The sequence below is a fragment of the Panicum virgatum genome, chromosome 4K, assembly GCF_016808335.1.
Source record: "Panicum virgatum strain AP13 chromosome 4K, P.virgatum_v5, whole genome shotgun sequence".
Classification (NCBI taxonomy): Eukaryota; Viridiplantae; Streptophyta; class Magnoliopsida; order Poales; family Poaceae; genus Panicum; species Panicum virgatum.
In genome coordinates, this window is record NC_053139.1 from 24,136,785 (window position 1) to 24,206,879 (window position 70,095).

Here is a 70,095-nt window from a genome sequence, read left to right on the forward strand (position 1 = left end):
GTAAGGACTTGATTGGAAGCTCTTCTGGATATGGAGTAAACCATACAGCTGGAGCATGCCAGGTCTCTTATATGAAGTCCCATGAAAATGGGCCATCAGGTTCTGTTCTTCGAGCAGCCAGCTTTTCAAGTGTGGTAGAAGCTGAAGCTGGGTCATTGGAGGATGTTATTTCTTCACAAGATTCTGCCGTTTCTTCCCAAAATTCCCCAGATTACCTCTTTCACAGAACTGACCCAATAGGTTCTAGTTCATTGCAAAATTTCGCAGAAGAGGACTATATCATGAGAAATATGTCCAATGGGATTGGCAGCTCAACTGAGTATACAACGCTTCCGCCAATGCAAGAGCCAAAAGGCATGCCCGGATCATCAGAGTATGATGGACTTAATCTCCCTCCAGTCTCAGGTGTGAACAAGGGTGTGTTCCTTGATCTAAACAGATCATATCAGCCATTTCATACTTCTATGTCCTTTGTTCAGAATGGTGAGTCTGATTTCACAGGTGTGTCATGCTTCAGCCATATAGATAAATCATTCTGCGCAGGCCCTGATAGAGTGAACTCCAGTGTGACACAATCTGAGGCTAGCCATTATCATCTTCCACCTGCTTCTGCCATGGGAAACAATAATAAAACCAAAGTAATTGATTCCTCAAACCATTCTTTGTACAGTGCAAATGCACCACTTAGTCAAGAGAGGAGAACTTGCCCTTCTGACCCTTCACAACAAGACAAATCATCACCAATAATTAAACAAAATTTCCAACCATTACATAGCTCAGAGAAAGTGCCATTTCCCAAGGAGCACTCTTCCTGTGGAAACGATTCTGTGAGGAACAAAACTGAAGCTCCTTTCATGGAATCGCATGTTTATACAAACCTTCAAGAGGTGTACACTACCACAACACAGCAAGTTCAATCAGGATGCAGCCAACATGATAATGGTGTTAGAGTTCAGGCAACAGCATATGAGAATCATCAGTCTTCAATCTTGCATGAAACCCAGAACTCTCATTCAGAGGTCTTGCAAGGAGTTGCTTCAGACTCGACACAGAAGTTCAGTGATACTCAAAAGGGGCCATCAGAAATTTCTCAAGATGGATCAAAGGCCAAGAAGGTACGGGGCCGACCTAAAAAGAAAACCTATGACTGGGACAGTTTGCGAAAAGAAGTGCTTTCCAATGGTGGGAATAAACAACGAAGTCACAATGCAAGGGATGCTGTTGATTGGGAGGCCGTTAGACAAGCAGAAGTGCGAGAAATATCTGAAACTATCAGAGAAAGAGGAATGAATAACAAGCTTGCAGAACGGATAAAGGTGAGTCTGATAGAAGGAAGCTCTCCAAAAACTTCTAGTCATTCAAGCATACCCATATTTTAATTTGTCCTTGAACCATTTTATGTTTTGACTATCTTCTGTGCAGGAATTCCTTGACCGATTGGTGACAGATCATGGAAGCATTGATCTTGAATGGCTAAGAGACGTTCAACCGGACAAAGCAAAGTAAGTCTAGTGGAACACGCTGAGAAGATTATAAGAATTACTGAGTTTCTAATCTTATAACGAACCTTGTATGCATATAGTTTAGTGATACTAATGCATTTTTCACTTTGAACAAACCTGAAGAGTTTAAGTGTCTAACAAGTTTTCTGAATAAAGAGTTTGGAATCATAAAAAAAGAATTTATTCAGTAAGCTTCCCAAAATTTGTTGTCAATGCAATCTTTTTTGCGGTCATGTCCCAATATGAACAATAAAATGGAGAGTGAAAAACTGAAAAGTTCATGCACATCATATTTTTAATAATCACAGTAAGGCCAGTCTCAGTGGGGGTTTCATGGATACAGATACAAAGACTGGGAACTAGGTAACCGTGCTAGATGAGTTTCATGGTGATGAAACTCTCCTCATATCCCATGAAACTCCATCCTTCTCTCTCCTTGCCATGTCAGCAAAATTGATGATGTTTAATGTGATGAAACCCTTCATGAAACCCCCACTGAGACTGGCCTATTAAATATTTCATTTGAACAAGGTGTTACTGCCTTTTTTAGTCTGTCATACACATTTCTTTTAATTCTTCCAGGGACTACCTTCTAAGCATTAGAGGGCTTGGACTCAAAAGTGTTGAGTGCGTTCGTCTGCTGACTCTGCATCATATGGCTTTTCCAGTATGTTTTTTAGTCCCTCAACCTCCTAAAGTTTTTTCAAGTATATTCCTTATTCTGAAGCTCTGTATGCTGATTCAGGTGGACACAAATGTTGGTCGGATATGCGTGAGGCTTGGATGGGTTCCACTTCAACCCCTGCCAGAGTCTCTTCAGTTGCACCTATTGGAAATGTATGTATCTTCATTCTCTGTGGTTGATCTTTATCCATATATGATCAGCTATGACATATGAGTCCAATCTTCTATAATGAAGGTATCCCATGCTGGAGCACATACAGAAATACCTTTGGCCTCGACTATGCAAGCTAGATCAACGGACATTGTAAGATTAGTTCAATCAATACCTTTGATAATATATTCAGCTGGCCAGATTCATTAACGCCTTCCATTATGCAGGTATGAGCTTCACTACCAAATGATTACTTTTGGAAAGGTGATGAACATGAAACGACAAATCTAGTGATCCAACGTTGACTGTTTTACTGTGAACTGACTGACTTTTTCACTTTCCTCCATTTAGGTTTTCTGCACAAAAAGTAAGCCAAATTGCAATTCATGTCCAATGAGAGCTGAATGTAAGCATTTTGCTAGTGCATTTGCAAGGTAATTTCTGGAAATGTAAACTCCTTATTATTCAGCTAATGGACATGCCGAGTGATGTTATTTTTTATTCTACACTCACCTATTACTAGCAAAAATAATTGTCAAAATGCTGAACTAAATTTAGCAAGTTACTGAACAATATTCTGCTCAGTTTAGCTATTAGTGTAGAATAAACTGCTACACCTAAGGTGTAGAATAGCACGTGGGTAGTTCATTATTTATGGAAGTGAATTGATATGCATAGTTATCACATGATGAATCTCATGACAGAGTGTACATACCAAATAATCTTTTAGCTATCAAGAAAGTTATTATATTGTTGTAGATGACTCTCAATGCACTCTGATGTAACCTCTTATCAAACAGAGTGAACTTCCTTTTAGAGAAAAGTTATTTGCTCTATGTTTGCAGTGTACTATATTCATAACATATCTAGAATGTCCTGTAGCTAGATATCAGACTGTAATGTGACATTGCCATTGAGTCTTATTTTGCTCCAGTTTGAGCTCAACAAAAACTTCAGAGATATGTTTTCTTGTTACATTTTCTGTGCTTTGAAATGTCCATTTCCACTAATTGGAGCAGTCAAAACATTTTTTTGGTCTTGTGTCAGTTTTGTGATTTTGCATGCAATCTAATACTTTGTAGAGACAATTGAGAACACTCTGTATAAATATAGTGCTAGGCTTGCTCTTCCGGCACCTGAAGAAAAGCGTTTGGCTACATCTGAAGATCCAAGTGTTGTAGAGTTTTTGCACCAAGCGCACATAAACTCAAGGAATGTAGGCCAACTTGAGTGGAATGCAAATTATCCTAAGCATGCTGTTTCTGGTAACCATCAGCCGATCATTGAGGAACCACCAAGCCCAGAACCTGAACCTGAAAATGCAGAAACAAAGGAGTGCGTAATAGAGGATTTCTTTTGTGAAGATCCTGATGAAATTCCTACCATTAATCTTAATATTGAGGAGTTTACACAAAACTTGAAGAATTATATGCAAGCAAACAATATCGAGATTGAAGATGCTGACATGTCAAAGGCACTGGTTGCCATTACCCCTGAAGCTGCTTCCATTCCAACTCCAAAGCTCAAGAATATTAGTCGCTTGAGGACGGAACACCAAGTGTATGACATTGGCCTTGACAAAATTTAATGCCATTAAGAATTACTTAGTTCCTTCGATCATTTTACTATCTGTATCACTGATGAAATTCACACGTGTTTTTGACATGTTTACTTTCATCTGCTTGTAGTTATGAACTGCCGGATTCACATCCACTTCTGGAAGGAGTAAGATCTCAGCAGATATCAACTAAATACTGCTTCTGTATTGAATATTTATTGCGAATTTAGTTTTGTTTGTATCTTTGCAGTTCGAACAGAGGGAACCAGATGATCCCTGCCCATATCTTCTTTCTATATGGACCCCAGGTAAGACATTTTGCTTGAAACCTTAGTTCATCTACATTCTTCTAATGTTTAAACATTGAACAGGTGAAACAGCACAATCAACTGATGCTCCCAAGACATTCTGCAACTCTGGGGAGACTGGTAGATTATGTGGAAGTTCAGCATGCTTTAGTTGCAACAGTATACGAGAAATGCAGGCTCAGAAAGTCAGAGGAACGCTTCTGGCAAGTTTCCTTGAGTCCTATTTTTTGGGTGTTGGGTATTATTACATCGATAAAACCAAAAGTGTTCATTCTTTGATCAAATTTAAGCAGATACCATGCAGAACAGCAATGAGAGGAAGCTTCCCACTTAATGGGACATATTTTCAAGTTAATGAGGTGAATATTAGTTTCCACATGTAATAAATTTTTTCGTTATTGCAGTAGAAGAACTAACTCTTGGCCCATCAGATTTATCAGTGGTATGAATGTCATTATGCAGGTATTTGCTGATCATTACTCAAGTGAAAATCCAATTGATGTTCCACGAAGTTGGATATGGGACCTCCCAAGACGAACTGTTTACTTTGGAACCTCAGTTCCTACAATATTTAGAGGTGTTGCTCCTGATGATAACCAAGAGTTTGGATCTTACATAAACGTTTTATATTTTCTCCAAAGTTTATTCCTTACTACTGGTTATGGGATACAACATTGAACCATACAACTTAAAAATGGACAGCAGTAATCAAGTTTTGTGTTCGTGATTAAACCATCAGCAGACCACAATCTGACAGAATACAGCAATAAGCAAGAAAATATTTGCAGTTGGATGGGACTGTTTTGTGCTTTCTGCAGCGATCTTTGTTGGGAAAATTTTTGTTGTTTTGTGTTCACCAAGCACTAACTATATATTATCCTTTTGCCAATAGGTTTAACGACTGAAGAGATACAACAATGCTTTTGGAGAGGTGCCCACTTGATCTCCTTGCTTTGATTATGTGTGCACAGAATGATGAAATCTATTGTTGACTCCTATACATTAACGTGAAGTGTATGTGGTTGGGGGCTTCTTGGCTGTGTGCTACATTTGGTACCAGCATCATTTTCTAATGAACATGATAGTACTGTTGAATGATAGACAGCATAGTACCACTAAGGTCATTAAGTCAACTGATCAAGTCACCACTGGTCTTGGTAGATTAGTACGACTAGTCTCGACAAGTTGTTCTTAGGCAGGAGGCATATTAGTATGATGGATTTCATTGCGCATAAGATCACACTCTTGCATCCAGTTGACCACCCATGTGGCCCCAACTTTGAATAACAATCACCATTGCTTTTTCAGTGTATAGATAGAAACAGAAGCTGCTGCCAGCAGGCTCTCCTTGCCGCCCTTTCCCTCACCCTCTCCCTCTTCCTCTCCCCTTCCTTCCAAGTTCGCACATGTGTCTGTGCGTAAACTTAAGATATCACTAACGGAAGCTTTGATTGTTTCATTTTTTATTCATATTGTTTTCTTTAAGAGAGACCTTAAGGATTGGAATATCTCTGAAGAGGTAGCTTTGGTTAGGAGCGCTGCCTGAACCGTGACCTTTGTGTCTTTTGGGTTTCATCTCTAGCCTACCCCAACTCGCTTGGGACAAAAGGCTATGTTGTTGTTGTTGTTGTATTGTTTTCCTTAGTTTTTTTCAAGTATCAACCATGGCAATTATGACATCAATTGTGAACTATTTCCTCCTTGATGCATTTCTTGCTAACAATTGCTTTATTCTTGGCATGTATAAAGGTAGTTAGTTTCATAGTTGACTTAATAGATCATAATAGAAGATTTATCTTTTTTTCATTTGTAGACTCGTTTTTTTCCTTGATTTTATCAAGCACCAACCATGACACTTGTGACATCAATTGTGAACTTTATTTTCATATTTGACCTATGTACTTATTTTCTCAATACATTTTTTTGATTCGCTGCATAATTTTGGGAAAACTAAAAGGAGTTTGATCAAAAGAAATAATAATAATAATTCGCCAGAACAATCATCTCTTTGGCCTGTGCCCATTGCTGCCTTAGTTTCTCAGGACACATTGATGTCCACAAGTCACTCAAATTGTATGGCATCTCAGTAGCTAGCGGGAGAGATGAAAAGGGTCTTAAGAGAGGAGGGAATGGCTGACCGCTAAGTGAAAATATAGATTAGTTTAGCATCAGGAGGGCAGTAGGCTGGCAGCTGCTGCTGTGTGGTGGTGGGGGTCAACACTATTGTGCGTGCAACCCAAGCTCACATGTCATAGGAAAGGGTATATTTAGATAAGGTATGGGGGAGAGATTGCCCCATTGTTGCAACCAGCTCATGGCAAATGGAATTACGGATAAATAAGGACAAAGTTTTGTAAATGGTTTACACTATGGAAACGAGCATTATTGAATGGAAGACCAAGGTCTAGGCAACAATCGGCGGGATATGGGACACTTTCAAATTTGAAAACACAGGTGCCTTTATTTTTTTATTTTATTTTATGGCTCTCAAGGGAATAACTGAATCAATTAATGTTTAACTGATCAGCCAAACTCTTCTTCCCTCATAAAATATCAGTTTACATTGATTTTGGTCTACTCCCAAATAAATCTGGGACATATATTATTTTTTGTATTTTCTTAGTGCTGGTTTCTCTTTCTTGATTTAAAAGTACCAATATATAAGATGATAGAAATATGCGAAAATAATATAGTACTTTTTGGGTTCTTTTTACCCTGCTTAGTTTAAGGAATAATACATTTTTGTAAATTGCATTCATTATTCATGCATTATGTATATAGTGTATTCTTGCCATATCTTTTCTGCAAAACCAACAGGTCTTAAGGCAATTGAGCAAGGTTAATGTAGCAACTACAAACTTTGTTTTATCATCTAGAAATAGCTTATGCTTAGATGCCTTCTGCCTTAAATGTGTGCAGGATTTGTGTGTGTGAGGGGCTTTGACAGGACGGTGAGGGCACCAAGGCCGCTTTATGCAAGGTTGCATTTTCCTGCCAGCAAGGTTGTTAGAGGCAAAAAGCCCGGAGCGGCAAGAGAGGAAGAATAATAATACATTGAAGAAATAGAGGAGCTAACCAGAAAGATGGATAGCCCATATTAAGGTGCTGACCCAATAAGTCGCCAAATCATTTCTAACCGAATGTCTTGCATCTGTAATGAATGCCGGTACCCTGCGCTGTGATGCTGATGTTATGTGGTGACATGACCCGTTAAATTAGGTTCCATCTTTGGTAACAGCCTGGCTGTTCTTGTCAAGCCACATTCTTTACTCCCGAAATTCAATATAGCAAATGAAAAAAAACATAGTGCATAGCCATCCGTTCTAATTGTACCGGTGTATGTGGTATCAGTTGTTGTACAACAGGATTATGAACCTTGCAGTACAATTGTCATACATGTTCTTTGATCGTAGTATAAACAATGTAAGCTTCATCAGCGGTTATTTGATTGTTTCAAATCAAAGGAAAAGCCTTTTCAATTCATACTGTAAACAAACTTTCTTTTCACTCTTTTTCTTTTGCCTGGAAAACTATTATTTCAACCTTTGGTGAACTGACGGTGTGTAGGAGAGTAGAGAATGAGGAAACACCTCTGGTTGGGGTGATCATTTGTATATACAGCCAATGGGTTTGGGATAATTGATAGATTAGGGTGCCAAACATATGTACAAGATATATAGGCAAGGATATCCAAGGGTCATGGGTCAATCAATGGAGGTCCTTGCTTAATGTAGATACTTAACCTAGAAGCAATCAATGGACTGCATTTACTTGCTTCCACTCATCCCACCAGTGCCACAAAATTGCAGCAACCTTAGGTTTAGCTTTCCTTCCAGTTACAAAATACAGTGCATAACCTCAGTCTTCCTCTGGTTATGAACAAACCTGGCATCTGGATCATTGCCAAAAGCCAAAATCATCATCAACATCATATCCAAATAAAGAAAAAGAAAAGGAAGCATCATCAGTAAAACATCTACACTGGGGGCAGGTCCTCATATCCAGGTCCCCAAAACATTCTAAAAGTTCCTGACAACAAGCAAAACATCTAGCCACTCCATTCACACCAATGAGAATGTTCCGCAGTTCTGCACAAAGCCAATTGAATCCTGACACCAACCCAACTGAAGTAAAATGGCATACCTACATAAACTAAAAACTACGATAATCTGAGACTGCAAACAGAACTACAGGACCATGAACTTTTCTTAATTCTATTATGACCTGATATATACTACATCTTTCCAGCAAGCAAGGAAAATTCAGCTATCCAAAGTGAGAAACCATTTGCAAGCTATCACACAAACCCAAGGTGATAAACAATCTCGTATACCTGAAATAAGTCATTCGGATTTCTCCAGTGCTACCACCAAAAATACATCCATTTCTATTATTTGATATTCCTATAAGAAATATGTGATACCATAAAAAATACCCACCATAATGTAGGATGACAAGATAAATTTTGTACAACCTGTGAAAAAACAGAAGTTGGTATGAACAAAGGATTACAGAACTGCAAGACTGCAACCAGAACTACCATACTCAGCTATTCCTAATTCTAGTATGACCTTTAGTGGTCTGATGTACCACTACATATGTTAAGCAGGTATGACAAATTGAACTATACGAAGTGACAAACCATCTCATACACCGGCTGTTATGGGCCAGGCCCAACCGGCCCATGCGCCCGAGCCGGCGCAGCCGCCGCCGATGATCACGTATCAACGCCGCCGTCGCACTAGTGGCTAAGATCTGGTCCTTTAGATATTTTAATTGTTTCCATAAATTAGTTGGTTTGTAAAAGGATATAAGTATCCCTAAACAATAGAGAGAGAATCAAGCAAGAACAATCATATCGCTCGGTTTCCCTCAGGGAGCTGGGAGACCCCCCAAACCCAAGCCGCCATCTCGTGAACAGTACCCGTGGGTACTGTAGCACCACGGGTAATGTAGCGCGGCAACGGCCGTCACTTCTTCCTCCACAATCCTCTCAATCCCACCTGCCTCCTCCCCCTTGCGCGACCACGGCGCCCAGAAGCCGTCGGGCGCGCATCATCCTCCGTCCTCCTCCTTCCCACACCTACAACCTGCGCCCACGCCTTGGTAGGGATCCAATTCCTATCAATCTGGTATCAGATATGCCAGGCGACAACAAGTCTGAGCCACCACCGCCGCCGCCAACCATGGAGGATCTGGCCGCCCTGTTAACCAAGCTGCTGAGCAGCATGGGCGACATGGAGGCGCGCATGGAGGCCCGCCTGACCTTGTTGGAGTCAAGGTTCGCGGCCGCCTTCCCATCGTTCACCGCCCTAGCCCCGTGCCTCCACAGCACCACGGCGAGGGCATCTTCTACGGGAGCGTAGATGGCACCCAAGCAGCGGCGCCGCCGCTGCCGGTTGCAGCGCGCTGCTGGCATCCAGTCGTCCCTGTAGCAGTAGCCTTGCCACAGCTCGGGAAGAAGAAGGCGTTTGCGTGGGAGGATGCCTGCCATGTGTTTGCAGCGGTGCGGCTGCAGGCTGCAGCACGCGGCCTCCTAGCGCGGCGTCGGCTGCAGAAGATGCGCTTGGAGATGCAAGAGGCGGCTTTGACAGCGATCGACCTCGGCAATTGGGGGCGCGACCTCATCAAATGGGGGCGCGACCTTGTCCCGTCGAAAGGCCACCAGCGCTCGTGCCAACTCGCCGTTGTCTTCAAGCGCGCGCTAGGTAGTGAACTCCAATTCTACAGCAGCGATAAGGGAGGCGCTTTCCTCCTTGTTATCGGCGGAGGCACATCGCCTAGCGCCATCACGTTCCGTCACCGGCCGCCACGAGGACGTCTCCGCTGGTCACTATTGCGACTAATTTCCGGTGGCGATACCTGTCCTCCCCTCTCGTTCCGATGGTCTCCATGGGATCCAGGCGGCTACTTACGTGCAGGTCCAGCACAAGGAGGGTGTCCGCCGTATCTTCAAGAGTCAAAAATAAAGAATTTCAGTTTATTTAAAATAAGCCGAGATGTAAAAGGCTTGTTCTTAGGTTTTCGTTTTGCGTCTAGTGGAGTCATTGTTAGCGTCATCGTTAGGTTGCAGCTCGAGGACGAGCTGCATGTCCAGGTGAGGTGTAGTGTTAGAGGAGTCAAGGGGCTATTGGGCCTTAGCCCATTAGGGTTAATTAGTCGCTTGCTTAGGGGTGAAGTAAACCTCTCTATATAAGGAGAGGAGATGTATCAATCTAATCAAGCAAAATATTAGAAGGAAATCCCTTCTCTCTTGCCGGCCATGGGCGAAGCCCCGCAGCCGGCGTTCCCAGCGCCCCAACCCTAGCCGCCGCTCTCTCGGCCTCGCAGCCTCCTCCTGTGAACAGTTCCCGCGGTACTGTAGCATAAAACCCAAGGTGATAAACCATCTAGTATATAACCAAAATGAACTAATTAGCTTGTCCTAGATGTCATAGATTTAAAAACGGAGGGAGTAGCAAAATAAATATGATTTCTCCAGTGTTGCCAGTAAATACATCATTTTCCATTTTTAAGCAAGCATGACAAATTCAAGAATCCAAAGTCAAAGTGATAAACCACCTTGTGCACCTGCTGTCACATAAACCCGATACTTGGAACAGGTCATTTTGGTTTTTCCCAAGTTGCCACCAAAATACATCCAATGCTATTTTAGATACTTCTGTCATGAATTACAGCATAGGAAATATACCCAAGTTATTAGAGCAACAGAATGCACAATGCCAACATAGGAAATATACCCAAGTTATTAGAGCAACAAAATGCACAATGCCAACGTAAACCTGATACTAGACCGCCCGACCCGACAAACCCGACCCAACCAATGTATGGATTGGGCTCGGACCAAATTTTTTAACCCAAAACTCAGAAAAAATCCAACCCAACCCCCAAAATTATACATAATAAAAAAGGTTTTACCTGACCCAACCGTGTGCCGAGCCGGGCCGGGCTCACGCCAAAGAAAAAACCTGCAGGTTCCTTTTCATCTGACCCGAACCCGACCCGACATGACGGATGATCAAGTCTATGCCAACGTAAGTATTATTAAACCATTGAAAAAACACACGAACTTGGCATGCAAAGCCATGCTCATGGTGGTGATTTTGCAAGGCTGGCTCAGATATCAAGAGTAAATAAGCATCACTTCCATTCTTTCATTATACAATTTGCTACAATACAGGAAAGACCATGTATCCATTTTATAAAAGTCACAGGTCTACTAAAAATCACCAAGGAGGGGTGGAACCCTGCCTCGTTGACGGAGACCGGGATCCAAGGCCGGGATCTCTTGAAAACCTTGTCTTGGGAGTGCTTCCAGATGGGGTTGAACCTCTGTAGCTTGCACGGAGAGACTCATCAATGGTGTTTGAGGACTTTGCTGACTTTGAGATGGCATTCTGCACAAACTTCTGTGCTGCAGGTGAGAGGGTTCTGGGGCTTGCACTGCCTCCCCTCACAGGGGATGGTAATGGTGGCTTCTGGAAATTTTTAGAACGCTCCTTTATCTTCCTTGCTGCATCCCTCGAAAGCAGGTGTGCCTTCACATCGCGAGCAGGAGGCAGTGGGATCTTGAAATGTGCTGTCTCACTACCCCCAGAACCACCTGGTGTCTCATCAGGATCCAACCTTAGTGGTGTTCCATCAATTTCACCCCATGTCATGAATGGTGACTCATCCACACCAGGTGCAGGTGATGGTGTCCTCACAAAACTATACCCATTGTTGGCCTTTTTGTCTGACTCGAGGTAGAACGGGTTCGGCGTCTTCCTCAGATCCTCCAAATCATACTTCTTGGCCTTGTCAGGATCATGGTATGCCATCCCTCCTGGAGTGGAGCCTGCAACTGGTGCATACAATATGGCAGCCTCTTCCTCCTTGGGCCTTGCACCATCAGCCATGGATCTCCCATGTAACCTTGTATTTGATTTGTCAATCTCCTTGGTCATCCCCTTGATACGCTCTGCACGCTCCTCCTCTGTGAGAGGCGCCTCTCCACGGTCTGCCGGGTAGTACATGAGCAGGTTCTTCGCTGTGAACTTGGCGCCCTCCAGCGTGCTCGGTGGCTGCCCTGATGTGCCATACCCATCTGTTATCCTGTCGCGGTTGGCGTCCTCCAACAACGCGGTGTTCTTCGCCTCGGCAGGCTCCAGGAGGTGGGCGTAACGCTCGTGGCGGCGGTGGTTGACCTTCTCGAGGATGCGGGAGAAGGACTCGTTGTCCTCGCTGGTGAAGCGGCGGAAGAAACCGTCGAGGGAGAGCGCAGCCGCGATGTCCTCATCCTCCTCCTCGGGGGTGCCAGCGGCGCCGGCAACAGAGCCGGCTGGTGTGGTGAGGAAGGAGGGGGAGCGGAGCGCGGTGGAGGTGGCCGGCGTCGGGGTGGGGATGGGCCCCGTCCCCTGGCGCTGGAGGCGGCGGCGGCGGTCGAGGATCTTGAGCTGCGCGTCGCGGAGGATGAGCGGGTCGCGGGAACGCACCGCCTGGAGCCAGTCGAGGCGGTCCCGGAGGCGCGGGAGGTCCGGGAAGAAGTCCCGCTCGATGATGCGCTCGATTGCCGCGACGTAGGTGTCCTCGTCGAGCACCTCCGGGCGGCGGCGCTTCAATGAAGTGGTGGCGGCGGCGGCGGAGGCGGAGGAGGGTGTCAGGGAGGGAGGGCGCGGGGAGGAAGGCGCGGGGGAGGGTGACGGCGAAAGGTTGCGGGGCGAGTGGCCCGGCGAGCGGAGCATTGCGGCGGCGGTGGCGGCTGCTGCGGCGTGGGGGCTAGGGTTAGGGATTTGGGAGGTCAGGTAATTGGGGATCGGTGAGGGGGAAGGACGAAGGAGACGGGTTGTGTTTTCGGAAATTCGGTGAGCCGTGACAGTACGTCGACAGACACGGTTGCTCTGGGAATATTTGCTGCGCCAAACAGAGTATACCTTCTGAATAGGTTCTCTCTTCTTTTACTAGTATACTCGTATCTTTAAAAGGTGTTTATGTCTTGACTAATAGTATTTATGTTTGGATGAATTAGTGCTAAAATTTAGTATTTTTCAATATTAGCATTTTAGATTCAAACACCGTCTGAATAGGTTTCTTCGGCAGGTATGTAGTTAATGATTCCACTAAAAAATACAATAGTTGTGTTGCAATAGGAGAAAAGAAAATTTGGCAAGCATCAAAACTTAGTGAGCATCATAAATTGCACAAAAAAACCCAAAACTCAACTTAACTCGGTCCATTATACGACTTTCGAATCATTACTGTGCAGCTCAATTCCTTACTAAAAAATATTCATCTCTAGATGAACTTATTTGCGGTTTGTGCTGCTGTTTATGGGCTTGTGTGATTACGGGTGATGTGGGTGGATGCTATAGCTTGGCTTGGGTGTCGGCTGCTTGTTTGCTGCTTCTACTTGGAGGCATGCATCAATCCTCGCTGCTTCTTGTTGAGTACTCCCTTCATCTCAAAATAGGAGTTATTTTAGAAATCCTATGATAAATTAATAAGAATATGAAATGATCATATTTGTCCCTCTTAATTACTCATGGCACTAATTAATTTTTGCATGCACATGCACTTTCTAAATATGGTAAAATGACTTACTTTCTGGGACAAATTTTGAATTCTAGTTGTCTCGATCTTCTTCATCTAGCCACAAGACCCCATGTCATGTCTCATATGTAATGAATTCCTTCATCACATTATATGAGTATAGCATCAACGCTTAGTCATTTCTCCACAATAGCATGTTGCTCATATTACTGTCTTGTGGAGTAATTACTTGTGTATTTCAGTATAAATACTTATTATTCCACCTAAATTCTCACTCAATTATCAAAACTAAACGACGGCTTTTCAAAGGCAGCGGGAGATGGCCATGGAGGGGGACGGCGGCAAGAGAGGACGGCGGCAGATGGGATGGTGCAAACATAGGAGGTGGCGGGATGGTGCTGACAGAGGAGGGAGAAGGTGGGGAGGACACGGTGGTGCGAGAGGAGAAGAGGAAGAGCTCACGTGGGCCTGTAGCCCATCGTATTTACCTTTTCTTACATGGACCGTAGCTAGATCGGTTCACCAATCTCCAAACATGCCTTCTAACCATGTGAGGCAACGTCCGCCATTGTTATATTCGGCGCACGTGACATCGGGGCAACTTTGAATTACGCAGCAGCTGGCTCAGGCTTATCTCCAACAATGACACCCAAAATACAAGACTCATTCTATGTTTGCATAGCCCTACAGGCAAAGGGTTCAATACCCATTTTTGGCCTCCTTGAACAACAAGACCCAAAAGAGAACCCCAAAAGGGTCTTCAGGAGAGAGGATACTAAAATTTAGGTTGTGCCTCTCCTGGTACGCAAAACAGATCTCCCATATAAGTACTATGTTGGAAGCTAAAACAGTACCGTCGAAGATGCATTTTAGATTTAGGCTTCGTTTGTGTTTTCAAGTAGTGTTACATCGAATGTTCGGATGCAATTTGAATGTTTAGATGCCAACTTAATCTAAAACTAATTGTATAAGTTGCAATTAGGGTGCTAGACGAATCTATTAAGTATAATTAATATACAATTAGCAGATGATTACTGTAGCAAGTGATGATAAAATGATGGACTAATTAGACTTAATAGATTCGTCTCGCGATTAAGTCACGACTTATAAAATTAGTTTTGTAGTAAGTTTATATTTAATACTTCTAATCTATACTATAAAGATCGAAAATAATTGAAAACTTTTCTCATCTAAATTGGACCCACCGTACCCCTCATGCTGGAATCGTGTGTCAGGACTGACGGAGGTGGGAGGGGGTGGATACCTATACAAATAGCATGTTGAGGAGTGTTTCCGTCCAAAACCCAATCTTTTTGTCACCATCCCGTTTACCCGCCGGCGTACCCACCCGAATTGTCAACTGTACCATCGACAAGTTCCGGCCTCGCTGTTGTGAGCGCGTCCCACTAGGTGCTTGACCGCCTGGGCGCCTGCCCGACGACGCTGGGGCGCTCGGCCTTGCGGCTTGGGCAGGTGATGTGCACGAGGAAAACCGGCTAGCAATGGCCGGCGGCGTGCAGCAGCACCGTCCGGTGGCGAGGCCTGGAAACAAGCGTGGAAACCACACGAACGCGCAAGAACGGGTGGAGCATGAGCATCACTGAGTCGAGGGGAGTCGATTTTTATACCTAGATCGAATGGACAAGAGCCGGAGGTGGGAGTTCGACAGTGAGGGCGGAGTTACTGTTTATAGGGGGTTCTTATGGTCTGGAAGTTCGATCCCGGCCATGGAGGTCGCAGCTCAAGGGGGAAAGAGGAGGAAAGGGAGGTAGGAAGGTGATGGAGTTGCGGATGGCGGCGATTTGATTTTGGTGGTCGGAATTAGGCGAATTTGACCGGCGCGTTGCTTGTTGGAGCTCGGTTGCGCCTGACCAGAGGAAGAAGAAAGAGTAGGCAGCCAGAGAGAAGAAGAGAAAGGAAGGGCAAATGGATTGATGGGGGATTAAGGGCGTGTTTAGTTCCGAAAAAATTTCACTTCGAAATTTGTGACTTTCCCTTTGGACACTTGCATGGAGCACTAAATGTAATTAAATAACAAAACTAACTACATAGTTTGGATGTACACGACGAGACGAATCTTTTGAGCATAATTAGTGCATGATTAGCCATAAGTGCTATAGTAACCCCCATGTGCTAATGATGCGGTCAAAGGCCTCAAAAGATTCGTCTCGCGGTTTCCAAGTGAGTTCTGAAATTAATTTTTTAATTAGTGTCCGAAAAACCCTCCCGGCATCTGGTCAAACCATTGACGTGACACCCAAATTTTTTTGTTTGGGAACTAAACGGCCCCTAAGATAAGTAGATCGATACAATGAACGAGGATAACCAGAATGGAAGGATCTCTGCCTTGATTGCGTGACGCGCGGCAGTCGCCGTGACCGATGGCCGGTCGCGGGAAGCGAGGTTCGCCGGGCGGCGACGCGTGGTGGGGCGGGGTGGGCATGGGGAAGCTTCGCACGGCCGGAGTCGTGGCTGCGTGCGAGCAAAGCAAGCGGAGCCGAGCCGAGCAGAGGGTCTGAGCTAAGGCTAGCTCCAACGGTGCCCCCCCATCCGTCCCCCCACCCCATATCCGGGGAGCTATAGGGGGAAATCCGATCCAACGGTTCCCCCTATAGCTCCCCTATATACGGGGGGAGTTGAAACTCTCCCCATATATAGGGTGAGTTCCAACTCCCCCTATATCTCTAATCACATCGTTTCTTCACGATATTAATCCCGTTTGAGCCCCGTAACATGATGATAATGTGTATTATGACAATACAAATACTGTATGATTTTTTTTAAATTCAAAAACATTAAATAAATAGTTAGTTAATGAGTGATAGTATATAGGGGGAATAGATATGGGGGAATGGTTGGAGAGAAGGAGTTATAGGGGGAGGAATTTTTTGGAAGGAGGTAGTAAAATATAGTAAATAATACGTTTGGGGGAGTTAGATGGGGGGAATGGTTGGAGATAGCCTAAGGAAGCAGCAGAGCGAGCGGAGCGGAGCGAGCTGGAGGGAACGAACCGAGCCAAGCATGCCAAGGCGAGCCAAAAAGGAGAAGACCAAGTAGGAGTTCATCGTGCCGGATTTGAATCAGTTTCTATTTGAAAGCTTTACAAAGGATCATAGATAATAAAAATTTGGCAGAATTTTACTATTTTTCATATTTTGAAAATTTTAGTAAATTGCAAACACAACATGAACCCTTATTAAAAGTATTTTAAATAAAATTTATCAACACATGGATTAAAATGATAGAAAATTTTATTCAGTGGTTTTACGTATGCATATTTAATGCTAATAGATAATGATGATGCTAATTGTATGCTTAGCTCTAACACAAAGTGATTAACACCTGGGTGTCACAACAGGTGGACCCGGAAGAAGCGAAGTCTGAAACCATGTAGAATTGGTGCTCGATGACTAATGTTATATATCTATATCTATTACTAAAAAAATATATTCTATACTAAAGCGAGTAAACTTTTTACTTAAATTTTTGGTTTGGTCCATCTCGTATTATTGACAGATGGGCATTAGTCTATCCCGTATGCAAGTCGGACCAACCCCTCTGTCCATGGCTCAATCACGTAGATCTTTATAACTATACCTATTACTAAAGCGAGTAAAATGTTTACATCTAAATTTTTGATTTGGTCATTTGGTTTGGTCCGTCTCGTATTATTTACCGTAGAAGGAAACATGCTAAGTCAAAAGTCTATTGGTTTTAAAAAAAATATGTATAGTGTAATAAATAAAGTAGTACAATTTCCACCTAAATTTTTTGCGTTTGGTCCATTTATATTTTTGATTTGATTCACATTATGTCATTGACAGGTGAACTTTACTCTATCACGTATGTAAGTCGGACTATCCTTTCGTCCACAACTCGATCAAGTAGATCCCTTCAAATTAACGCACGAGTAATTATATCGGAATTCTAATTAGACCTGGACAAATCAATCGAAATCTACGACACTAATTTAATGGTTCATATATGTTCGCGCAGGCATTACTACGTGGTTTAAAGACTCGGATAAATAACATGACTACAAAAGAGACTGTTGCAGAGATTTGCAAATATAACTTATTATCTATAAAAGATCCAAACAAAGTATAATTAAAAATGATCAAAACACGTGCGTGCCGCACATGCACTTTACTAATTGATGATGTTTAAATATGACATTTGATGAAACTTATGACTTAAACTGAAAACCAAACCCGACGGCCTTAAACATGCAATTTGACGAGTCACCTGTTGAAGACAGTCTACAAGGCCCGAACTGGCTGGCAACTGGCACCCAGCACCAGCAGGCTGCAGGCATGCCGCGCCACGGACGTCTGATGTCAGTCAACAGTCAACATTTCGCCCAGCTTGTACAGAGAGAGAAAAAAACAGAACAGGTTGATCTACAGCCGTCCGTGCGACGATCCGACGGCCTAGCTGAGTCCAGCTGGAACCCAGCATTTACCTCGTCCGGCGACTCAGACAACCACCGCCGTCTTCCTTCGGGCACCCAGATGAGATCTCTTTCCCCTCCGTTCTAGACATCGCCGGATGGCGGATCGCCATCCCACCCACAATGCGATGAAGTGCCACTCGGTGGCCGCGCTCTGGTCGCCGTCGCCTCCGTCCCACCACGTCACCGCAGCCGTCGCCACCCCGGCCGCGCTCTTCACCGGCGCCGCCGACGGCACCGTCCTCCACTGGCCGCTCGCTACCGCCTCAGCTTCCGCGTCCCCGCGCCCGTCCTCCCTCCTCTGCGCCCACGCCGCGGCCATCGTCGCCCTCTGCCCGCTCCCGTCCCCGGCCTCCCTCCTCGCCGCCTGCGCCGCGGGCGTGCTCTCCCTCTTCTCCGCCTCTGCGCCCCTCCGCTGCCTCCGACGCCGCTCCCTCCCGCCCTGGGCCGGTTCGCCCTCCCTCGTCGCCCCGCTCGCGTCCACTTCCACCTCCTCCAGCCCCGGCGTCGCGATCCTCTGCCACGCCCCCGATGACGGCGGCCACCGCCACGTGTCGGCTGTCGTGGTCGTCGACGCGCGTACCCTCACCGTCCTCCACACCGCTTTCCATGGAACCCTCTCGGTCGCTACGCCGAGGGCGATCGCGGTCTGTGGCTGCGGCGATGAAGCAGTCAGCGTCGTGCTAGCTGATGTGGAGGGGCGGGCGCAGGTGGTGCCCGTGGCCAAGGGTGTGGCTGCCGAGGGTGACTCGCTAAGGCGGCTCAGCGTGAGCTCGATGTCCAGTGTCGCGTCTGCGGAGATGGCGGACGGGAGGGTGGAGGCTGTGGCGTTGTCTCATGATGGGAAGGTCGTGGCGTTGGTGCTGAAGACGAGATGCTTGTTTAAATGTGTGGCAGAAGGGGTTGTGCTGGGTGAGATGTCTCTGCTGGGTACTCCTCTTTGCAAGGATGATAAGGGAGAGGAGAACGGATGCTCTATTGGAGGTTTTTTCCTCCGTGGTGAGGAGTGGAATGCTTGTGCTCCAGAAAATGGCATTGTGGTCAGGAGCTTGGTGTTGTGGAGTAGCAGTGGCGCTGCTGCAGTGTACAGAGTTGTGGTTGGTACCTCATCCTTTGAGTCTGAGGCAGTGTGTGAAATTCCTGACATCTTGTCTATGCAAGGAGAGGGATTGGAAATTAAGTTTTGCCAGTTGAACCAGCATCTTGTTAGGGTGGAATCTTGCTCCTATAAGGTTGCTGGGTCATTGTTGTGGAAACCAAAAATCTCCTTATGGTCTCTAGATCAGTTAGAGCTAGGTATATCAGAAAATAAACTACCTTCAAGCAAATTGCTTCGAGAAGGTGGTGTTCAGGTAGAAGAATTTAGGCCGGAACCCTCTCATTCTCACTCTGATATTAACAGTGGAGTGGAAATGAACTCTCAGGTGTGCTCATCAGACAGCAATAATTTGGAAAGGTATGGAAGGACTGTGTCTTCGTCAATGGTACTTTCTGAGGATTCATATGCTCCATATGCTGTAGTTTATGGTTTCCACAATGGAGACATTGAAGTTATCCGATTTCTGAATGTATCACCTGCTACTGCAAAATTTGGTGGTGGAGGGATTTACCCACATATTTCTGAGAGGTTCTTTTTGGGTCACAAGGGAGCAATTCTGTGCTTAGCTGCACATTACATGCATGCCCGCACTGATTCTAGAAACTTTCACCGAGCACTCATTTCAGGGAGTTCAGATTGTACGATTCGTGTCTGGGATCTAGATGCTGGCACCCTTCTTTCTGTGATGCATCATCATGTTGCCTCAGTTAAGCAAATCATACTACCGCCGGCATGGGCTTACCACCCTTGGGATGACTGCTTCCTTTCTGTTGGAGAAGATGGCCTTGTGGCGCTTGTTTCACTTGAAACCATGCGTGTTGAGAGGATGTTTCCTGGTCATCCTGGTTACGCATCGATGTTAGCTTGGGAGGGAGTAAAAGGGTACATAGCTTGTTTATGCCGGAATCTCCACACTTGTAATGATGCAGGTAATGGATTATATATTTGGGATCTGAAATCTGGTGCTCGAGAGCGAATTATCAGTGGTACAGCCTCTCAGTCAGCGTTCGAACACTTCTGCAGGGGTATATCAAAAAATGCAGTTACTGGCAGCATTTTAGGTGGAACAACTTCAGCATCTTCTTTACTTGTTCCAATTTTTAAAGACACGAGCCACCTTTGGTCTCATGCTGGTAAAAAGGGTCATGATATTTCATCTGTGTCAACCAACCATAATAATGAAAGTACTGTTTCTGTGACTGTAAGTGGCCATACAACATATGATTTTAAGGGAAAGACACCAGCTCCAGATGAAGCTCGTGTATTCCATGGAGGCAATTCTGTATACAGTTCAGAAAAGGCTGTTTCTTCTCACAGCATCCACAAAAGGATAAAGTGCCCAATAAAGTGCTCTTGCCCCTATCCTGGCATTGCTAGTGTGAGATTTGACCTTACAGCAATAATGTCCACTCAAGGAATGACAAACAGCAATACTGATAAGCTGAGAGGTCATCTCCATGGTGAGAATGCTAAAGAAACTTTGCAGCCTGGAATGCTAGATGGGGTTCATGAAATGGATAGCCCCTCTAGAGAGTCACTGGAAGGGCGTTTACTTCGATTTAGCCTCTGTTTTCTGCATTTATGGGATGTTGACTGTGATCTAGACAAATTACTTGTGGATGAGATGCAAGTTTGCAAGCCAGAAGGCTGCCATATAGCAACAGGGGTGGTAGGGGATAGAGGCTCATTTACATTGATGTTCCCTGGCAAAGATGCCACTCTTGAGGTAATTTTTTGAGGACATAACCCATTTGCATGTCAAAGCATACCTGAAGTCTGATTGTGTTGTTTTTGCTTGTTTCAGCTTTGGAAGTCTTCAGCTGAATTTTGTGCCATGAGGTCACTGTCTATAGTTTCTCTTGCTCAACGCATGATTACATTATCTCGTTCTTGTACAAATGCTAGCAGGTATTGCTTCATTTGTCTCTTCTCCCCCATTGATCTTCATGTTTTCTCACAATTCTAGATTGCCATATTTGTTTGGTGTGCTGGAGCATTCAGAAAAAGCTTGACATAACAACCTCAAATGCTTTGGACACAGCTAAAATGTGCCATGTTTGGGTAAATCTTTCAGTAACCAGTGCTGCATTCTAGTTTAGATTCCTAAGATCTATCTGTTTACCTGACCTCATGAACAACCTGGGTCATCGAATAAGCCTAGACCTAGACCCCCCAAGACCTTTAGCACCAGCCAAGCCCCGGAGGTGAGCCTTATCTTTGAGATTTGGCTTGACCCTCTCGGATACAAAGCGAAGTGCCATCAAAGACATCTATTATGATGTCTCCAAAGGGTGTGGGCACCCAAAATGATGAGACTATTGATCCTCTTCGTGTGGGTTTTATTCACCATTTCTTTATTTATTGTGAAACCAACATCCAAATTCAGTAAAATTTATATTAAAAGAACTTAGATAAAGTCTTCTTCCCAAGCATACTTCCTTTTACCAACAACATGTTAGTTTCATTACTTGAAGGGCATAAGATATCTGGTATTGAAGTTGGAGGTTGAAAATCTGACTTCAACAACAGATTAGGAGTGTAATATTGACTTTGCCGCAATGTCTAAATTCATTTATAAGGGCAGTCAAGTTGTTGCAAAAGTTTCATGTTTATCTATTTAAGTTGCATTGTGTGTCAAGAGTTAAGCCAAAGGGTGCTTAGCCTAGCGGTTAAGACACTCGAGCGGCACTCCACAGGTTCTGAGTTCGAATCCCCGTGGGAGCGAATTTCAGGCTGTAGTTAAAAAAAATCCTCTCGCTGGTCCTGTGTGCCAAAGCACTGGTTTAGAGCCGGCCCAGGTTGGCCTGAGGACCATGTATGGCCCAGGCAATTCCCAGGGGTTACGATTCCCAGTGTCAGGGCGGGGTTAGGGTTCGGAGATTTTCTCAGTCGGGGAATCCGAGGCTTCTTCTTAGCTTAATACCGGTGGGGCGGTCTTTCCCCACCCGGCCGAGTTTTTTTTTTTTGTGTGTGTGCCAAGAGTTAACTTTCCATGGAAATTCTATTGACGTCATCACCAGATTGTTCTCCTTTAGGTAACTTTGAGTAAACGAGGCGACGGGTGGAACTATGGTGTCTTACTATGCATATAATAGTGAACTGGTTGTGTTGCATCATATTTTGAGTTTCTTTAACATAACATCTTTTTATGGTTGGGAACCAGGGTTATAGTTAGACTCAAAATGACCCTGGTGCACACGCATTTGTATATAAGGGAACGCATACAAGTTTAAAAGTATTTTTGGTGAAAATAGATCGAGTACATGGAAACTTTTGCTTCATCCTTGTGCCTGTGCACCTGGGTAGGCCAATGTAGCTTCACCCCTGAGGGAACTACATTATAGTTCAGCTGATAGATTACTCTGATGGATGGATATAATCCTTCGAATATGCCAAACCCCTGCTTTTGTTTATAGTATAAATGAACAAAGACACTTCCTATAGTCTATAGTAGAAGGTAGCCAGTATCATTTTAAGGTTAGATATGCTTTTTTGTACAATGAAAGTAGATGATTCGGAATTCACTTGCTTGTATTTAGGTAGTCATCTTGTTTTAAAATATTTTTCATGAATGATTGCATACCTTGGAATGACCTGGGATCAGTAATTATGAAAAATAATCTTGACATAGGGTATGATGCCATTTGCCGTCCCACAGAATTTCAATTTAAATCATTACCTTTATGACGAACAATAAAAATGACTAATATCATTCGGGGGTGAAATAGTCCAGTTTCTTGAACGCTTGGTAGCTGTTAGTATAATAACTTGAATTCATGCCTGTATTACACTTATCTTTGCCTTTGTCTTGTTTCAGTGCCTTGGCAGCATTTTATACAAGGCATTTTGCTGAAAAGGTTCCGGATATAAAACCTCCATCCCTTCAGGTTATTTACTTTTGTCTGCTTCGCTATTTTGTTGCAATCTTTCAACCTTTTAGTACAGAAAAATTCCACTACATATGTTTATCATATGGAAAAAGAAGTAAAATTGGAGACCATCCTACTGTCATATTGGCCTTTTATGGGATACATAACAATTTGTTGATTCTAGGATGTAACTGGCTCAGTTGATGTTCTAAATCTGATAATATGACCTGGTTGGTTTGGTATGCTTACCTGAGTTGATTTCTAAGTGACTAAACAATATCCACTGGGTTAACTTTTTTGCATGAAGTGATTATGGAACACATTTAGGGGTGTAAAGTACTTGGTCCCTTAGTGCAGTCAGTTCCTAACTCCTATTTAGTATCCAAATATTCATAATGCTTTGATGATACATTTAATATAAAATATATGTTTTTATTTTATTTTGATAGGATAACTTGTAAATATGATAAACTTCTAATTTTAAATTAAATGGTATTATCATTTTGACTCAGTACTTGTTTTGTGTCATGTGTTACACTTTCAAATTTACTTCTTTGTTATAGGAGATGAATTTATTTGGATTCAGTATGTATAATCATATTTATGTGTGTATCTATATGTTTCATAATTATATGATAGCACATCTGCATGCTAGCAAATATAAGGTTTTAGGAGGGGAATCCAACTAACTGGTAAATGTCTTACAGCTTCTGGTGAGCTTTTGGCAACACCCTTCGGAACATGTGCGAATGGCTGCACGTTCCTTGTTCCACTGTGCAGCTCCCCGTTCTATTCCACAACCACTAAAGATGCATAAAAAGAAAGCTCCTGATGCCCTCTTGTCTTCATCAGATAATATGAATGATTTTATCTCTGCTGTGCAGAGTGCTTCTATTTCTAGTTATGGGGAGTTGAAGGCAGATGGTGGAAATGTTGACAAAGATGATAGTGACACTGCTAATATGATCTCATGGTTGGAATCATTTGAAAATCAGGAATGGCTATCTTGGATAGGAGGCACAAGTCAGGATGCTATGGCATCAAATATCATAGTTGCAGCTGCTTTGGTTGTTTGGTATCCAAGTATTGTAAAAGCTAAGCTTGCAAGTTTAGTTGTTAGTCCACTAATCAAGCTAGTTATGTCAATGAATGATCGCTACAGTTCAACTGCAGCTGAACTTCTAGCAGAGGGAATGGAAAGCACTTGGAAAGCATGTTTAGGTTCTGAAATCACTCATTTTATGAGTGACATCCTTTTTCAAATTGAGTGCCTAAGTACTGCACCTTCAAGCAGTGTCATACATAAAACTGCAGTTGCTGTTACAATGCGGGAAGCATTGGTTGGCACCCTTTTACCAAGCTTAGCAATGGCTGATGTAACAGGGTTTTTTAGTGTGATAGAAAGCCAAATTTGGGCTACTTCGTCTGATTCGCCTGTTCATGTTGCATCACTCAAAACTCTTACCCGTGCGGTTCGAGGCGCTCCAAAAGCCTTGGCTCCTTACCTCGAAAAGGTTAGAAGTGTTTCGACCTTCTGGTGATTGTTATAATCATTAAAAGAATTATTACGGTCACTGTACATTGTATCACATGTGAGCCTTTTATTTGCTCAGAAGTCATAAACACTGATTATGAGGTATCTGTTAATCTGAAGCATGTTTTACAGAAAATGGTCATCTTGCAGCTGTTATCTTTCAATTTCTTGCTCAAAATGTATAAATCATTCTTTGTTGATAGTTACTGAAATTTATTCTGACGTCTGCTGTGTCTTGTTAAATATGTTACCACTGCAAAGATTATAACTGCTATTATTACCTGTGCATGTTAGAACCTTTTAATATACTTTTGAATATATGTATTTACCTGTGTATGTTCCTTTGTAGTTTGTTTAACATCTGGCTTCAGTAGATCTAAAATGTTTTAGGTGCAAGATGAATTTTGGGATCCTAGTTAAGTTTTAGGGAAAACAATTAGGATTTACTCTCAGTTCATAGAATCTATCCTTTTTTATTTCTTTTTGATGGTGGTGGGGGTGTGGGGTGTTCTTGACCAAATTCTTATGTTTGAACAAGGTTATATTCCATCCAAAATCGATTAACTATGGTAAAGATAAGAGGCCGTTTAATTACATATGTTTTGCAGGCATCTACCTTATTTTTCACAAACTGATAATTATGTCCTTTACTGCTGTAACACTTGTTTTCATTATAACTCCTTAAGAGTTTGTTAATTTACTAAAACAGTATGCTCTGTAGTTCTTAAAGTTGAATAATTGTGCAGGCAATCAGCTACATCCTACACACTATGGATCCAAGCAATTTAATAATGCGTAAAGCTTGCATTATTAGTTCAATGATGGCTCTAAGAGAAATGGCACGTGTATTTCCGATGGTTGCTCTCAATGAATCGATGACACGATTAGCCGTTGGTGATGCTATTGGAGAGATTCGTAATGCCACAATTCGAGTATATGACATAGAAAGGTACATAGGCTTTCAAATTACTAAAATTTATTTTCTTATGCATCTTTTCTCTCTCTCCATTGAATATGTCTCTATGCTACTAGATGATTATTGCATCCTGCTAGGTCTCCAGAAATAGTGTACAACACATCTCTCTGCTCATATTGTGTTGTCAAATGAGCCATTAAAATATGAGATTGCCCTTTTGGCCAGTAACTTTGGAAGAAAGAGGATCAAATTTGGATAGATCACCTCTGTTTTCTTTTATGAATTTAAGTTAGGCCATTATAGGAAAATCTCAGTGTTCTTTGGGTGCTAGTGGGATTGGTACCTAATGGAGTTATCGCCAATACGTTGTGAATCTGGTCAATGTTTGATAGCATTTGTGTTTTCTCTTTTGGTGTTGAATTGACTAAATACATATATAGTTTGTACCTGGCGACAGGCTTCGGACGTTTGATTGTTTTCTTGCATATGCAATATAGCTACATATCATTTCATTTAAGAGTAACCGTGAGCAACTAACACTTTACATTAGAAACTGTGAGCAACTAAGGGCAGAAAAACGACCAGAAACCGCAAGAGCTAGAACCAAGAGAACCTTGATGGCTCCTCGTAACAAACCTTGGAGATCTTTAGCCCAGGCCGCAGACCAAAAATTTCCCTCCTAAAACTGTCTGGATCATTGAACTCACATTCGGAAGAGTGCTATCGAAGACATTCGTTTGACCCATAAGAATTTACTTGGATTCCCAAGATCCTCAACTGTTATGGCTGATTTTATATTGTGATGATCTGCCACTTCATGATTCAGTCAAATTTTGTCCTTTTTATTAAGAGGCTTATGTCTACCTACACAACGTTCCTTTAACATTTTTTTTGAATGAAAATGTTCCTTTAACTTTTGTGCCCCAGCTTTTACCTTTCATATTTGTATGACTTATGGCATAGTTTTTTTGGAATTCATTGGTAGCCTTCAGTTCATTGGTTTATCAAGAATGCTAGGAGAATAAATTAGTTGGTGTCTTCACATACTGCTAGAAGACATTGGAAATATTTGATGATTATTCATTATGTTATTTGGAGCCTGGGCAAAGAAGGTTGTGCTAGGCTTCCTGAGCCAACATAAACAACACCCAGGTACCTTTTAGGAGATGAAACCCAAAAGTGTAACCCTCTGAGCGACATGCCCTCTTCTTGGTGGCTCTTGTTAGGTTTCATCTCTAGCCTACATGCTTGGGAAGAAAAGGCTATCTTTACTTTCTATTATTTTTATCTGAAGCATTTCATATTTTGATATTGATGTTTTTTTATAGTATGGAATTAATGCTACTCTCGTAGTCTTGTGGTATGTTTCCTTGCACAATCTTTAACTGGAACACATTTTTTAACTGTTTTGTTCTTTTTTTCTTTCTTTGCAGTGTCACAAAGATAAGAATTCTTGATGCATGTGGACCACCAGGTCTTCCAAGCTTACTCACAGGATCATCGAATACAATGGCAACCATACTGATATCAGCTTTGAGTTTCTCACCCGATGGAGAGGTTTGACATTACAATTAATATATTCCCTCCGTTCCAAATTAGAGGTGGTTTTGGGTTTTCTAGATACATAATTTTTTTCTGTAGAATGTTTTGAACTAAAACTATACGATTCGTTCACCTCGTGCTGATTTAATGTTGCCGTCAAAGTTATTTGACAAATTTATCCAGTCCATATCATGGATGCTAGAGTAAGTATTTACTTCTGATATCATCTGTGGGCACTTTACATTTGAATGGTCTCTAATACCATATCATGTAACTATGGGCAAAACTTTGATTTTGCTGTTGGTTTCATTGAGTCAACCTTCATAAGGTGTTGTCACCAAGAATATAACGCCTTACCACAAAAAAAAAGGTGTTGTCACCAATAGATGTTTGAGACCCTACAGAGTCAAAACCAAGCACCTAGCTACCTGGCATACCATACTGGTTTGTTGCATTTCCAATTTGTGCTGGTTGTAAATTCAATCTCACATACAGTGATTTTTTTGTGATGTGGGCATGTGCCTCTGACTGGCTGGGTGCAGCCTATAGAAAGGTAGGATAGTTACTCTAGGCCAGCCAATCAGGAGCTGTCATCCCAAGGTGTTTGGTCATTGCCCTGAAGCCTTACTGAGAGAGGGAACTGTAGACAGTTGTCTTTCTTTCTTGCTTCCATCAAATGGATGCTGGACGTACCTTTGTATATAGATATTCCATGGCAAGATAAGCTAAAGGATGTCTTGAATGCAGCTTATCAGTTAGCTAAGAGCATCTCCAGCAGACTACCTATCCCTCTCCCCAATACCAAAAACCTGCCCTTTAGGTAATGGGAGGTGCTCTAGCAGACTACCAATCCCATCACCAATACCAAAAAATTTTTGGCAATCGCCAAAACACACCTCCCTCTCTCTCAAATGTAGGGGGTTTCTCCCTCCACCCTATCCTTTGAGTAATCTGCTACAGCAGTTGCTACCAAAAATGTAAAAAGTATAAGTAGTCTGCTGGAGATGCTCTAACCAGTAGCATGCAACTTATAGTTAATATTTGTGCAGTTTAAGTCTATCCTGTTGCTTGTTGTATTCATCCACAATTGAGTTACAAAACACAATTGCAGTTATTAGGCTGTGTGAGGTTCCTCACTATAAATTTGTATCCCTAAATTGATGCTTGTAGCTCGACCTTAGTAGTTTTTTTTAATATTTTTTCTTTTTTCTAGGGTTTGGTTGCCTTCTCTGAGAATGGATTGATGATAAGATGGTGGTCATTGGGTACTGGCTGGTGGGAGAGGCTCAGCAGAAACCTTACTCCTATCCAATGCACAAAGCTTATCTATGTTCCTCCATGGGAAGGATTTTCACCTAACTCTGCTCGCCTAAGTATAATTTCTAGTATTTTAGGACATGATAAACATGGAAATTCAGAGGTATATTTATTATTATTTGCTTCTCTACTATTATGTTATTTGCGACAATTTTATTATATTATTTTCAGTCTCAGTAGTGCTGTTAGATTTGTTCATTGAGTTGCAGGCCTTATCATGCATGTTCTTATTTCACTACCATCTTGCTAGATCTTAATATGATCTATTTGCTAAACTGCTAACATAAGGATCAGTATGAATTGTAAAGTTGTCCAAATAAGTTGAAATCGAACTGACTGGATATAACTTGAAATTTATCTTAAGAATTGTTCGGTTTGTGTACTTATTTAGTTGGGAAAAATGCAATTATTTTGGTAAGAAACTGGCAATACCATGAATCCATATTGATCAAAACAGTTTGTTTTGACTTCGGAAATTGATTGGATTGGATATGATGATGCAAATGTGGAAAGATAAATTAATTATTTTCTTTACATATTTCTCCCATCTATCTGGTGTTTTGAAGCTCACATGTCATCTTCAATTATTTGTACTCTACTGCTTTGATTAGTTCTTGATACTGATAGCTGAAAGTACAGTTACACATTTATCCTTGTTGGTGTATATTGAGCCCATGTATAGAGGCACACCTAGAGGCCCATGTATAGGACTATATATACCCACCCTTCTAGGGTTTGGAGGAATACATCAATTATTCTCTCCTATATGGTATCATTTGCCTAGGTTTTTCTCCTCTCCTACCTCCCAGGGCAGTCGCCGCCGCCGGCAACCATGGCCGGCCGCCGGCGCCCCCTTCTCTCTCCCCTTCCTCTTCCCCCCCTCCCTTCCTCCTCTGCTCTAGCTACCGGTGCTGGATCTGCTCTCCAGGCCGCCGCCGCCGGCCCTGGGTGCGGCTCGGCCGCCTCTGGCCCCTGGCGCGGCCCTGCTCCGGACGCCGCCGCCGGGGCCCTGCTCCAGGCCACCGCCGCTGGCCCTTGGCGCGGCCCCGCCGCCGCCGGTCGCTGGCGCGGTCCTGCGCCGGACGCCGCCGCCGCTGGGGCCCTGCTCCAGGTCGCCGCCGCTGGTCCTTGGTGCGGCCCGGCCGCCGTCTTGGCGGCCCTCGAGCCTGTGCCGGACGCCGCCGCCGCCGGGCTTGCAGACGCCGCCGCCCTGGACGCCCCGCCCCTGCAGCCGCCCTGGCAGGGCCCGCCGCCGGTGCAGGGGCCCCTGCCGGCTGCCGCCAGCGCCGCCCTGCAGCGGGCTCCCGCTGCTAGTGCCGTCGCTGCTGAAGGGGGTGTCGGAGCCGCGGGCGCGGGAGCCGATCCCGCTGCCCAGCAGGCCCTGCTGCAGGCCACGACGCCCGATCCAGCCGCTGTCGCCGCCGCCGCCGCCCACCGCGCCGCCGTCGCTGCCAGCAAGCAGCCCGCCGCCGCAGTCGCCGATCCCGCGTGGTCCGGCCTCGGGATGGCGCCCGCGGATTCGCCGCTCGCCGCCGCCACTCTCCGAGGGCAGCAGGCCAACGCCGCTCTCGCCGCGGCCCTCCTCGCCGCCAAGTCGGAGGCTTCGGCGGCCCTGGAGCGGGTTCGCGTGGCTGCCCTTGCTTGGGAGCGCGAGCGCGCCATGACCGACGCTCTCGCCCTCCTGGTCGCCGAGGCGGAGCACTTCTTCCGTGTCTCCTCCGGCCAGCCGCCCGTCGTCCCCGAGCACGGCGCCTCCTCCTCCTAACCGGCCCCGGCCCCTAGATCTGGACCACGGCACGACCCGACCGACCCCATGGTCGCCCAACTCCACCTCCAGGCCGCCGGCGTCCAAAACATCCGGGCCCTGGTCACCGTCCTCCTCGACCCCACGTCCTCCTACGGACGCTGGCGGGACCAGGTCCTCCTCGCCCTCCACCGCTACGCCCTCGACGACCACGTCCTCGTCGACTCGCCGATCGAGGCGTAGGACGTGGTGTGGCTGCGCCTCGACAGCGTTGTCCTGTCCTGGATCTGTGGGACCATCTCCCTCGATCATCAGGACCTCGTCAGGACCCACGGCGGCACCGCGCGACAGGTCTGGGTGGCGCTCGAGGGGCAGTTCCTCGGCAACGCCGAGTTTCGCGCCCTCCAGCTCGACGCCATCTTTCGCACCTTCTCTCCATCTGTGAGTTCTGTCGGAGGATGAAGGGCATGGCAGATGCTCTTCACGACGATTGGGTCTTGGTGCTCAATGTCTTGCGGGGCCTGAGCAGCACCTACGACCACCTGAAGACCTGGATCACTCGCCAGAGGCCCTTCCCCTCCTTCATGCAGGTCCGGGACGACCTCGCCCTCGAGGAGATCACCAAAGGTCTCGCGCCCGGATCGCCGGGCAGACCAGAGGTGGGTGGGGGGCGTGGACGTCATTGGCGGGGGGGGGGGGGACGGGGTGGTGGTGGTACTGGTGGCCCTGCTCCTGGGGGTACCGGTACTGGTGGGGCCGTCGGGGGGCGCCGACTCCGGCTCTGGCTCCTGCCCCTGCCCCTGGAGGTACGCTCTGGCCATCCTTCAGCAACCCATGGCCAGGGCACATCTCGATGTGGCCGTTCCAGGGTCCGGGAGGGGGGCCTCGTCCTCAGCTCCACCCGGCGGCCATGTTCACTGGTGCTGCTCCCCTCTTCGCGCCATTCTGGACTCTGCCCGCTCAGCCTAGCCAGTAGCCGACCTGGCCTGGGGGGTGGGACCAGGCCGCTCTGGCACAGTCCTTCAGCACCATGGGATTGACGCCGCCGGTCAGCACCGAGTGGATCGCCGACTCGGGGGCCCTCCTTCCACACCACTCCTGATTCCGGTGTCCTCTCTTCCGTCCGATCCCCACACCCCTCTTGTCCTTCTTCCATCATGGTTGGTGATGGGTTTTGCCTTCCTGTTACCGCAGTGGGTTCAGCTCGTTTTCCTAATGTTCTTGTTGCTCCTCAGATGGTTCACAATCTTCTTTCCATTCGCCAGTTTACTGCTGACAACTCATGTTCTATCGAATTTGACTCTTCTGGTCTTACGGTGAAGGATTCGGCTTCCCGGCGTCCGCTCCTCAGATGTGACGGCCCGGGGCCCCTTTACACTCTTCGGCTTCCTGCTTCCGCTGCCCTGTCTTCGACTTCTTCTTCGTCCGCTGCTTTTGCCGTGACGCCGTCTTCCATCACCTGGCACCGCCGGCTTGGACACCCCGGCCGCGACGTTTTGGCTCAGCTCAGTCGTAGTACCGATGTTCTATGTACTAGGGCTCTTGCTGAGCACCTCTGTCATGCGTGCCAGTTAGGTCGTCATGTTAGGCTTCCTTTTTCTTCTTCTTCTTTGCATACTGTGCATGCTTTTGATCTTATTCACTGTGACCTGTGGACATCTCCTGTTTTCAGCATGTCTGGCTATAAATATTCTCTGGTCATTGTTGATGATTTTTCTCATTACTCTTGGACTTTCCCTTTGCGTGCCAAGTCTTTGACCTTCCCCACCCTTCTCCACTTCTTTGTCTGGGTGTCCACTCAGTTCGGACTCACCGTTAAGGCCGTCTAGTGCGACAACGGGCGTGAGTTCGATAACTCCACCTCCTGTTTCTTCTTTCTCTCTCGGGGTGTTCAGCTGCGTATGTCTTATCCGTATCTCTCCTCAGAACGGCAAGGCTGAGCGGATGATTCGAACGATGAACGACGTCGTGCGCACCCTTCTGATCCAGGCCTCTCTGCCCCCGCGCTTCTGGGCTAAGAGTCTCCACACCACCACCTACTTTCTCAACCGTCTTCCGTCCACTGCTTCTCCTGCTCCTACTCCACACCACGCTCTTTTCGGTACCCCTCCTCGCTACGATCACCTTCGGGTCTTCGGGTGTGCGTGTTACCCTAACACCTCCGCCACCGCTTCTCACAAGCTGGCTCCCAGTTCGACTCGTTGTGTGTTCCTTGGGTACTCCCCTGACCACAAGGGGTACCGATGCTTTGACCTTACCTCACGCCGCGTTCTGATCTCCCGACACGTCGTCTTTGACGAGTCGGATTTCTCCTACTCCTCCACACCTTCTCCTGACCCCGAGCTGGAGTCTCTATTTCCGACTGACCCGGTGGTTCAGCCATCGTTACCTGTTTGTCTTTTCTCTGCAGGTTTTCTCGGCGCACCGGCACCGTTTCCGGTGATCCCTGCTGCACCGAGCGCGGCCCTCAGTGCCCGCGGTCGCGCCACGCGCGGTTCCTGGACCTCCGGTCGTGCCGCGCGCGGAACCACTGTCTCCTGCTGCGCCACGCGCGGCCCCGGTGCCTTTCCCTGCACCTGCGCGGTACGTTCAGCCGGTGCACCTGTCTGCATATGCATAATCCCTGGGAGTCACACCTTGCTGTGCTGAAGCGTCTCCTCCGCTACGTCCGTGGCACTGTGGACCACGGCTTGGTGCTTCACCGCTCGTCCTCAGCTGAGCTGGTTGTCTACACCGACGCCGACTGGGCTGGCTGCCCGGACACTCGCCGCTCCACTTCTGGCTACGCCGTCTTTCTGGGCGGCAACCTGGTCTCCTTGTCGTCCAAGCGGCAGCCGGTTGTCTCCCACTCCAGTGTCGAGGCGGAGTACCGTACTGTCGCTAATGGCGTGGCGGAGGCGTCCTGTCTACGACAGCTCTTGGCGGAGCTCTACAGCCCGCTCGCCAAGAGCACGCTCGTCTACCGCGACAATGTCAGTGCCAGCCATATATCTCTCCACCAACCCCGTCCAGCACCAGTGGACGAAGCATGTAGAGATCACACTTCATGAGCGACAGGGTCGCCATCGGCGATGTTCGGGTACTCCATGTACCGACCACCTCCCAGTTTGCTGACATTTTCACCAAGGGACTACCCTCTTCGGCCTTCTCGGAGTTTCGCTCCAGCCTCAACGTAGCAGGTGGCTAGTTGTGGTTGGGGGGGGTATTTGCCCTTTGTATTTGCTTCTTGTCCAGTCTTGAATACCGCTGCGACGGTAGTTCAGACTACGGGGGATATTGTGTTGGTTTTTTTATTGTCCAGTCTTGAACACCGCTGCGCCGGTAGTTCAGACTGCGGGGGAGTGTTGGTGTATATTGAGCCCATGTATAGAGGCCCACCTAGAGGCCCATGTATAGGACTATATATACCCACTCTTCTAGGGTTTGGAGGAATACATCAATTATTCTCTCCTACAATCCTATCTAGTGATTTGAAGCTCACATTTCATCTTCAATTTTTTGTACTCTCTGCTTTGATAAGTTCTTGATACTGATAGCTGAAAGTACAGTTACACATTTATACGTAGTTTTCACCCGCATTTTAAATAATACCCTACTACTGTTGCTATACCATGAATAATTTATTCGCCTCTGGCCTTCTGGGCTCCACAGAAGATGTCAAAGGAATTAGATGAGGCTGATAATCTGAAGCTATTGCTTCATAATCTTGACCTTTCGTACCGCCTTCAGTGGGTTGGCGGAAAGACTATCAAACTTACAAGGCACGGCCAGGAGTTGGGTACATTTCAGTTGTGATCATGGCTTACCGATGTTTCATGAATCTTGAGTTGTTCTGGAGTTCTGAAAGACAGCTAGGCTTCACTACACTATGATCCGAATGGTTGGCAAGTTCAACCAGAGCCATCATCATGTTGATTCATGTGCCATTAAGGTATCTTGCTGTTTCCTGACTATTAAATAGCATTTTCTTGTGCAGACAAAATGCATTAATTGGATTCCCAATGTAAACAGTAAAAAAACTAAGTGCAATTTTGCTTTCGTGTACAGGACACAATTCACATGCAGCACCCAACGATGGGGCTGTGTTGGAGAGGTGACCGTCAGAATCCGCTCGTAGAACATGAGGGGCATTTGTCTGGCATTGTCGAAACCTTCATCGGTGAATTTTGTTGGTCCTGATCAGTTGATGAAGTTGGAACAAGGAAGGACGACCGTTCGCCGAAGGCTTGAGTAGCGAAGGATCGTTGCTCGGATAGGAGTCCGAAAGTGCCCCGACAAAGGGTCCGAGCGGAGAAGGCCCGCAAAGATGAAGAGGGCACTGGTTGAAAAGTAGGGCGGGCCCACCTGTGCAATTACAGGGTGCCCTTGAATATTTTCTGGAATAGGTTAGTTGAATTAACTCGGATTGTAATTAAACATCCTGACTCTTCGTCTTCCTAAATAGAAGAGCATCGTTGTGTCATTATGTTTTAGCTTTAGTAGTTCAAAGTTTGATTTCATCAAGATAGTGAGGGTGTTCTGTGGTTCAAGCTTAACAACAACACCCATCTCGCACCCCACCCTCACTTTGAAGAATTTTTTTAAATAATAGATAAGTGTAAAGTAAATGCTCTGTAAATATAGGTGTCTCTCGGTCCACCAAAAGCCAAGCCGACAGGTACTCTGTAAATGTAAATATAAGTACCTATATGCTGCTGCCACATTCGCAGCAGCCGCGGGACCTCACGGCAGCTAGATCTGTCTGGCCACCCAAGGGCCCGACAGGCCTATCGACCCGATAAGGACACCTATTGGCCGCTCGGTAAGTACTCCCTCCATCTCTAAATAAAAAGTCGTATCAGTACCGTAGTCTTTTCACATTGTGCGGGATCTGGGGAAGGGTTGTCTTTAAACCTCAAGCCTTACCTATCTCTAAATAACGATCGTTTTTGTTTTCCGAGAAATAACTTTGACTAAATGTATATTAAAAAATATTAATATTTATGGTACATAATTAGTATCATTAGGAAGATTTTTAAATCTAGTTTTTTAATAAATTTATTTGAAGTTACAAATGTTACATGTATTTTCTACAAATTGATTGAAATTTTTGGCACGCACACCAATGGCGACAGTTAAAAAGAGACAGAGGGAGTAGCTGATATCGGTGTCAGGTCCATTTACCCTCATCTTCTACACCCGCTTTTATTGCCGGGCGTGCCCGTGACCGTGCCACTTTTTATTGCTGGCCGCTACCCCTCCGCACGCCGCTGCCACCACCGCACGCCGCTGCCACCACCACTGCACGCCGCCGCCCCTCCGAACGTACCTAAAACGAACCGGGTTCTTGAAAAGAGAACCCAACTTTCTGTATCCTCGTGATAGTCTCTGAATGAGTAGCTATCACATATAGAACTCATTTTAATTACATATCACAGGTCATACTTTACAATAAAATACCACAAAGATATAACTATTACATAATCCAGCAGATTGTAGTACGAAATTCGGATATAAGCCCATTGGACTAAAAGGAAAGAGACAAAACAGAAGCGGTAGCTAGACTTCTGTGCATCCTCCATCTTGATGTCCTTCTTCCACATGCAAACTTGAGCGAAGCACGAGCTGTCATTAGCTCCTCCTTCAATATCGTCGTCGATCTTCGAGTCGGATCCTGCATCTACCAAACTATTCCCAAGGACGAGATAGGTTCACATCACCATCCGTATGCAAGCTTTAAGTGGATACATTATAGTATAAAGAATAGCCAATGGATAAGGCTAGGGTTTCCTATGCACAACATCAACAAAGTATAGCATCAGCCAGATCTCCTGACGCGGGCCATTTTGGTATTCCGGACTCCGGACAACTCACACCTTCAAGACTCACCCAAGTCCCCGATACCCATCCAAGTCGGTGCGAGAACTCCCGCTCCTCGCGCCTCAACTGTTGTCCGAGCAGGAAAGTAGACTAGAGGGAGGTAGAACTAACTAATGGAAGTAACAGAAGAGTAGGTATGTACATAACCGAGTACGTGACTATATGTATAGATTTTATCCTCAGGGGTTATACACTGGACCCACTCGAATCGCCGCCAGCCAGTGGCGAACCAACTGACGTCGAGACACTGGTCTACTGAGAACAAAAACTAGCAGCCATGGTACCATCCTGCTTTTCTGAGTCTAGGCGTGTTCTCTTGCAAGAGATCGCCCCGGGATTGTGAAGCCTCCTACTGCTATTCGGGAAATGCCAGGTCAACACCTGCGATCTGCGAATGGTACCCATCACAAGTAAAGCCCCACAAACACTCCGAGAATCCCTCCGTGTCAAACGACACAAACATGCACCCGCAACACGTGCTCGCAGGGTGTGCCCAACACCCCCCCTCCCCCCCCGCAAAGTCAACTTGCTCGCTCCCAGCTAAAAGCCCTAATCACCAACTCCTCATATATGGTGGATCTTCACTCACGCCAAAACTATCATATCACGAGAAATATCACACATACACATGCAAGTATATCAACCATTCAACATGGTTTATATTAGGATTTTAGGGAATTCAAGGAATTAAGGCACACAAATGGCTATGCAGGTTCATCTCATAACAATAATAAAGCAATAGCAGGTCTAGCAAGCAATGCCTAATAGGTAATCAATTCATAAATGGGCGTGAATCTGAAACTTCTTCATAGTCGTCCTAGGTCTCCGGGTGCTTCTCGTAGTCCGGGACGTCCTTTTGGGCCTCCTGGGCGTCCAGGGCGTCGATCAGCTCCTTCTCGCTAGGGGCCTATTCGTAATTATGCATTACTATAGGGGTCAAAGTGCAAAGATGCACAAAAGTATACAAATAAGATTCAAATCAAAACAAAACCTACTCTGACGGGTAGATCATGATTTTTGAAAAATTATGAAACTAGTTTCATAATTTTTGGAAGTCCGGTTAATTTATTATAAATTTTTGAAGCTTAAATCTATTTCTAAAATTAAATCATTTTTGGAAAAATAAAAACATACAGGCTGACATGTGGCAGCTTCTGGATGCACCACGTGTCATGCTGACATCAGCATGACGTCAGCATGAGGTCAGCTTTTGCTGGCGTGAGCAAGGCTGATGCTGGCGTCAGTGTTGACTTGGTCAATAACGTCCTGTCATCAGCGGGTCCACAGGTCAGTGGCCCCACCTATCAGCCTCACCCTGAGGCTGACGCGTGGGACCCACATGTTAGCTGGGGAAAAGAGAAGAAGAAAAAGAAACGGTTGGGTTCGTGGGCTCAAAGCACAACTGGCCGGCTTGGTTTGGTCCAAAGCTGTCGGCTCGGCTTGGCGAGTCGGCTCGGTTTGGTGGGCTGGTTGGAAACATAATGGGCCGGCTCAGGTGCCGGAAGAAAAGGGTCATGGCCCATCACTGGCCTGCCCCTTCTTCTTGGGGGGTGGGGTGGGGGGGGGGGGAGGAGCAGTGGCCGGTGGCCCGATGGGGATGGGCTGTGGAGAGCTCCGAATGAGGCACCCTACTGGCGGTGCTGAAGGGACACTTCAGGATAACCCGTTCCGACTGTCATATAAGAATCACACGGGTGAGAATTAAGAGCGACATGGCCAAGCGAGGGCTCGATTTTAGCCCGATTCCAGGGTCGGCTTTCATCTATTAGAGATTCAAACAAATAAATTTGATATTCTAAATATTATTATTATTTCTATAAATTCGTTCAAAGTTGATTATGTTTGACTTAGAACAAACCTAATACGACATGTAAATAAAAACAGAGGAGTATGGATTTGATTGAAATTTCGTATTGAAACAAGACAAAATATACTTAATACTTTTTGACTCAATATGCATCAAGGGAGAACAATTCACGCGACACATATATGTACTTGAGTTTAATAAATGCTTGATAGCATTATGGCCTATAGAGACAAAGACAAAGAGGTCTTCTGGTTTTTGCTGATGTCTGCCATGCTAACGCGAGTGAGCTAAAAAATTGGCGAAGGATTCGCCTACCTTTCTGTTTCTTGCTCCCTTGCCATTATAGTTGAGTCAACATTTTGGTCGGGCGCACATCATCCACAAAACCACGAGCCTAATACAAGATGATGCTGGGAGGTTTTGGGATAAGATGAATGTAATTCGACATCATGTTATGTACATACATATTCAGATTTTTTTTCCAAATATTTAGACGTGCATATGTACAACATGTCCATATATGGCTCCAAGAAACGTTTTCGAGACCGCATGTTCCTCATCATCCATTAATTATTACGGCAGCAAGGTTATACGCACGATCTCTGCGGATCCTCCCTTTCCAAATGAGGGGAAATTACCCCGCGTCCGACGCAGTTTCGACCTCTGCCGCCGCCTCCCGTCCCTGATTTTTTTTTCCTTCTTTTTGGCAATGCTCGCCTCTACTTATATATAGACCCGGCCTCCCTCCTGTCGTCGCATTGCCATCCTTGTCCTTGCTCTCCATCTAAGAAGAGAGGTTAGCTCGAAGCAGAGGTGCGGCGAAGAAGAGAGGTCGTTCAAGCAGAGGCAATAACGATGGTGAAGCTGGGCAAGAAGCCGAGCAAGGGGCGGCAGAAAATCGAGATCCGCTTCATCGAGGACAAGGCGAAACGCCAGGTCACGCTGTGCAAGCGCAAGGGCGGGATCTTCAAGAAGTGCTCCGAGCTCCAGCTCCTCTGCGGCGCGCACGTCGCCGTCGCCATCTTCTCCAAGAAAGAGGAGGAGGAGCGGCCCCAGCCCCAGGGCGACGGGGAACCGCCCGCTCCGGCGGCGGGCGGCAGGAGGACCTCCCGCGCCGGCAACGTGTTCGCCTTGGGCACACCCTCCGTCGACCACGTCCTCCGCCGCTTGGCCCCGCTCCCCGGCGACGAGATGGGCCCCTTCCTCCCCGCGGGCGCCGAGCGCGCCGCGGTGGAGGCGGCGGCGCAGGAGCTGACGGAGGCTGAGGCGCTCGTGAAGGCGGAGAAGGATCGGATGAGCGCCGTCGGGGAGAAGGTGCTGCAGGCCGCGGAGGCGGGCGGAAGGCGGTTCTGGTGGGAGGCCGACGTCGAGGCGCTCGGGGAGGCGGAGCTGCCGGAGTTCGCCAGGGCGCTGCAGCGGGTCAGGGAGACCGTGCAACGCGAAGCAGACAAGCGGCGGGCCTCGGCTCCGCCGGCGGCGCCGTGGCATCCGTAGGGCCGGAGTAGTACAGAGTCGCATTAATTGCGGGGTAATTCGATTCAATTACGGAGCCTGTTTACTTGCTTAAAATGTTCTATTTACGTGCTGAGTGTAGAAAGTAGATTAGTACTAGTATGCTCAGGTTGGCCACCTTTATGGGCTAGTATTACCTAGCTTAGGGTGATTACGTACATTACATACTTATGCTGACAACTTAATGTTCATCTATCAAACCAACAGAAGTTTGCTTACAATCGAGATTTCAAGACTTTTGCGATGCTTGCCCAACGAGGATTGCAGACTTAACTTGCCGAACGAGGATTGCAGACTTAACGTTATTGATACTAGAACATTCGGCGTGCGATGCGCGCCCTACCAATTCAAGAATTAAATCCAGCAATAGAATCAAATGATATTTAAGATAACATAAATATTTCAGCCTTTATTGTCAGAAGGTAAAATATGCTCCTATATTTATCACCATTTGACGACCATACATCTAGGCAAAGTACACTAAACCTCAAAAACAAGGTACAGTGCCTCGCTAACATTTCACCTCATTCAAGCACAAACGAATAACAAATGAAGATAAATTTCATGTCTTTTTGTCCGAACTAAGGTATTTCTGAAGCTTTCATTCATGTGAATTGATCCAAAACTCATGCCAGCACTTCTGCACTTCTGCAGTCTTGGAAGAATGCTTCGGATCATCTAAAACACCCATATAAGCTGTTATCAAAAGGAGCTAATTAAGTATGTGAAATTTCATTGGATAGATCTTTGGATCCTTTACAGCTTTATAAATGTCAAACCTTAGAAATAGGAGTTCTGATGTCAAACTATTGTCAAAAAAATTATTTAAAAAGTAACAAACTATAAATTCCAGATTGAGTGCAGAACTATAAAACAAATTTCATGCTACATGTGTAAATTAGTTCTTAGTAAAAGGTTTGGTTCCTTCGCAGTAACCATTAACACTAAGCACACTAACAGCCACAAGCCCACAAAGCATCTGTCTAATCGGATGGGCAAAGCAATTGAGAAACTGAGGTGTCGCCTCATAAAAGGTATCTGTCTAAAATTGAAACAATCATATCTCCACTCCATCATTTGTATGGTTCATCTAACTCAACCTGCTTTCTGTGCTGCAAGCAAAAAATCAAGTTGCCTGTTGCTTGCTAGCAGCAAGAAGCAACCATGCTGATCAAATGGCCCAAACACGAGCTACAGGTAAAGCAGTACATCTCATATGAGCTATAGTTGCCAGCAATTAAAGAAGTACATTTATATATCTAAATGTGATTTTCAAATCAGAATGTCTAACACACAAAAGTATAAGACATAAGCCACTTACTTCATTACATGTATGCTTTAACAGATTACTTGAGACCGAGACCTGACAGAATATCAAAGGTAACAAAGCTGACACTTGTAATAGACAAAATTTCTGCTTATAAGAATTTAAAGAGTAGTAGAGCACACGGAACAAAGAATCAACACTCAGAGCCAACTTACCATATTTCTGAGAGGACACCCATTGCCAATGTACTTAATCCATACACAGAAGCGTCATATATAATAACTCTTCACATATATCATGAGGGTGCTATTTGTCCTATCCTACTATGATGTTTATGGGACTATATGCATCAGATTAAGCAAGGGAGTTATTAGTATTACCTCATGATGGCACACCCTGCAGGCAAGTATCTGTAGCGAGTAACAATACACGGTGTACTGCAGATGGAAATGCTGTGCCTGGAGATAACCCTGTCCGCAAGCCTGCAATAGGGGATTCATTTGACATGTGACAAACTTGTTGCAGCTTTGGCCATCAGTCATCGTATCATGTTTTCTTGTCTGATGCTATTTCTAGTTCAGTGGTCAAAATGCCTACCCATGTTGCGGCTCCATGAATCAGTGTCCAAGACTGTTTTAGAAATTGGTAGCTTTAACAACTCAAAGGTATATCTAGACTCAGAAGTCAGAACAATCAAGAACTTGCTTAAGTTATTACATTTATTTCAACCATCCACCAGAATCTGGTAAATGAACCTGCTTCCCCAAAATCACCAAATAGGAGGCTAAATCAAGGAATTGCCATGATATGGGGGCACACTTCTGCCTAGCTGGAACAAAACCAATCTAAATTCACTAAAAACAATAAAGCAGCAAATTTATCGATTTTAACTGGACAAAAAAGTACAGATAGGAGAATTATATGTGTGCATCAAATGATAATATAGCATACCCTTGAGTAACACTCGATGGCAGTTGCAAAATCCTTGGATTTAAAGGCAATGTCTGCATTCCTTTGACAACAAAGCTCTCAGATAATTCACTGGTCCATGACTGGAGAGACAGCTGCAAGTTCCAGCATTCCAAATACATATGTAAGATGTATATCATGTGTTATTTCTCAATGTCAAAGCATGAAAGCAACACTTCAGGAGCAATTTCATAAAATGACACTCTTGGGATATGCCAGAAGTGGACATTTGGCAAACATTAACCAGCAAGAATGGTGAATTGTCCACATAACCTCAAAGTTGTGCATGCAGAATGTGTATACAGATGCCATTTCTTTTTCATGCACCTGAGAACAGAAAGGTTTTAATAGCACCGATGATTGATGGCAACCTGACTCTATATGCATTTTATCACATCAAAGAGGTATAAAATGAGAGGACAGCCAACACTATTTAGCTACATTCCAATACCACAGTCTAACCATGTTACTGGATATTGTAAGTGAGGGAATACAAATTCAACAGCTAATCTATTAAGCAGTTTATTGGAACAAATAGAGCAATGGAAGAGTGCCTACATTAAAAAATGCATAGATCTAAGATTAAAAAAATATGCATGGCTTCCTAGAAAATTAATTGAAAGAATAACCGCCAGTAACACACCTGTGCAGGAAATAGAACATATAAGCTATGGGGGGATCACATGAAGTGGAGGGGATGAGAGAAGATGGGATGGTGTGAGAGGGCACATGAGTGAAATCCGACATGAGATCCTTGTCCAGACTATAGCAGTGCAGATGCCACTAACCATCACAAATTGAGGGGGAAGGCAAAGCCAAGGCCATATTTCTCATTGAGATCTCGCCGAAAACCAGATCCTCACCCCCCTTCATGTCCGTAGCTGAGGTTACCACTGTCGAGATCGACCATGGATCCATCACCATGCTTCTGCTTGGGCCACCACCACGCTTGACCTCGGTGGTGGAGATGGAGTGGAAAGTCAGAGAAGGGGAAAAAAGAGATGGAGAGAGAGTTGCGGAGGGGGAGGAGATGAGGCTACTACCTCAGGGGGCACCATGCGGCAGGTGGACGAAGGAGCTCTCTAGCAACTGCGGCAAGCTCGTGCGGCACCCCACAACCCATGTTCCACTGACGGCGGTGAGTAGGGAGGCACACGTGGTGAGCAATGTGGTGCGGCGGCGGCGGGGAGCGAGAAAGAGGAGGGAGAGATGAGGTGGTGAATTGCGCTAGGGTTGGATACGCTGATACGGGGGTTCACTGCCACGACGACTCCAGTAGCTCCGCCGACGGCGGTGCGAGCGTGGACGCGCTGTCGCTAGACCAGCTTGCCCACAGGTTGGCAGCCGGGTGAAAGCCCTTGTTTGGTTTTGGTAATTGAGTGACAATTTAAGTGGATTAATAAGTGTTTATGTTGAGATACACAGGAGATAAGTCCATACAAAGACACTAGTATGAGCAACATGTGTCATGGAGGAGAAATGGCTAAGGGTTGATGCTATGCTCATATAGTGTGATCGAAGAGCTCATTGCATATGAGACATGACATGTAGTTATGTGACCAAAGTGGAGAAGATCAAGACAAGGCTTTGCTTGATGGACTGGTTGCAATGGAGAAGGGCAAGTCAAGGCTTTGAAGCGAGGGACCGCGAGGCGGTGAAGCTTGGGCAAGATTTGGCGCCGATGGACCGAGGCATCGGTGAAGAGCGAGCAAGGTCAAGATCGATGAACCAAAGAGGTCATGTGATGATATAGAGTGGATCATATCATTTAAGAAAGATCAAGCCAAGTGTTGACTCATGATGATGATCAAAAGGCTTGATGGAGTTTGGTGCTTGTGTGGCATCAACATTTGGGAAGATGAAATGGAATGCGCAAGGCAAAGGTATGACTTATAGGGTATTTCATTTCACCGGTCAAAGATTGTGTAGAGAAGTGCATGGCCGGATTTATAATAGATGGCCGTACTATCAAGAGGGGCAAACTTGTTTGCATATCGGTCATCTAGTGCCACTTGAGCGATCTAACATTGCGATGTTGCTAGTATCGAGTGACGTGGTGAGATCAAGTGAAAGTTCTTTGAAAATGATTGCGAAATGCTAACACACATGCACATGGTGTTGTTCACGTGGTGGTGTTGGCACATTTGCAAAGGAAAAAGAGTTGGAGTTGATGTTTATCAACTCGGGGAAGCAAGAAAGGCTTGTCGGTGTTCTTCGGAGATTAGGTTGGCTCTTATAGTGAAATACTGTTTTGATCCATTGTGTTTTGGATCAAATATTCAGTTGGATTGTGTAGCCCTCTGAATAAGTTTTCCATAGAGTCCAAGATCACAAAATTTGAACATTGGAGCTAAGAGTTATTGCCGTTTTACCGAGGTATATTTCTGCTGGAAATAGACCTGCGGACGGTCTGCTCCGGGGGGCGGACGGTCCGCCGTTATCTCGGATGTGCTCAAACAGAATCATTTTTGGCTCTGTTGGTGGTCCAAAATGAACTGCGGACCGTCCGGTTCATGGGGGCGGACGGTCCGCCTTTAAAAGCTGAAACGAGCGCATAAACTTGCTAGTTCTGTCTTGGGTGTCCAAATTGTAATGCGGACGGTCCGCCTCCTACTGAAAATTCTGGGACAGAAACACTACGGTTTCTGTGTGTGCTCACTTTTTGAACGGCGGACGGTCCGCTCCTGGGGAGCGGACAGTCCGCCGGTCACTTCCAGATTTAGTCAGAGACGTTTGCAAATTGGTTGGTTCGATGTTTTGAACCGCGGACGGTCCGCCCCAGGGGTGCGGACAGTCTGCCCAGGGCGATAACGGTCGACTCTGACACATAATCATTACAATTCTAGCCGTTAGTTTTGAATGACGGACGGTCCGGTCTCTGTGAGGCGGACAGTCCGCGAAAACTCTGTTTTTACGGGATTTGAGTGTAACGGCTAGTTTGGGGCCTCCCTATATAAATAGAGGGTGTGGCCGGCCATTTGAGGTAGCTGAGCACCTTGGGGACTTGGTGTCCATGTGTGAGAGTGCTTGAGAGCCCTCTACTCACTCCAACTTGATAGTAATCATCCGATCGAGTGAGAGAGCGATTCTAGTGCGATTGCTTTGAGAGATTGCATCGAGTGGCACTAGGTGATCGTGTTGCAAGCCGGTGTGCTTGTTACTCTTGGAGGTTGCCACCTCCTAGACGGCTTGGTGGCAAGAGGCTCCGTTGAAGCCTGCAAGAAGATTGTGCGGTGCTCCGGAGAAGAGATTGTGAGGGGTATTGTGCTCACCCCGTGGGAGCCGCGAAGAGCAACTCTAGTTGAGCGAGCCGTGAAGAGCAACAAGTGGTTCGACCGGATCATGTGCTAGAGCTCGGTGTGAGCACTCCACGTGGGAGAGTGTGACTTGAGAGTCACCACTAGCAAGAGGATCGCCGGCAACCTTGGAGCTTGTCTCAACGAGGATTAGTTTGGTGGCAACCAAGTGAACCTCGGAATAAAAATCACCGTGTCAATTTTGTCTACTCTTCTCGGTGGTTTGCATTCTCCAAATCATAAGCCTTGTATTTACATTCATCTATATCTTGTGCTTGTGTAGTTGCTATCTAGTGATTAGTTAGCTTGTGTAGTTTGCTAATCATCTTTTTGCTTGTGTAGCTAGAAGTAGAGATCCTAGTGTAACTAGTTAGCTTGTGTAGCTTAATTAGTTGCTCGTGCTTAGATTGTGTAGCTAAGCAAGTTGAGCTCTTGGATTTGGATTGCGTATCCTTGTCCTTGAGCATCTAGTGAGCTTAGGTTTGGTTTTGTGCTTTTGTTCATTAGAATTGTGTAGGAGCTCCCCCGATTTGTGAAGTACTAGTGCTTAGGCTTGTGGGACTTGGCATTAGAATTGTTAGGAGAGTTTTTACTAGCTTGGCACTCCATTTGATTTGTGTAGGATCTTTTTGGAGGTGCCTTGGAGTCATAGTTAGAGGGGTGAAGTCTTGGCTAAGCGAATAGTTTCAATTCCGCATAAGTTTCGGTTAGCCGGCGCAATTAGTTTTAGAAAGGACTTCACCCCCTCTAGTCTACCATCTCGACCCTACAAGTGGTATCAGAGCCGAGGTCTCTCATTTGTGGTCCTTACCGACCCGAGGGTATGGCGACTTATGGGCTAGATGTTGAGTGTCCACATATTTTTGATGGCACACACTTTGCACGGTGGAAAAATTGGATGATATGCAATTTTAAATTTATTTGCCCTCGAATGTGGTGGATGTAGGTTTTTCTTATGTGTTAGATGAAGAAAATCTAACTCCAACACAAGAGAAATGCCTAAATCTAGACATCCAAGCTACTAACATCTTGTTTAAATCTTTACATAATTGCATTCTTGGTGAGATCATGGACAAGGAAACCGCCCATGAGATTTGGTGTTATCTAAATGAGAAATATGGGGCGGCCTCCGATGATCATGATGATTATAAGACCAAGGGAAAAGTGCATGAGGATGATGAGCACATCCATGGCATGGTGGTTGTGGAAGATTGCTCCACCTCATGGTCAAGCGATGACGATGATAATCAATTTACAACAAGTTCACTTGACATGATTGATGATGATGATTCAAGTGTTGCAAATTATGATTCTACTCCAAGCATACTTGATGATCAAGTTGGCTCATGTACGGATGATATTGCTACGTCAAGCTTATCCCCATCTCCACATTGCTTCATGTCACAAGGTGACACAAAGGTATCAAATTTCAATGTGATTGATCTTAATTCATATGATGAGCTCTTGAGTAGGCTTGACCAAATTATTTGACGAAGTGTTAGCCAAAACAATCAAATTTGAAAAAGAAAACTCTTTTCTCAAAGACACATGTGAACAACAAAATCATTTACTTTATGTCATAAGTTGTTCACATGAGGAGCTAAAATTGACTCATGAGGAGCTTAGTGTTGCTCATAAGAATTTGGTACTAGACCATGCTTTACTCACTAACAATCTTTCTAGTAAAGTAATTAAAACTAGTGAGAGCTCATCACATGGGTCAAAGGATTAATTGCAAAATGTTGCTAACCCTTGTGATGTAGGCAAGAGATATGTATCCACCTCATGTGATGATTTATTGTCTATGCCATGTACTTCACATATAGATGCTTGTTCTTCTTCTACTATGCAATATGCGACTAACCTTGTAGAAGAAAACAAAGAGCTGCAAAGTCAAGTGAAGTATTTGAGCAACAAGATAGAGAGATGGACAAAATCAAAAGTCACACTTGAAAGCATAATAAAAAACCAAAGAAACTTCGGTGACATGAGTGGCATTGGTTCCAACAAGAGCAAAGTCAAAGGCAAGAAATGGGGCAAAAATAAAGATAATAGGAAGATGAAGAAGCAAGAAGAAATAAAGCTATCTCGTTTCATGTGCTTTCAATGCCATGAGATGGGACACTTTGCAAATAGTTGCCCCAACAAAGAAAAACTCAAGTTGAAGAAGGAAGAAGAGAAGCTTAAACATGTCAAATGCTTCAAGTGCCGCACTTGGGGTCCCCTCACCTCAATGTGCCCAACCAAGCAATTAGTGAAGCAACAAGAACCTCAACCAAAGTCACAAGTTGAGCAAGAGAAGGTACCCCAACCTCAAGTCAAGATCAACCATGATGATCAAGTTGATGACTTGAAGATGATGAAAAAGAGAACAAGAAGGGGTGGCAAGGCAAGAGCAAGGCATCCAACTCACATTCAAGATGCCAAGATGTTGAGCAAGAACAAAATTCAAGAGAAGAATCCACATGCTCACATCAAGTGCCATAGTTGTGCAATATTGGGTCACCTAGCTTCGGGTTGCCCAAACAAGCTTGAGAAGAAGGCTCAAGCAAACTATGAGAAGCAAAGCAATGAGAAGCATCAAATGAGTAAGGAAGAAAAGGCTCAACAAAAGAGAAGATGCTATTTATGCCGGGAAAGAGGACACATGACTTATTTATGTCCCTTAGGTAACAATTCTAAGCCTATTTCAATTGATGCAAATATTATGATTAGAAAGGATGGTAATGGTATCTCATTTGTTACTATTGCAAAACATCCCGCTATTCATACTAAGGCATTTCCAAAGTATGTTGCTCCTAACTTGAGAGGACCCAACCTAGTTTGGGTACCATCAAAGCGTGGATGAATGTGCGTAGGTACCAAAGGCATTGGAGGCTTGATTCAAATTAAATTTATATTTTTATCTTATGATGGAATCAAGGAATTGAAGTTTTCTTTGCATATATATACAACCCAATGCCAAGTCAAAACAATGAAGTCCAAGTGCTACAACATACAAGTATCTTATTCTAATTGTGAGAAATTCATTGGAAATATTTGATGGCTTGCAAACTTATTTGTTTTAAATCTTGCTTTTGGATGAAAAATCTTTTTGCAAATTGAAAAATAAGTTAAATGTCATTTACCTCTCAAATGTGGCTTGAAAACTAGTACATATGACATTTGGTTCTTATGTGCACTCTTTGCTTCAAATTTCTGATTTTTCAAAGCTTTTATGGGCTATTTATGAGTTTCCTTGATTTTCCTTGATTTATTTTTGATTTCTCATTCTTGCTCACTCATATGAGTCTTTGGATGGTGTTCATGCTAGTTTTGAGATTTTTGGAATGTTATTTGAGCAATAATCCCAATTCAAAGTTGAAATTGTGAAAGTTGGAAAAATTCTGGGCTATCTGAAATTTGGTAGCGCGGACGGTCCGCGTGTAAGAGGCGGACAGTCCGCCATTCATGAAGTTTTTCACCAGAGGCTCTGATCAACAGAAAATTGCAGCGCGGACAGTCCGCCCAGGGACCGCGGACGGTCCTCCAGATGCACCGGTAAGCTTCGGTTACACTGATGATGTGTCCACTATGCAAGCGCGGACGGTCCGCCAAGTATCCATGGATGGTCCGCCTGAGATAAGTTGAATCTGCTCATAAAATTGACAAATATTGGATTGATCTTGAGGCACTTAAATTTAAAGGTCCTCAAGTTGGAATCATCTTTACAAGTGGTTGAGGAACTTAGGTTTGGTTTTGAAATGATCTAGAAGCATGACGAGTGTTGGGTACAAGGCCATTTGATTGAGAAGTATTTTTGGCACATTTTTGGTACTCAAGTTGAGAATCAAGACCAACCTCAAGTAGAAAGAAAAGGACTTAGAGCAGACTCCAAAATTACTCATCATGACAAGTCAATTGTTTGATCAATCAACTAAATTCATTTCAAGTGAGTGTCAAGAATGGTTCTTGGATAGATCACTTTTCTCTGGAGAGGGGCGAGCCTCCCAAGAGTGGGATTGACAAGCAAGGTGCTTGGAGGGCCAATATGGAAGTGGTGATCTAGAGTCATTGGAGATGCTTAGTTTAAGATATCAAATGGGTTGATCAAGAAAAGCAAGCAGAGAGATTCATGAAAATTCAAGTAATATTCAAATGGTATTATGTCATGCAAGCAAGGATCAAAGAGATGAAGCAAACCAACCACAACAAGATAGTACATTTGATGATAAGTGGTATTCATTTCATATGGGTGAAGAATGGTTTTCATATTGGTATTCATTGTCTTCACCAAGCTACTATAATTGGACTTCATGATGCTAGTTGGAGAGCTAAATTGGAATCTAATGACTATCCTCTACTCCAACATAGCAAGGTGAAATTGCTTGACATATGCATTCATACTATACTAAGGACATGATTAGTGCATATAGTCATATATAGTGATCATTCATGAAAAATAAAATAATTTTAAATATTCTATGATGCCACTATTGTTTCTATGCTTGATATGATCTAGTGGTAACATATGACATGTTCATGAGCTAGTAAACCCAAGTAGTTGATCTAGAAAATGAGCTTTCAAGTGTTTAACTCAACATTGTCAAGATAACTCTTAGAATGAGGTGTGAAAAAGCTTGTCATTGGTTCAAACCGAGTTTAATTATTTGGACAAGTAGTCTAGATCAAGTCAAAGAGAAAGAAGCTCATGGAAACAATCTATTTCAAGAATTGATTATCAATGTCAAATTCAATAAAGTGATCCATCATGATTTTACAAGTGATACTAGATTCAACAAAATGTATATCATTGTATCTCTACAAGTGATATACATGGTCATACAAGTGGTATTCATTCAAGTAGATCTAGTGCACCAATGGTGGCTCCACAAGTGATCCTCAACTTTAAGTGATCAATTCAAATCAAGAAAGTTACCCTCATCAAGAAGAGCTCAAGATTCAAGTAGATTGACAAATACTTTGACATAGGGGGAGGAGCCCCACTACAAGGTATCAAGGTCAATGATCCTACTAGTGTCCTACATGTGGCATTTCAAGGTGGTCTTCATGCTTCCACATGTTGTTGTTACAAGTGGTGTCAATTCCAATCAAATTGAAAGTGTCCATCAAAAATGAAGATTCAAGACTCAACCATCTACCCAAGTCCAACTCTTTGTATCAAACCACAAGCGCTTCATATGATTGCCTACAAGGGGTATTCAAGTAGTAACCCTATAAGTACAAGAGGTACAACTTCAAGTGGTAGCCATTGATCTTCGCATGGCCAATTTCATGTGGTTTCGGCCCTTTTTATGGTCATTGATGACAAAGGGAGAGAGGAATGAACAAAGATATGAATTATTCTTGATGACAAAGGGGGAGATGAGATGAGAGTGCGATCATGGACATGGATCAAGAGGAGCAATATTGAGGAGGATCAATATTCTTGGACAAGAGGAGCACACAAATAAGGGGAGCAAGCTCATGAACTTAGTTGTTTGCATTTGATATGTGCATATTCATGTGCTTGCTTGCATTTGCATAAGTTTTAAAATTTATATATGCATTGCTTGTGTGTGATGTATGCTAGTCATAGAACTTGATTGATGATTTGATAACTAGCATGCATAGATTGTAGCTAGACATTTTTTTTACAAGTGAATCAAGAGCCTTACTAATATTGTTGATCTCATGAGGTATATTGAGTGTTTGATGAATGTCTAGTTACACGATGATGCTAAGGAATGAACTTCAAAGATGCAACTCAAATTGGTATCACGCTTCAAAGGTTTATCCTATATACCTTAGCATCATTTAGTAGTGATAACAATCCCACAAATTTCATATTTATGCATGTGTGTGAGTTTAAAACCAAATCTCTTGAGCACACATGTAGGGGGAGTTATCACTACCAAGTTGGATTTTTATGGTGCTTATCCAATCTTTTACAAGTGGTCTTAATGGTAGATAAGAAACATAAAATCCAAACCAAGTTAGCTATTTACACGTGTGTGAAGTGCTAGCTTGGAATATACTTAATTTCCATATCTTTGTAGAGTTGTCATCAATTACCAAAAAGGGGGAGATTGAAAGGCCCTTGTTTGGTTTTGGTAATTGAGTGACAACTTAGGTGGACTAATAAGTGTTTATGTTGAGATACACAGGAGATTAGTCCACACAAAGACACTAATATGAGCAACATGTGCCATGGAGGAGAAATGGCTAAGGGTTGATGCTATGCTCATATAGTGTGATCGAAGAGCTCATTGCATATGAGACATGACATGAAGTTATGTGACCAAAGTGGAGAAGATCAAGACAAGGCTTTGCTTGATGGACCGGTTGCAATGGAGAAGGGCAAGTCAAGGCTTTGAAGCGAGGGACCGCGAGGCGGTGAAGCTTGGGCAAGATTTGGCGCCGATGGACCGAGGCAATGGTGAAGAGCGAGCAAGGTCAAGATCGATGAACCAAAGAGGTCATGTGATGATATGGAGTGGATCATATCATTTAAGAAAGATCAAGCCAAGTGTTGACTCATGATGATGATCAAAAGGCTTGATGGAGTTTGGTGCTTGTGTGGCATCAACATTTGGGAAGATGAAATGGAATGCACAAGGCAAAGGTATGACTTGTAGGGTATTTTATTTCACCGGTCAAAGGTTGTGTAGAGAAGTGCATAACCGGATTTAGGATAGATGGCCGTACTATCAAGAGGGGCAAACTTGTTTGCATATCGGTCATCTAGTGCCACTTGAGCGATCTAACATTGCGATATTGCTAGGATCGAGTGACATGGTGAGATCAAGTGAAAGTTCTTTGAAAATGATTGTGAAATGCTAACACACATGCACATGGTGTTGTTCACGTGGTGGTGTTGGCACATTTGCAAAGGCGAAAGAGTTGGAGTTGATGTTTATCAACTTGGGGAAGCAAGAAAGGCTTGTCGGTGTTTGGGATCAAATATTCAGTTGGGTTGTGTAGCCCTCTGAATAAGCTTTTCATAGAGTCCAAGATCACAAAATTTGGATATTGGAGCTAAGAGTTATGGCCGTTTTACCGAGGTACATTTCTGCTGAAAATAGACCTGCGGACGGTCCGCTCCTGGGGGGCGGACGGTCCGCCATTATCTCGGATGTGCTCAAACAGAACTGTTTTTGGCTCTGTTGGTGGTCCAAAATGAAATGCGGACCGTCCGGTCCATGGGGGCAGACGGTCCGCCTTTAAAAGCTTAAACGGGCGTAGAAACTTGGTAGTTCTGTCTTGGGTGTCCAAATTGTACTGCGGACGGTCCGGCCCTTGGGGGCGGACGGTCTGCCTCCTACTGAAAATTCTGGGACAGAAACACTGCGGTTTCTGTGTGTGCTCACTTTTTGAACGGCGGACGGCCCGCCCTTGGGGAGTGGACAGTCCGCCGGTCACTTCCAGATTTAGTCAGAGACGTTTGCAAATCGGTTGGTTCAAAGTTTTGAACCGCGGACGGTCCGCCCCAGGGGTGCGGACAGTCCGCCCAGGGCGATAACGGTCGACTCTGACACATAATCATTGCAGTTCTAGCCGTTGGTTTTGAATGACGGACTGTCCGGTCTCTGTGAGGCGGACATTCCGCGAAAACTCTGTTTTCACGGGATTTGATTGTAACGGCTAGTTTGGGGCCTCCCTCTATAAATAGAGGGTGTGGCCGGCTATTTGAGGTGGCCGAGCACATTGGGGACTTGGTGTCCATGTGTGAGAGTGCTTGAGAGCCCTCTACTCACTCCAACTTGATAGTAATCATCCGATCGAGTGAGAGAGCGATTCTAGTGCGATTGCTTTGAGAGATTGCATCGAGTGGCACTAGGTGATAGTGTTGCAAGCCGGTGTGCTTGTTACTCTTGGAGGTTGCCACCTCCTAGACGGCTTGGTGTCAAGAGGCTCCGTTGAAGCCAGCAAGATGATTGTGCGGTGCTCCGGAGAAGAGATTGTGAGGGGTATTGTGCTCACCCCGCGGGAGCCGCGAAGAGCAACTCTAGTTGAGCGAGACGTGAAGAGCAACAAGTGGTTCGGCCGGATCATGTGCTAGAGCTCGGTGTGAGCACGTGGGAGAGTGTGACTTGAGAGTCACCACTAGCAAGAGGATCGGCGGCAACCTTGGAGCTTGTCTCAATGGGGATTAGCTTGGTGGCAACTAAGTGAACATCGGGATAAAAATCACCGTGTCAATTTTGTCTACTCTTCTCGGTGGTTTGCATTCTCCAAATCATAAGCCTTGTATTTACATTCATCTATATCTTGTGCTTGTGTAGTTGCTCTCTAGTGATTAGTTAGCTTGTGTAGCTTGCTAATTAATCATCTTCTTGCTTGTGTAGCTAGAAGTAGAGATCCTAGTGTAACTAGTTAGCTTGTGTAGCTTAATTAGTTGCTCGTGCTTAGATTGTGTAGCTAAGCATGTTGAGCTCTTGGATTTGGATTGTGTATCCTTGTCCTTGAGCATCTAGTGAGCTTAGGTTTTGTTTTGTTCTTTTACTCATTAGAATTGTGTAGGAGCTCCCCCGGTTTGTGAAGTACTAGTGCTTAGGCTTGTGTGACTTTGCATTAGAATTGTTAGGAGAGCTCTTACTAGCTTGGCACTCCATTTGCTTTCTGTAGGATCTTTTTGGAGGTGCCTTAGAGTCATAGTTAGAGGGGTGAAGTCTTGGCTAAGCGAATAGTTTAAATTCCGCGTAAGTTATGGTTAGCCGGCACAATTTGTTTTAGAAAGGACTATTCACCCCCCCTCTAGTCCGCCATCTCGACTTTACACCGGGCGCGACCCGCGCGACAGCAAGTCGTGCCGCCTCACCGTCCGCGCCTTCGCGTGCACCTGCTCCGCAGCCCGGCGCTGTCCGAGTCCTGCACACCTTCCCGACCCTAGCCATGCTCGACCTCTCGGCCTGCACGGGGCTCGACGATGCCTCGCTCGCCGCTGCACCCAGGCCCGCCGGATCCAAGCCGGCCGGTGCCGCGGGGAGGACTGAGGGGCTAGGATCTAGCAATGCGGAAGCAAGGGAAAGATCCGCGACAGCAAGAGGCGCATGGGCTCACAGATAATCAGATTGCGGAGCAGAGGGAAAAGAGCGGCCGGCAAGGAGGAAGAAGACGAAGAGAGAAGCAGGAGGGCGAAGAAATGGGGGAAGAGGAGAGGGAAGGGGCGCGGCTCTTATCCCAGCGGGAAAGGGGCCGGGCAGAGCTCCGGGAGCACGCCGACACGACGGGGCGGTCTCGAGCATCAGCTCCGATGGGACGTCGCGCGCGCAGCGGAGGACAGGGCGGACAGGCGCCGCCTGCGCACTGTTCCGGCAGGGGGCCACTGTTCCGGCGTGGGGAGGCGAGGGAATCCAATGCGGATCCAAGCGCGTGCAGCTGGAAAGGCCCCGCCTCCGCCGTAGCTGCGCACCCGGCCGCCGCTCCCTTCCCCACCATAGACAGCCGGGCTCCACAGTCGGGCTTCCCCACCAATCAGAGGGTGGGTGAGGCCACGCCGGGCGCGCGCCGCTCGCTCCCGCCACGTCGCCTCCCACGCTGCGCTCCACCCCGGGCCTATCCACCCTAGGGTTCACCAAACCGGTGGGAACCGATCCGGTCAAACCGGTCCGGCCCGGTTCCGTTTTCGGCCGGTACCAAACCGGCACAAATTCAAAATTCAAATTTGAATTCAAAAAAATAAAAAATTCCCAAAAAATTCCTAAAAATATTTCAAGGTGCGACGAATCTAATGGTGTCAAATTTTCTCAAAAATTCGTTCATTTAGTATAGTTTGTGGGGATTTGAAGTTAAACAAAAAAAACGTACATACAAAAGTATACAAATATAATATAAAAGTAGTACAAAAGAGGGTTGGAAGGTTCATTTAGGCTAAAATATATTATACAAACATTTATTTAGTATACTTTGCGGGCATTTGAATTTAAACCAAAAAAGAAAAAAATTGAATTTGGCTGGTTACTAGTCAAACCGACCGGTTACCAGTCAAACCGACCGGTAAGCCAGTCGGAACCGGTTGAACATGCGATTTTAAATTTGATTTTGAATTTGACCGGTTCCGACCGGTTTGCGGCCAAACTGGACCGGTATACCGGAACTGGACCCTGCCGGTTTGGCCGGACCGGTTGGTAAGTTAAACCTTGATCCACCCACGCACTGCACGTCTGCTCCACGCTAGCCGCAGCGAGCTGCTACCGTTGCCAGCCAGGCTCCACCCGACGGCAGGCCCACCGGGCAGCGAGCGCAGGCGACTATACCACCGCTGGCACCGCGCAGAGCGCACGCTCGCTCCCGCGCCGCGGCAGGCACGACGCGTGGTGTGGCGACACGCGTCCCGGCCGTACCCGCGGAGCGCAGTGGTGCGAGCACCAGACAGCAGCTATTAACAATTTTGATAACCTGGGATTGTGATGCAACATGCAAGAATAATTGAGCACCGCATTTCTTTATGAAAAAACTTAGCCGTCTAACTTGGAGTCGGACCCACCTCCGCCGAAAGCAAAAGCATTTATGACAATAAGATTTCTCTATATTTCCGAATTTTACCTCTTTTTCTAGGGTAAATTCCTTCCTTTTTTGTGAATGCTTCCCCTGTACGCATCTACAAAAGCCTTTTGTATCCGCAATGAGTATAGGCTAAAAAAAGAGCAATACCAAAAACTGTATCCAACAAGTCTATTTTTCACAAGTCGCTATCCTACTCGATATTTCATCCCTCCCGCTTGCAATGAAGCCGAGCCCCTCCCGCTCGCCATCCCACACTCTCGCGCTCAGGCAGGGATGTCCCTCCGCCAGGCCCTCCCCGCAGGCGCCTCGTCCCTCGGTCCTGTCCTCCGCCACGCCTCCCCCGCCGGCACTCCATCCCTCCACCGCGTTGTCCTCCGCTGGGCCTCCCCTGCTGGTGGCTCATCCCTCTGCCACTGGGTCCTCGTGCTACCACCACTGCGCTGGGACCTCGCGTCGCCGCATCCTCCTCCGTCAGCGCCTCGTCGTCCTCCGCTCGGCCTCCCCCGCCGACGCCTCGTCCCTCCGCCTCAGGGACCTCACGTTGCCGCCACCACACTGGGACCTCACATGCTGCGTCCTCCGCCGGGCCTTCCCCGCTGGCGCCTCACACTACTACCAAAACAATTAACCAAGGTGGGCAAAAAGCGATTAACCGAGATGTTTTTTGCAACCGCCTTGGAGGCAAGGTCACGGTAAATGACCTATTTTCCGAGGCGGTTGCTCGCTCGCCTCGGTTAATCGTGTAGAAAAAAAATAATGAAAAACCCGTGAAGAGGCCCGCCAAGCCCATCCACGGGCCCACCGACCCATGCATGGGGGAGGCTGCCGCTGGTGCCGCTGCTCCTCCGCTCCTTCGGGATCCGACCGTATCCTCCAGTCCCGAGGCCAGATCTGCAAGCCCCGAGGCCAGATCTGCGAGCCCCGAGACCGGATCTGCCGAGTCCTGCCGCACCCGCGGCCGCCGGGGGCCTTGAGCTCGCATGGGCGACCTCGGTCGCCCGCCCTAGGCAACCTCGTCCTCCATGTCCTCAAACCGCGGAGGCACCGTGCCCACGGCCGCCGGGGCCTCCCGCTGGGGAGGGGCGCGGCCGCCAGGAAGAGAGAGAGAGAGAGAGAGAGAGAGAGAGTTGAGGGAGGGGCGCAGGGGGCGCACGGGAGGGAGAGAGAGTTGAGGGAGGGGTCGACGCGGGATGGGGGAGAGAGTGGGTTAGGGTTAGTTTTTCTTTTATAGTTGAATGTGGTAAATGGGCTGCTGAATAGATCTGGGTTGGGTCTGATTTTTTGAGGCAGATGTTTTATACATGTCCGTCTTCGTAAACGATTAACCGAGGCGGGTATTTTAATCGCCTCGGTAAATAAAATGTCCACCTCGGATAATATATTTTGTGAAATGTTTTTGGCAACCCCCTCGGTTAATAAAAATGATTGCCTCAATTAATGCCTGCCGTTAACCGAGGCAATTATTTTTCCTATCCGCCTCCGAGGCCTTTCCAAAGTGCCTCGATTAATCCAGTTTTATAGTAGTGTCATCCTCCTCTGCCGGGACTCCCCCTCCGGCACCTCGTCCCTCAGCCGCGCGCACGGGGCCGGCTGCCGGCACGAGCGCTGCCACAGGATGCCACACATATGAGGTCTATGATGTGTGGGGTCCATCTATCATAGCAGTTTTTTGGAGGGGGGTGGGGGGGGGGTTTGTGGATGGAGAGTCTTTTGGTTACCCTACCCTCTAAGAAGCTACTTATTTTTTACAGACATGCTAAAACTCTGAACTTAGCTAGGATTTTAGATAACCTCTTGGAGATGCTCTTAGCCCGTTTGGATCCAAATGCTAATGGGTGAAAGTGCCAAACTTTAGCACTAGCTCATCCAAGCTGGAGTGCTAATGCGGTGGCCTAAACTTTAACCCAAACTCAAAAAACTTTTTTTAGATAATGGACAAACCGGTCTCTATATCCAATTGTTGGATATATATAGCCAAGAGTTACAAAAGAGTTCTTAGACTCTAACCTCAAATGAGGATTTTGAAAACATGCTAATGTGCTAAAATTTAGAGTTAGCACTCTTCCGAACAGACCCTGCCTATGTGAATTCCCTCCATCTTTGGCGATGCTCTCCCTTCGACTCATCCTCCTCCAATCCTCTCATAGCATACAGCGCGTCCATTGGAGCGAAGCAATGGACGCAGGTGAGCCGGAAAGCAGTCCTGGTGGGAGGCCGACGTGGAGGCGCTCGGGGAAGCGGAGTTGCTGGAGTTCGCTAGGGCCCAGGGCATTACATCGGCTCAGGGACTTTTTTTCCACCATGGGGAACATCCCCGAATTTCATTACTCGTCGTAACGAAATTACAGCATCTTGGTAGCAGTACTGAGTTTACAGTTCAAACAAACACAACAAAGCAGAATGAAAAGAGTTTGCCGCTCCAGGGCCAGCGCCTAAAACCGAGTAACGATAACCCATCAGAGATAAAACTAAACAACGCGCTCCCATGCGCACAGCAAAAGAGAAACTAAAAGACGCTCTGATATCCCAGAAGGCTTCAGGTATGCTGAATAAGCTTCGTCCCAGTGAGGTCACCGTCATCTTGCGGATGGAAGCTGAGTGCCGCATGCTTTAGGACCTCCATACCCTCCTTTAGTTTGTCCTGATCTTCTTGCTTCTATAAATCTGCCCAAAACGAGAGGAACGAACATGTTGAGCAAATGATCTCAGTAGGAGATCTGATTATTTTTTTCTCAAAGCACACACTGTTTCTTGCAATCCAGAGCCCCCAACATATTGCAGCGAGTCCCGGCATGTTTCTCATATAAGTATAGTAACAACTTCATGTTTCTGGCATATAAGTATAGTAACAACTTCATGCTTCTGGCATTGTCCAAAGATTCTTTCAAACAAATGATTGTGTCGTCTGCGTATTGGAGTATTGCTACTCCTTTGTGAACATATTCGGGTACCAGACCTTCAATCAAATCATTTCCTTGTGCCATGTTCACCATTTTGGCCAGAGTATCAGCTGCAATGTTAAATAAGAAAGGAGACAGAGGGCCCCCCAGCCTAACCCCCTTCCCACACTTGAAGTCAGCTCCCACCTTATCATTGACTTTCACACTCAAGGTCCTGCAGGTGACTACCTTTTCAATCCAATGGCACCACTTTTCACAGAATCCTCTTTGTTTCAAACACTCAAACAAAAAATTCCAACTGATCTTATCGTAAGCCTTTTCAAAATCTAATTTCAGCACTAGCCCATCTTTCTTTCTCACTTTTGTGTCATGCAAGATCTCATGCAGGCTCATAATGCCTTCTACTATATTCCTACCTTCTACTATATTCTACTAGATTCACAGGTTCTAGCCTCGACATCAAAGCTTTGGTGAAAATTTTATAAATCACATTCAGTAGGCAGATAGGCCTATACTGATGAATCTTATTAGCTTCCTTTATTTTTGGCAACAAAGTTATCACTCCATAATTAAGTCTTTCAAGCTCCAACTCATTGTTCTGGAATTCCTTGAACATGTCCTCAAGCTACACCTTTATAACATCCCAACAAGCTTGGAAGAACTCAATAGGTAAATGGTCAGGTCCGGGGACAGTGTTTTTTTCCATTGAAAAAACCACTTTCTTAATTTTCTCCTGAGTAAAAGGAGCAACCAGATTATAGTTCTCCTCTTGTGAGACACAGGAGTTTGGACCCCATAGTGCTGAACTTAAAGTGAAAGAACTCTTTTTAGAAGGACCAAAGAGAGTTTTATAATAATTTGTAGCATGCTCTAAGATCTTCTCAGTATCCAATAGCTCTTGTTCCTCACCCTCCATACTAAAAATAGTATTCTTTCTCTTTTTTTCATTTGCAACCCTATGAAAGAATTCTCTGTTATTATCTCCCTCTAGTAGCCATCTCAGGTTTGATCTCTTATGCCAATATTGTTCTTCTTCTTCCAAAATTCTCATCATTTCTCTTTGAATAAAAGACTTCCTCTCTAAGGCACTACTTGACAGCATATGGTCTTCTTCTGTCTGTTCTAGAATTAAAAGCTCTTTTGGCAAGATTTTTTGTACTTCCTATTATGTCCCTTCAGACTCAGCCCCCAACCTTTAAGCCATTTCTTAACTCTTTTGGTCTTAATATTCCATACCTCCACTGCATTTTTGGCAAGCACCTGTTTGTCCCAGATTTCTTTTACTTTTGGTAAAAAGTCCTGATGTCTGATCCAAGAATTTTCAAAGCAGAAGGGTCTATTTACTTTCTTCTCATCCCAGTCAGTACACAACAACAGAGGGTTGTGGTCTGACAAATCTCTAGGAATTTTTCTCAAGTTAGTCAACGGGAACTCACTTTCCCATTTATCATTTATTAGTACTCTATCCGGCCTTTCCAGAGTAGGATTAAGCTGGTTGTTGCTCCAAGTATACTTGCCCCCATTCAACACCACATCTCTCATTCCATGAGTATTAATCACCCAATTGAACAAATCAATAAACTTACCTCCTGAGAATTTCTTATTTTTATCTTTACTAAATCTCATGATGTTAAAATCTCCCCCAACCAAGAGAGGATAATTCTGTAAGGAGCATATTTGAGAAAGCTCAGTAACAAAAGATTCCTTTTTCTCTTCCTGAGCAGGGTCATAGATTATGGCTAGAGAAAGATTTTGTTTTAATTTTCTGTCCCAAACATGAGCCAAAATTGAAAAATCCCCTACTACAAATCTCTTAAGTTCAAGTCTCTCTTTTCTTAGTCCACAAAGAACTCCACCAGATTTTCCTTTGGAAGGAATTCAATTCCACTCAAAGTCTCTATTTGGGTCAGTTTGCCTGAAGAATTTGTCAGTATACTATTTTTTCATGGTTTCTTGCAAACCCACAAAGTCAACTTTTTGAGAGAGAAACAAATTTTTTAAACAAGTAGCCATCCCTTTCTTACTAACACCTCTACAATTCCATATGATTCCTATCATTGGATAATATTGTGTTTTGTTTTCACCACTTTTCTGAGGTTGTACCTAGAGCAAATCTTAGGTGCACCATCATTCTTTTGGATCCCCCCGTCAAGAGGATGGGTGTCCTTTGTTGATTGGTTCCCCCCATCAGAAGGATGGGTATTAGGTTCCTGGTCTTTATCCATCCCCACCTCACAGTGCTCTTTCTGGATCCCCCCATCAAAAGAATGGGTGTCCACTGGAGTTTGTTTTCCCAGTATATTAGTCTTCCTTCTACCTCTTTTCTTTCTTGATTTTTTTTGCAGAAACTACAATGAACTCCCCCCCCCATCAGATTCATCTGACAGCCATTCTATGCACTTCACATCTTTGACATTTGGTTGTGGCATCAAATCTGAGTTGATCTCCTTGGAGCTTGAGTTACTCCTTGAGATTAACCCTGCCCTAGCTAATTCCAGATCTTTAAGAATGTCAAATTGTTCTGAGGTTAAATTATCAGAATTTACACCCATTTGGTGAGCTCTTATCATAAGTTCATTATTATTGAGAACTGCAAAGGAGTTCTGGGAAAAATGAGAGTTACCTTCCAAGTTTTTCTTCTTTGCTAATACCTCAGCTTTGTTTGCCACCTTGATTTGCCCATTGTTTTGCTTCTTGATTCTTTCACTCTGTCTTATCTTCTCTTGCTGCTGCAGAGGGTCATTTTGCCTCCTAGCACCTTGCTGATCAGAAGGTACTTGATGTGGGACCACCTGCTCCTGCTCACTTGCATCTTCATTTCCAGTGATTCCTCTTGGTGCCACTTCTTCCTGTGTGTGTTCTTCAGTTTGAGATCTCTCTGTGAGCTCCACCTAATTGTTGTCCAATATTTCCTTTAAAGTTTGTTTACTTATTTCTTTTCCAGCTTCTTGATTGTGCATCTGAGTTGTTCCTGGCTCTATCAGATCCTCCTGACTTGACATTTCCCCATGAGGTGCTTGTTGTGACCCCAATTCTAGGCTGGGAAAGGAAGGACTTGCAACCTCTGTCTGCACATTCAGATCACTTTCCAAAGCAACCTCTGCTGTCATAATCCCACCACCCTTGCATGTAGGCGGTGTAAGGGATGTTGTACCAAAGTTTAGAGCATGCCTAGCTTCAATGGCAGCAAGAGGATCAGATTTAGATTTGAACAGATTTGTTCCATATTTATTTATCACAGCAGACATATTGTTAGGCATTGTAACTGCCCACAACTTCTTGATTTCCATGTTTTGAAAAGTGCCAAAATTCAAGTGCTGCCCTCTAGGGGAGATGATGTCATCAAAAGACAGCCCCTGATCCTCACTGTCCTCATCATCCTCCACCATGCCCTCATCCTTAGATGGTTGTTGCTCATGCTGGCTGTCCACCTGTTGTTTCCCTTTATCGGACCACCCACTCTGCCTCTCATTGTCAAGATCATTTCCCTTGGTGCTTGTGCATGATTTCTCTCCTAGCTGACTGACTGATCTCAGCATGAGCTGTGATTTCTGTTCTTTCTACCTGTCCAACATTTTGTCTTCCCCTGCTAGAATCCTCTACATTGTTCACATTTCCTCCTGTATCTTCTTTTTCTTCCCTATCCTTGGAGTGCTCACCTCTTCTCTGTTTTTTAGAAGAAGGGTGTTCTTCAGTATCTTTGTCACTATTTCTAGTCCAAGTAGTCCCTGCAGCATTTGTGAATCCCTCCTGAGGTACTTCCCTCTGAAAAACAAAGTCATAGAAGTGCATATCTAACACCCCCTCGGCCACTGCAGGCACCTTTGTTATGTCTCTACAACTAATTTTGATTCTAACATAAGCCCATCTTTTTAGGTTATTGACATCCACTTCTAGGGGTAAACCCACAAAAGATGCAACAGAACTGACATTTTTGGCAGATCTCTTTTCCATAGGAATCCCAGCAATTCTGAACCAAGCAGTCTCCAGCTTGGCCTTAGCCCCAAAATTTGAATTCCACTGTTCCACCTTAAAAAAGGCATCTGGCACAGTGGCCATCTACATACTAGGAAAGAAAGCAAGATCTTCCACTTTCTTAGCTGATGGGAATCTCATCTGAAAAATACCATCAGAAATTTTCTTGGCATACCACCTCCAGGTTGAACTAGGCCCAGCCTGTGCCTTGAACTCATTTTCTAGCTGTTTTGCCGTGACAATTCCTTTAGTGATCTGAATCAAAGCGCAACTAGTCATATCTTCCCCCCCCTTCATCCATAGTCCCACTATGAATATAGTGAATTCTTTGGCCAGGTGCCGTGAACCCACAAAAAGGAGCAATGCACTCCCAAGGGAACACCTCAGAACACACTCTAGGGACATGGCCCTCTTTGTTGCACCTAGTACAGATCATAGGAGAGTGGCACTCTTCAGTTGTGTGTCCAAACTTATCACATCTCAAGCAACTACCACTTGTATTGTTTACTCCATGTCTGTTGCCCAGCCCTTCCTTATTTACATCTTTTCCACTAGAACTCGCCATATCCTTAGATCTTGGATTAACACTCTTCCCCTCTCGAGCTCCCTGAGTAACATTGTCAGAGTTCTTCAATTCTTCCTGCACCCTGTGAGCTTGCTCCCTTCCCTAGTTTAGGTTGTTCCTAAGATCAAATTGTGGATCCCTGTTTTGATTTGGTAAATTCCGCCGATTCACCTCTCTGTACCTCCACTGTGGTTGCTGAAACTGCCCTCCTCTGAAGCTGTTCCTTTGTTCAAATCTATTCCTCAACGCCTGGTGCTCATCTCTCCTGTCTTCGATGCTTCCTCTCCCGACTCTGTTTCCGCCTCTGGTGTTCCACATGTCTCCTGGATTGCCCCGTCCAGCCATGACCCTAGTTTTAGATTTTACTACCTGGGCGAACGATCTCGAATCTCCCCCCAAGGTAGACCACTGATTGAATCTCGAACCACGAAGGGGAACGGATCCAGCCGAATCGATGCTTCGAGAAAATGGCACAGGAACAACAGCACAGGCTCCCACCACGCAGCTCCGAATCCAGAGATGTTCCAATCGCTCCACCAATTTTGGATCTAATCCTGTGTCCAGAGAACGCAGAGGGTTCTCTGAAACAGAAACTGAATTCACGATTTGAGGCACTCAGATGAACACGGAGGATTCACCCGTGCCTCCCTGCTAGGGTTAGAAGCAGCCGCCCCCAAGTTAGGAAGCGGAGAGGAAGGAGAAGGACCCGAGTCGGCTTGGGATCCCGACTCGTTTCCAATGAAGCGAACACCCCCAAATTCTTCCTCTGACCGCCATGGCCCATCCGTCGGGTTCCTCTGGAGGTGACGTGTGTGCGGGCTTGCAACCACCCCACCAACAACCGCTCCACCAAGCTCCCGCCCATCGGCTCAGGGACTTTGAGCGACGCCACGACGACAAGCTGCAAACCTCTGATCGAGTGATTTCAATGTGCTCAGGATCCGAGAAAGAAATTAAGTATTCCGCTGTGTTTTAGAGAGGTGGAAATACTTTTATTTTTCCGCATTCTGAGCAACATTTTGCTACGCTGCGTGCACTACGTGCTGTACTGAGACTCAGATCCTCCCAATCCAGTGGCATGTATACCTTTGCATTATCTTCCTTCATGCATGATCAAAGTAAGAAATAGCGGGCTAAAATATTTAGCGGAAGCTCTTTCAAAAAGTTAAAAGAGCTATAACAAAAGTTATAGCGGAGATTAAATATTTAGCTGAATGATAAAATAATTAATAATTACATATAAAATAAGAAGCATTATTGGTCTAACACTCTAAAATAGACTCAACACGTCTCTTTACTGCCCAACTGTGCTCATGTTGTTTTATCTATGGTCCACCTTAGTTATATTGATTCTTTATTTTCTCTAGAGTACATCTTTAGCGGACATGTATTACCACTAAATCCTATAAAAATCTCTTTAGCGGACATAGTGGAGAAATATTGTGTAGCCTAGCGGTATATCTCCTAAAAAGCTAATAGCAGATTATAGCGGGCTATTTTGTACATTGTGCATGATCCATTAAACATTTCCATTGTATTTCTCAACTTCAGTTCCTTTGATGCATCATGAAAGGGCGACAGTACTTATTCTTGGGTCATACTGATTTTTTTTTCCAAAACGTGAATCGCATGATAAGAAGAGGAAACAACCAGTACGATTACATAATGCCGAGTATCGCCTGACCACAAGTTCGCGACCCTACTACAACAGAACGACTACGGGAAGTAGCTAGACGATACCCGTCAGGACTTCCAAATACAAAACGAAAACGAAAACAAAACACAAAAGAGATGAAAACCACGCCGCCAACAGAATAGACTTTCATTTCCATGAGGCACTAGCCATACTGAGAAAGCTTCGGTTCGGTTCAAAAAAATGAGAGAAAGCAGGGCGCGCGAATGCATGTCCAACAGAATAGACTTCATTTCCAGGAGGCACTACCGCACTAGCCAAGCATTTCAATTGAACAGTAAGAGTGTAAGACAATGGCTCCCTGTAAGCAGAATCGTAACTTTCGTGGCTGTGACGAATTAGGAAGGAAGAAAGAAGAGTGTCACCTAAAAGAAGAGGAGGCCCCCGAGCCGCTCTCCCTTGGGCGACTCGGGCGGCGACTAGCCCCCAGCGCCGGGAGGCCGCTCCCCACCCATCCTCCTCCCTGCCGCCGCCGGAGCCCGAGGCCGGAAGTCCGGTGGGTGGCAAGGAAGGCGGCGGCCGGGACTTCGGTAGCCGGTGCTGCGACCCGAAGCAGGTTTAGGAGGTGAGGTCGCCGTCGCGGAGCCTGGCGAGGCTGGTCGGCGGGTCTTCTCCAGCGACTTCGCGGCTGGATCCACCGTCCCCATGGCCGGATCTGCCATGCCTATGGGTGGATCTGCGGCGATGGGGGCGGCCGCGCGCGGACGGCGATGGAGGGCGGCGCCCTGGCGCCTGAGACCTATCTTCCTGACGGTGTGCTGTGCGCTGCGAGTCCGCGCGCCACGGTAGCGGCAGCTTCGGCGCGGGGCCCCTGCACGGGGTCGGCGTTGGCGTGGGCCGAGGTGCCGCGCGCGGCGGCTGCCTTGGCGTTGGGGTGCTGCCCTCGCGCGGCGGCGGCCTCGGTGGCGGGCGTGCGGCACCCGTGCTGCGGCTGGCGACGGCGAGCATGCGGCACCCGTGCAGCGGCTGGCTGTGGCGTGGTGCTGCGGCGGGGGGTGGCTTGCGCGTGGCCTCCCCGACGATGCCATGGAGGTGCGGCTGGCGGCGGCTTGCGCGGGGGCCTGCTCGACGGCAGTGGAGGGTGGCTGCGAGGAGGCAACGTGTTGATGCATGTGGCCGCGGTGCAGGGAGGCACGACGGCAACGCCGGTCCCGGGAATGCTACTGTGCTTTGCCGGTATGTGGGCACGCAACAGGGACAGGATTCTCCTGGCGAAAGCCTGCCAGCGGCGATGACGACAGCGCCCGCGGGCGTCGTTGTGCTGTTGGGGGCGTCATCTTGGAGCCCGTCCCTGTGGCGTTGTTTCTCTGGGTGAAAACCCTGTCCACTTGTGGGACGAGCGACGACGGCGTCATTGGCATCGCTACCTTCTTGGAGGCGTCGTTGGTGGAGACCCATCTTGGCTAGCCGGTGGATTCCTTAACTGTGGCTTGGTGGGGCGGCTCGATGCAAGTGGCAAGCTTAAAGGGGGTTGTTGAATTCAGCGGTGGCGATCGAAATCATGTTGGAGGCCAGGGGTTGTCGTATGGGCGTTGGTTTTGGGCTGTTTGCAGCGGACCGCGGCGGCTGGCATTGCCTGGCAATCGTCAGTGCGGTGTGGGACTGCGTCGAAGGACGGCGCTTGCGGCACCAACGTCATGGGACAACTTGGCTTGCAGCGGACTACGGCGGGTCGTTCAGCCTTGCTTGGCGACTGCGGTGTGGTACATCGTCGGAAGAAGGCGCTAGCGACAACTTGGTTTGCAACCATGGCGGCGGTGGCTGGTACGCGGGCTTCGCAACGAGATGCTGTCGTCCGGAGGGCGTGGTTCGGCTATCGACGGGGATCTTGGGAGCGGGGCATCATTGTTCTTCATCTTGGTGGCGACATTATAAACGAATCCGCGACTCGGAGTACTGTGGCAGATGTGGCGAGGCCCCCGGTTGCTGTGTCTTCGGCGAGGCGACGAGAGCGAGGAGGAGTCCAACGGCGGATGTGGCGAGGCCCCCGCGCGTTGTGTTTTCGTAGCGGCGACTGCGAGACGGCCTGCGTGGGGTCTGGGTTCGGTGGTTCCACTCTGCCAGATGATGTACGATATTGCAACGACACTATAGTGGTAGGTCCCGCATGGCGGTGGTCTTCTCGGTGCGGTGCTGTCCGTTCCTCTCGTTTCCCTATCGACTTGGGGCCATGCCTCGACGACGACTTCAGGAGATGAGAAAGTCTGTTAGCTGCAGCGGCTATGCTTCTTTTCTGCCTCCGCTTCCTTGTGTATTGTCCGCGTCGATGTCCCAATCCGTCCAGACTGAGTTGTCTCGTTTGAGACATGTGTTGTGGCTTGTGTCGACGTCCCAATCCGACCAGCCTGAGTTGAATTTGGCGTGTGTTGAGGCCCCAATACAACCCACCGGTGTTGTTACCGTGACGTTTTTTCTTTTTTCCTAATTATGGCCTCCCATGGACATAATCTTGTATTTTTTCTGCTATATCAATAGAAACGCACTCGTCGAGTGTTGTTCGTTCAAAAAAAAAAGAGTAAAATGCACTGGGGGTCCATAAACTTGTAAGGGTGTGTCATATAGGTCCATCAACTCCGAAAGTGCATTTCTGAGTCCCTAAACTTTTTAAGTCGTTCACCGGAGGTCCATATGCATCCATGTGGGCAGCTAGCGCTGATGTGGCATGCTGACTAGGCGCCACTCTTTCTTCTTCCTCCAGACATGGGTGCCAAGCGGCTCCGCTCGCCCGGCGAGCTCCGCGGCCCGCTCGGCAGGCGAGCTCCGCGGCGAGGGGGCACCTCCGCTCGAGGGAGGGAGGGCGGCCCCGCGGCTCCGCTCGGCCGACGAGCTCCGCGTCTCCTCCACCGCCGGGGTAGCCCCTGGCCCGCGGAACTCGCTGGAGCCGCCATCCCGCCCCGCGCCGCCCACGTTGGTAGGAGGTGCGCGAGGAGGCTCGCCGCCGCACCGAGAGAACCAGATCTGGAGGGAGCACCGGCGCGGGGAGGCCGCCGCCGTGCCATGGACCCGCGCGGGCATACGCCATGGCCGCTGCCGCCATGGACCGGAGGGAGGAGTGCCGACGGGAGCTCGAGCCGCGCCATGGCCCCACAGCGGAGCTCGGCTGCGCGCGGAGCTCGATGGGGGCCCGGCAGCCCGGTCTCCACACACGGCGGAGGAGCTCGAGGGAGAGGGACGGGCGCAGCGCAGGATTGGGAGGAGGGGCGAGCTCGGCCGGCGGCACCGCATGCGCGCTCGCGGGTGCTCGCCGGTGGCCACCTCATAGGGCTCCGGTGCGGCGCGGGCCTCCGGCCGCCACCGCCTTGGCCCCGCGTGGGTCCGGCCGGGACGGAGCTCCGGGGCCGCGTCCAGGCGCCCTCAAGGCCGACGGGGCACGCTCGCCAGCCGCCTCCGCCCCGCCTCCGCTCTCGCTGGCCTTGTCGCCGCCGGAAGCCGCGCGCCACCGCACACCATGGCGGGTGCCGCGGCAAGGGTGGTGGAGGGGTGCCGCGGCGAGCGCGGAGGTCGGGTGCGGCGGCGAGGATGGTGGCGGGGCGCCGCGGTGAGCCCGGAGCCCGGGCGCGGCGGCGAGGATGGGTGCGGGGTGCCACGGCGAGTGCGGTGGCGGGGCGCGGCGGCGAGTGCGAAGGCGGAGCGCAGCGGCGGCGAGGGCGAAGGCGGAGCACAGCGGCGAGCTGGTGGCGGGGCGCGGGACGAGCGGCGCCAGCGCAGGGAGAGTGGGAGGGTGGGAGCCGTCGGCGCAAGGAGAGGATGGGTGGGAGAGAGAGGAAGGGGTGGAGAGAGAGGAAGGAGAGATGCATGAAAGATAAAGATGCCCAGTCAGCACGCCATGTCATCGATACTTGCTCACGTGGAGGGGTATGGACCTGCGGTGAACGACTTAAAAAGTTTAGGGACCCAAAAATGCACTTTCGAAGTTGATGGACCTATATGACACTCTTAAAAGTTTATGGACCCCAGTGCATTTTACTCAAAAAAAAAAATTAGGAAGGAAGAACCATCATTGACATTTCTGCCTTGCTGTTTGCATTGGGACGTTTTGTTCAATACAAATAGGAACCGGATCATATTCAATCTCTCTTTTGGGGAATAGAAGCAAACAGAAATATATATTTAGTTATTCTGATTTATGATCATGAACAATTCGACGAGGAACAACGTTAACCGACAAAGATGAGCAGTGTCCTTACTTGAACAGCCCAAATCTATCAGCCTGCGAAGAAGCAGAGGCAAAACTGCACGTTGGGCGATGCACACGCAACACACCGTACAGCCGTACAGGTAAAAGAAAACTACACTGCGAAGAAGCAGAGGCAAAACTACACTACTATAAAAAAAAAGAAAACTACACTGAAAACCTGAAATTAAAGCCTCGAATTTTCAGCATCTAATTTCAGGAAAGTTCAGAGTCCATGTCTCTTCCTTTCAGACCATAGAACTCTGAAAGTGTTTACGACCTCTAAAAATCTAAAAGCTCAAACACAACACATCTAAAAACTATCTAGATGTGCATTATAAAGTAATCCAAGCTACATAAGGCCATTGTAAGGAGAGGAAATTACGAAAATATAAATACAATATCCGCAAAAAAAGAAATATAAATACAGAACGTAAAAAACCAATTAACAACATCACCACAGTGATGATAGCGCCTATTATCTGGTTGCCAGGATGGACGTATAGAAATAAGATGGAAATGAAGGAGATAAGAGCTCGACAGCTTGGACCAAGGATAAAAATAGTGGCAACTACTTAACATAGAAAGTGGCATTCTAAGTAGTACCATTTGGAGAGAAGTAAACTGCCAAATACAGGAAAGAATAGGCAGAAAAATTAGGTTATTGTGTGTGCGTTGGGGGGGGGGGGGGGGGGGGGTCATAATAAGGATTATTAAAAAAGATCACCTCAGAACTCAGCTCAAAAGCAGAGACAGAGAACTTAGAGCTGTGGCTCCTCCTGTAATCTCGCTCAGGTATATGCATGCTAAGAATTCAATGTAATCCAACCCCGACTTCTTCAAAAGAAAAACAGAGGCAGAGAGGTTCAAGTTAAATAAATATTTTAACAGTCACATGTCTAAATGACAGCAAGCAACAAGCACTGAGGGCTTGTTTGGATTGCACCCTAGAAAAGCTGTCTGTGCCACGCAACTCATCCAGGCCCTCGATTTCGTGCGCCTGGGGCAGGATGGCTGCCTGGATGAGGCCTTCAACCAAACAAGCCCTGAGAGTCTGAGAGTAATAGCAAACTTGAGTCACTCGCGTGACTCTGGTAGCATAGCAAGATGCACACTAGGCCTAAACAAGCACTGTTAAATTTATTACTCCTTCAATAGGTCAATCTCTTCCACCATTGGACCGCTCTTGGTGCTACATGTCAAAATCCCTGCAAACAATTGGAGCACCTCAGAACTCAGAACAAGAACAGATATAATGGAGCCTCGATTTATTATTTTTTTGACAGAGTTTTTCTTCTGCATGGGAAGGACCATATACAGTGTAGTTGCTTTTAGAAAACTTAGAACAAACACCTGATGATTGTCTAAAAATAAGTTGAGACTGCCAG

At 46.2% G+C, this 70,095-nt stretch overlaps 5 protein-coding genes and 1 long non-coding RNA gene across 14 annotated transcripts in view; 3 read left to right on the forward strand and 3 right to left on the reverse strand.

The window, feature by feature from the left end:
- The window catches only part of LOC120703527 (protein ROS1A-like), a 13,093-nt gene extending 5,447 nt beyond the window's left edge, over window positions 1–7,646 (forward strand). For 3 of the 4 annotated variants that reach the window (XM_039987642.1, XM_039987639.1, XM_039987640.1), the window contains 15 exons: window positions 1–1,316; window positions 1,423–1,502; window positions 2,085–2,169; window positions 2,248–2,339; window positions 2,422–2,490; window positions 2,565–2,601; window positions 2,689–2,771; window positions 3,451–3,897; window positions 4,026–4,062; window positions 4,146–4,203; window positions 4,267–4,406; window positions 4,497–4,562; window positions 4,666–4,780; window positions 5,096–5,134; window positions 7,123–7,646. The exon at window positions 1–1,316 is cut by the window's left edge and continues 209 nt beyond it. In XM_039987642.1, coding sequence (XP_039843576.1) covers window positions 1–1,316; window positions 1,423–1,502; window positions 2,085–2,169; window positions 2,248–2,339; window positions 2,422–2,490; window positions 2,565–2,601; window positions 2,689–2,771; window positions 3,451–3,897; window positions 4,026–4,062; window positions 4,146–4,203; window positions 4,267–4,406; window positions 4,497–4,562; window positions 4,666–4,780; window positions 5,096–5,134; window positions 7,123–7,250 — 2,792 coding nt within the window. In that variant the 3' untranslated portion in view covers window positions 7,251–7,646. Of the gene's footprint in view, window positions 1,317–1,422; window positions 1,503–2,084; window positions 2,170–2,247; window positions 2,340–2,421; window positions 2,491–2,564; window positions 2,602–2,688; window positions 2,772–3,419; window positions 3,898–4,025; window positions 4,063–4,145; window positions 4,204–4,266; window positions 4,407–4,496; window positions 4,563–4,665; window positions 4,781–5,095; window positions 5,135–7,122 lie in introns of those variants that run through there. The other variant, XM_039987641.1, reaches the window with a different exon arrangement.
- A 3,627-nt stretch (window positions 7,647–11,273) lies between these two features.
- Window positions 11,274–13,105, reverse strand: LOC120703528 (splicing factor ESS-2 homolog). Its single transcript, XM_039987643.1, has one exon. It carries the CDS (start codon window positions 12,924–12,926, stop codon window positions 11,430–11,432), a length of 1,497 nt encoding a protein of 498 aa, XP_039843577.1. The 5' UTR covers window positions 12,927–13,105; the 3' UTR covers window positions 11,274–11,429.
- Window positions 13,106–18,145: 5,040 nt separating this feature from the next.
- On the forward strand, window positions 18,146–34,809 carry LOC120703529. Of its 3 annotated transcripts, none has more exons than XM_039987645.1 (9): window positions 18,146–21,006; window positions 21,085–21,188; window positions 23,098–23,167; window positions 23,857–24,663; window positions 25,430–25,632; window positions 27,033–27,156; window positions 28,355–28,561; window positions 33,857–34,133; window positions 34,250–34,809. In XM_039987645.1, exons 1-8 carry the CDS (start codon window positions 18,280–18,282, stop codon window positions 33,995–33,997), a joined length of 4,383 nt encoding a protein of 1,460 aa, XP_039843579.1. In that variant the 5' UTR covers window positions 18,146–18,279; the 3' UTR covers window positions 33,998–34,133; window positions 34,250–34,809. The 3 variants fall into 3 exon arrangements, with proteins under 3 accessions (XP_039843579.1, XP_039843578.1, XP_039843581.1); XM_039987644.1 differs by having other exon boundaries at window positions 18,225–21,006; window positions 33,854–34,133; XM_039987647.1 differs by having other exon boundaries at window positions 18,235–21,006; window positions 24,034–24,663; window positions 33,854–34,133.
- A 3,773-nt stretch (window positions 34,810–38,582) lies between these two features.
- Window positions 38,583–39,598, forward strand: LOC120703530 (agamous-like MADS-box protein AGL62). The gene has a single exon (XM_039987648.1). It carries the CDS (start codon window positions 38,724–38,726, stop codon window positions 39,360–39,362), a length of 639 nt encoding a protein of 212 aa, XP_039843582.1. The 5' UTR covers window positions 38,583–38,723; the 3' UTR covers window positions 39,363–39,598.
- Window positions 39,599–39,762: 164 nt separating this feature from the next.
- Window positions 39,763–42,944, reverse strand: LOC120703531. 4 transcript variants are annotated; one of them, XR_005687060.1, is made up of 4 exons: window positions 42,660–42,944; window positions 42,405–42,564; window positions 41,599–41,711; window positions 39,763–41,129 (listed from the first exon to the last, which is right to left on the reverse strand). It is a non-coding gene; the product is annotated as an uncharacterized LOC120703531 (long non-coding RNA). The 4 variants fall into 4 exon arrangements; XR_005687059.1 differs by having other exon boundaries at window positions 42,405–42,570; XR_005687061.1 differs by having other exon boundaries at window positions 39,763–40,076; window positions 40,702–41,129; window positions 42,405–42,943.
- A 26,601-nt stretch (window positions 42,945–69,545) lies between these two features.
- The window catches only part of LOC120703532 (agamous-like MADS-box protein AGL61), a 3,121-nt gene continuing 2,571 nt past the window's right edge, over window positions 69,546–70,095 (reverse strand). Inside the window, exon 2 of the mRNA XM_039987649.1 lies at window positions 69,546–69,915. The gene's annotated coding sequence lies outside the window, so the exon portion shown is untranslated. The remainder of the gene's footprint in view (window positions 69,916–70,095) is intronic.

Coding starts and splice junctions, on each gene's coding strand:
- LOC120703528 (XM_039987643.1), bottom strand. CDS start 12,926: ATGCTCCGCTCGCCGGGCCACTCGCCCCGCAACCTTTCGCCGTCACCC.
- LOC120703529 (XM_039987644.1), top strand. CDS start 18,280: ATGGCGGATCGCCATCCCACCCACAATGCGATGAAGTGCCACTCGGTG. Junction 21,189..23,097: donor TCTTGTACAAATGCTAGCAG/GTATTGCTTCAT, acceptor GTCTTGTTTCAG/TGCCTTGGCAGCATTTTATA. Junction 23,168..23,856: donor TAAAACCTCCATCCCTTCAG/GTTATTTACTTT, acceptor AATGTCTTACAG/CTTCTGGTGAGCTTTTGGCA.
- LOC120703530 (XM_039987648.1), top strand. CDS start 38,724: ATGGTGAAGCTGGGCAAGAAGCCGAGCAAGGGGCGGCAGAAAATCGAG.